This window comes from Pituophis catenifer, unplaced genomic scaffold (assembly GCF_029215685.1).
Source record: "Pituophis catenifer annectens isolate HBS135680 unplaced genomic scaffold, rPitCat1.0.hap2 SCAF_1, whole genome shotgun sequence".
Classification (NCBI taxonomy): domain Eukaryota; kingdom Metazoa; phylum Chordata; class Lepidosauria; order Squamata; family Colubridae; genus Pituophis; species Pituophis catenifer.
In genome coordinates, this window is record NW_027256881.1 from 112,235,579 (window position 1) to 112,307,667 (window position 72,089).

General features: G+C 37.4%; 3 protein-coding genes across 4 annotated transcripts; 2 read left to right on the forward strand and 1 right to left on the reverse strand.

The window, feature by feature from the left end:
• The first annotated feature begins 3,705 nt into the window (after positions 1–3,705).
• Positions 3,706–4,485, forward strand: GJB7 (gap junction protein beta 7). The gene has a single exon (XM_070954134.1). It carries the CDS (start codon positions 3,706–3,708, stop codon positions 4,483–4,485), a length of 780 nt encoding a protein of 259 aa, XP_070810235.1.
• Positions 4,486–12,910: 8,425 nt separating this feature from the next.
• ZNF292 (zinc finger protein 292) lies at positions 12,911–46,383 on the reverse strand. 2 transcript variants are annotated; one of them, XM_070932862.1, is made up of 8 exons: positions 46,192–46,383; positions 37,595–37,749; positions 37,386–37,464; positions 36,675–36,810; positions 27,229–27,431; positions 25,606–25,742; positions 22,350–22,491; positions 12,911–20,963 (listed from the first exon to the last, which is right to left on the reverse strand). In XM_070932862.1, the coding sequence occupies exons 1-8, from the start codon at positions 46,360–46,362 to the stop codon at positions 13,854–13,856; spliced, it is 8,133 nt and encodes a 2,710-aa protein (XP_070788963.1). In that variant the 5' UTR covers positions 46,363–46,383; the 3' UTR covers positions 12,911–13,853. The 2 variants fall into 2 exon arrangements, with proteins under 2 accessions (XP_070788963.1, XP_070788964.1); XM_070932863.1 differs by lacking the exons at positions 27,229–27,431; positions 36,675–36,810; positions 37,386–37,464; positions 37,595–37,749; positions 46,192–46,383 and adding an exon at positions 26,516–26,557.
• Positions 46,384–58,621: 12,238 nt separating this feature from the next.
• CGA (glycoprotein hormones, alpha polypeptide) lies at positions 58,622–63,385 on the forward strand. The gene is made up of 3 exons (XM_070954144.1): positions 58,622–58,721; positions 61,150–61,340; positions 63,302–63,385. The coding sequence occupies exons 1-3, from the start codon at positions 58,622–58,624 to the stop codon at positions 63,383–63,385; spliced, it is 375 nt and encodes a 124-aa protein (XP_070810245.1).
• Positions 63,386–72,089: the final 8,704 nt, after the last annotated feature.

Here is a 72,089-nt window from a genome sequence, read left to right on the forward strand (position 1 = left end):
TACATGTCTCTTATTGGTTAGATTGGTATTTTTTTTCAGGGTTTCCATCACTTTCTTCTGCTCTCAGTTTATTTTTCAACACTGGAGGCTTTCGAGAAAAGACTGGGTCTCCTGCTTGAGCAGGGGGTTGGACTAGATGATCTACAAGGTCCCTTCCAACGCTTTCATTCTGTATTAAGTGGAAGATTCCAATTGTTACCTCAACATTTATGCGATACAAAATAGACTTACTTAATTGTATTGCAGAAGGATGGCATTGCAGAATGAAAACTTTTCTATTTGAAAATTGAGCGTGGTAAAGTTATCACAACATTGTCCCTCAGTATGGATTTTTTATAGAATTAAAACAAAACACAGGAGGTTAACAGCCAAATAACCTGCCACATTATATTGCAGAGCTAGATTTGGATCCTGCCTTTCTTCTATCAAGTTCAGAATATTTTGCTCAACTTTTATCTCTTGTATGCCTTTGTGAGGTATTTTTGTCTGCACTAGCTCCTCTTCACCAAAAGAGGTCATTATTGATAGAGAATAGGTCAATACGTCCAAGGGTGGCACTAGTTGTCTGTCAACTACTCTTTACCTCAGGTATTTCCAAGCTACATGTCAGTTCTGGTCCACACTAATATTATTTTGAAAATGAAAGAAAACAACAGACAAGGAACTACTGCGGTGGCCAAGAGAAGACAGGTTAGGTTTCTCTTTTGAATAATATAGTAGAAGAAATGATCAGGTTGCACTTACGTGGATTGCACTGCCTAGGAAACCACCTGACTCCATTTTCAAGGCTGGTGACTTTCTGGGAAATGAAAGATTAATTTTTAATGCTCCTGAATTCTGCTGTGCTGACAACCACTAGCCACTCTGAAGGTAAGTATGTTTTCTAGTGATCTTAAGGAATATGTAGATGTGTTCTTCTAAAATGGGATGTAAATAATAGAATGCCATCTTTGTGGGTAGCTTGGTGGCATGTACCGGTAATTGTGCTAAGCTTAGTGGCACATACTCAGTCAAAACAGCTTAGAATCTAAGTAAATAAACAACAAAATATTGTTCAGTTGATAAGAGGTGTTTGTTTATTGAGTGGAGATTCTAAATAACTTTGAGTTTGTGTCTTTCCTCCCTCTCCCCCTTTTACTTTATTATAAAAATATTCCAATGGTTCTTTAAAAATTGCATTTTAGCATTGTTTGAAATTGCATAATAGTATTTGTTGTTCTGTAGTCTTGGAGAGCCTTTTAAATCTCACTAAAAGACTCTTTCCAACCAATAAAGCAGACTTCAAGCAGAGTTGACTCTTCAAAAGCAGTCTCATATGGAGGGCACTGAAGTATCAAATTGTATGGTGATGAAGGCATGAGTTACTGTTGGTCTGAGTAGGGCCATAATTTATTCATCAGCTGGGCAAAGATCTCTTTAGTCATGACCTCAATCTGGTGCTCAAGCAGGAGCCATTCAGGACCCTTCAAGTTACAGACTGGGGGACCACACTACCATAATGAGAAACCACAGGATAGCCAGGCTATTCCTGGCTGAAGAATAGCTCCATTTTGCTTGAGCTTTTTTTCTTCTCATCCAGTTCCTTACAACGTCCAGGAGTCAGCTCAATACTTCTATAACATCTTCAACCTGGCCTGTATGGTGATGAACAATTGAATATAATCAGCGTGTTGATGTCCCCCCACCTCAAACTAACAGGTTTTCCAACTATAAATGTTGAATAACACTGAGGAAAGGACCAAAATTGGGTGGTACTCCACATTAGAAAAACAAGGGCTTGATCTTTCCTCTCCCATAACTATCAGTTGGAACCATTTGCTCTGGGGTGAAGCTAAGGCAAGACAATGTCCCAACTCTCCACCCCTCTAGATATGAGAGACTGTGGGAAAGTCAGTGGTGAAGTTCAGTGTTGCAAGAAGAGGTAGCTCAGTCCAGAAGTGAAGGAAGGAACCATTTCAAAGAGAACTCTGGTTTAAATTGGTTGGCAATAAGATTTCTTGGACACTTGCTTTTACAGTTTTAAAGATTATATTTTTACTCTAATTGACATTAAAGATTCCTTCCTGGAATCCGCATGGCTCTTGCATCTTGACTTTGCCAGCTAGGTGGGGCTTGACACAAGGTGGTCCAGAAGAATATCATGATTAAATGAGCAATGCTAAGAGGTCTCATAGGAGCAGGAAAACATACTTCTCCCATCCAGTTCTCAGCAGTGGTCATTCACCAGAGCAACAAGTCCTGGTTCTGTCCCAATAGCAATTGCACTTAGGCTTATATACCATTTGATGGTATTTTACAGCACACTCTAAATGGTTTACAAAGTCAGCATATTGCTCCCAACAATCTGGGTCCTCATTTTACCGACCTCGGAAAGATGGAAGGCTGAGTCAACCTACCAGCCCTCAACTATGAAAGGAACCCATTGCTATAATATCTCAAAGGTTTTAAGGAATGACACAATCATGTAGCTTGATTCCTTTCTGCCCTTATTTTTTTAAAAAAGAGTTGGATTTGGAAAGTGCTTCAAAAGCTTGGAAGTTGTTTCTACTAACTGTTGAGAGTAGCAAGAACATCAACATGGTGGTTGGTATAATAGCACTTGACATCTTTAAACACTTCCATCTTGAACCATTCTCACTATTCAGAGGCTTGACAGGGCTCTCGTTTATGTAATTTTTATCTAATGTAAATTTTACAGGTAGTCCTTGTTTACCACAATTGGGACCAGCAACTCAGTCATTTATGTGAAGTGCCCGCTAAGTGAAATCATGACTATGCTTACAATCTTACTTCAGCTTTCCTTTGCTTTACAGACCTGTAAAGATTATAAATGTGAGGATTGCTTGCAAAATTACTTTTTCAACATTGTCATATTTGTGAAAGGTCATTATACAAGGCAATTGCTAAACAAGGACTGCCTGTACCCCCATCTGTTTTATCTAAACACATGGCCACACATATTTAGCCATTTAAAATTATTTAAGATAATGCACTTGAACTTTTTTAAAAAATAGGATTACAATTTATCAGTTGCATTTTATATTAGCAAAATACAACAGGAAAAATGCAGCTTTTTATTATTGGATGATGCAAGGAGAGAGCATTGTAAATGAGAGCTAAAGTGCTATTAAATGAGAGAACAGCACCCTCTAGTAGCAAAAGAGCAGAATTAAAATTAAATTAAATGTTAAATTTTAAATTCCCTTGAGGCAAATTTCTCAAGGGAAAAAACATAGCCCAGTTGCCTTTGGAAAAAGCACCTTTCAGCAGAATTAAAAGCTGGTCTCTGGCAACTACCCAGCTTATTTCCCTCAAATACCCTTTGTTATTTAAACAGTGGCATTTCACCTAATGCACACTTCCCTTGATTTTCTGTAACCTTTACATCCAGAAATCATCCCATACCTGATTCTGCCAGTTTCATAGGTTACTGTTATACACACAGCATCTAGATCTTGTTTTGTATACAACCAGATTCTTTAATTCTCCCATCATGACTCAAGAGATTCTAGTACTTAAAATCCTATATACCATTTTGTTTTTTAAATGCTGTTGAAAAATCTACCTATTAACCTAATTCCCACATTGACTATATTCCTTATATTCTGGATCTACCTCCCGTATATATTATTTGCTTAAAGAGGATGTGTTCATACCACATATTTCATTTTGTTACAGTTCCCTGACCTTCTTGAAGGAGAAACTATGAGCTGGGGATTCCTGCGAGATATTCTAAGCGGTGTAAATAAATACTCAACAGAAATTGGCAGAATCTGGCTGGCTATTGTGTTCATATTTCGCCTTCTTGTCTACGTTGTAGCTGCTGAACATGTCTGGAAAGATGAACAGAAGGAGTTTGAGTGTAACATCAGACAACCTGGCTGTGAAAATGTCTGCTTTGATCATTTCTTCCCAATTTCCCAAGTCAGGCTTTGGGCCTTGCAACTGATCATGGTTTCTACACCATCACTTCTAGTTGTTCTCCATGTCGCTTATCGAGAAAGCAGGGAAAAGAGACACCAAACAAAGCTGTATAAGAACCTGAAAAGTATTGATGGGGGATTGCTCTGCACCTATCTCATCAGCCTCCTTTCCAAAATTGGATTTGAAATAGGTTTCCTCTATTTGTTTTACAAGATATATGGAGGATTTGATGTACCCCGCCTTGTACAATGTGACACAAGTCCTTGTCCCAACACAGTTGATTGCTACATATCCAAGCCTACTGAGAAGAAAATTTTCCTGTACATTGTGGTGGTGACATCCTGTTTGTGCATAGCCTTAAATATAATTGAATTCAGCTATTTGATTTTCAAATACTCGGTCAAATGCTGCTTCAGGAATCACATGAAGAAAGTCAGAAACTCCAAAAGTGAACATAAAAAAACAAATTCTATGGCTCACAATGGTACCACTGTATCTCTTGACCAAGATTCACCCAGCATCCAAGGAGGTGAAAAACATTTGGGTCACTTCCAACTATAACAAATAAAATAGCACTTAATTTATTTTGATAAGTTTAACAATAGAGCAGGGGTGTCAAACACATATCGTCATGGAGTCGTCACATGACGTATCATGACTTTTCCCCCTTTGGGGAGAAGTGGGAGAGGGTGTGGCAAGTGTGTGATGCATCCGGCCCGTGGGCCATGAGTTTGACACCCTTCAAATAGAGCTTCAGATAATAAGGGTCTGATTATTTTAACCAACATGCTCCATATTTAGTTTTTTCAAATGAAATTTGCATCTCTTGGAATCTCCTTCTAAGGGAGAGGTATCATACTCGTGGCCCGCGGGCTGGATGCATCACACACTGGCTACGCCCACACCCAGTTTAGTGAAGGGGAAAAAAGTCATGATATATCATGTGACGACGCCATGATGACACGAGTTTGACACCCCTGTTCTAAGAGATTCATAAGCATTTATGTTTCTGATACAGATAATGCTAACTTAACTGTTGATGTAGTTCTTTCAAAGCATCTATTTTCATTCTTGGTGTTTTTTTTTTTTCAACCAAAGGGATAGTAATTTAACTTTCCCCATTCTGGCAACTACCAGAAATCCAAGCCAACAAGGCCAAAAGGAATCACTGGAAACCTAGGAGTTGCAGGAAAATTGCTATATTCTATTAAGAGAATCCACCTTTAGGTCATGATGTCATGAAAAACTGTGTCTAATGATGGGAACCTTATTTTTTCACCCTTTTTTTCAACATGCAACATTTTAGTTTGTTTAAAGACATTTGATTGTATTAGTTTTCACTTAGTTTTCCTGTTGCAGTTATTTATTTCTTCTGTGCATTATTAGCTGGGTATAATTTTAAAGTACTGTATAAAGTGTGTGTATCTTTTTTCCTGTCATCTGTTCTTGTAAGTTCGTCTCCCTATCATGGCTTTACTGGTATATGTGTATAATTTATTTGTTAGATTTAAAGGCCACCCAACTTCAAAGTGACTTTGGGTTTACATTTTAAAAGAATAGAAGAACAAAGATAAAATGCTCATATATGTCCAGACAAGGCAAGTTATAAAAAACATACCAGACAGGAATTCAGCAGTCACTCTATCCCACCAAGGACCAGGAAAAACAGCCAAATTCTAAAAGATTTACAGAATGTGAAGATGGAAGCCACATAGATCTCATATGGTGGTCCAGTGGGCAAATGCCAGAGCTTAAAAGGCATTTTTGGGGTCTCAATAGATGGCACTGTTTAATTGGTAGGTGAAACACATCAATTCTGCCCACTCTTAATGGACAGGCATAAACCTGCTTTTGTAGGTGATAAGCAGCATCTTGAATTGTACTCAGACATTTATTGACAACTAGTGCAGCTTGCAGGATAGTGATATCATGCAGGAAGACAGGCAGGCCAATCATTGCTTGTGCTGCTGAGTTCTGGACCAGCTAACTTCCATGTGCTATTCAAGAGCAGCCACACATACAGCATAATACAGTAGTCCAACTATGAGGTTATTAGACTGGAGACCCTCCTGATCCAAGAATGGGTGGAATTAGTATAAAACCATACCAGTGTATGAGGGATAAAGAAGGTGTGATGGGGGCCTAGTCACATTATACTGGAAAAGTATTCTTAGTAGTTTAACATCTGGAAGGTTCATAAGATTCCCCCTTCCAAGCATTAAAGGGATTCAGTTAAAATCCTGATCTTATGTCCTTAGCAGGAAGACTATTTGGTGATTTCAAGGACATGTGGTTTGACAGTTGTTCTTGCCAATTCTTCTTCTTCTTCTTCTTTTTTTGCTGACTTTCCAATATCACCTGGAGCCCAGGGCTTTCCTGATGGTTTCCTCCAAGTCCTAATGAATTCTGACCCTGTGTAAGTTTTTAAGATCAGCCATAATTGACAAGGTGCTGCCAGTTATAACACCATAACATTAATTTATTACAGGTCTTAGTAAATGGCAGCTTTGTACTTTTTATGTCAGAATGAGCATGCTAGAATTCTAATTAGTATTATAATTCTCACATGCACTAGGGCAGGGGTGGGCAAATGTGGCCCTTTTACAACCTGTGGACTTCAACTCCCAGAATTCCTGAGACAGCTTGGCTGTCCACAGGTTGTAAAAGGGCCACATTTGCCCACCCCTGCACTAGGGTGTTCAAAAGAAGGGGAGGGTATTTCAGCAATTGTCATTACCAGCACTCTGAAGTTTGACATGATCTAAAGCATGTTACTATGGAATATCAAGCTGAGCTGGAAGTAAATGATATATCCAAGGACACATCAACCAATTGTGGAAAAAACAGTTCTTCTAATGCTATGATAAATGTCAAGGTCCAGAAGAAAAGATTACTTTTTCAGGACTGTTCTGGCTAAAACATGAAATTAAATTTCATTGTTGTTATATAAGACAGAAATACAAAGTTCTCATGACATGTTCTTCACAGAAATTAATCTAATACATAGAGCTGTAATTAGTTAAACAACCTCTTAATACTAGCTTTTCCCCACTTTTTGAGTTGCATTTAGTTTGCTACATTTACATCAATGTAATGTTTTGTTGAAACAAATATTGCATGTTAAACACAGTGTACTTTTATGCCAGAAGTGTTGTATCTAGCTGTTGAACAAATCAACACCAACACATGCCAATAGATTTCCCTCCTCTTCATTCCAAACAGCCTTGGAATTACTTCAGTGATTGAAGCAGCTAATGAATCCTTCCTTCCTTCCTTCCTTCCTTCCTTCCTTCCTTCCTTCCTTCCTTCCTTCCTTCCTTCCCTCCCTCCCTCCCTCCCTCCCTCCCTCCCTCCTTCCCTTGCAGTTCATTTGAGTAATGAACTCTCAACATTTGAGGCTGCATCAGGGGTGAAATCTACTTACCTTCCCAACTGGTTTGGAAGTGCATGCACCTTGCATGTGGACCGTCTGCGCATGCGCAAACCCTTCTGTGCATGCGCAGAGGGTAAAAAACAGGTTACTTCCTGGTTAAAACCAGGAAGTAATGACGACCAGGTGGGTGAGCGGAGCCTCACACCATCGCTACCGGTTCTCCGAACCACCGCTACTGATTCGGCTGAACTGGTCCGAAACAGGAACATTTCACCCCTGGGCTGCATAACATGGAATTAGCCTAAAATTTCAAACCTTGCCCTTCACTGCAATTCTGCAGAATACTGTACCCACTATTTAAAGCAGGGGTGTCAAACTGGTGGCCCGCAGGCCAGATGCATCACACGCAGGCTACACCCATCCCAGCTCCTGGAAGGGAAAAACGTCATAAAACATCATGTAATGGCAATGTGACGCAGCGACTTTGATACCCATTATTTAAAGGAACACATAATTCCCCAGAGATAAAAGATTTTGTGGAGGAGCGCAGGGTTGTAGAAATTTAAAAAAAAAACAAAAACCCTAGGGGAATAATCATTCTATGCACAAAAGCCTTGGATATAACCCAAACTCACAAATCTCATGTATTAAAAGAAGTATTCCTAAATTACTTCCTCCTCAACCCCCCCCCGCCTAAAATTTTGTTATGTGACAACTGGGGTCAGGTATGTGCCATCTAAGAAGCTTGACTCCTGGAATGGGTTTAGAAGCTATAATTATCTAATCAACTAATTAGGTCTCCCAGCCACCCAAGTTCCTGTGAAAGTAGTTAAACTTGAAGAGAATTGTTTGGTCATGTGGCTGGCATGACTAAACACCAAAGGCGCACGGAACGCTGTTACCTTCCCACCAAAGGTGGTCCCTATTTTTCTACTTGCATTTTTTACGTGCTTTCGAACTGCTAAGTTGGCAGAAGCTGGGACAAGTAACGGGAGCTCACCCCGTTATACAGCACTAGGGATTCGAACCACTGAACTGCCGACCTTTCGATCGACAAGCTCAGCATCTAAATAAAGCAACTAAGCGTCTAAATAAATTTATGCTCACATTATCCATTTGCAGGCCTAAGACTAGCTCCAAGTAGTTACTTCAGCCTTTAACTTGTGCCAGTTTTTAATGCCTCAAATGCAGCTTGATATGGCATTTTGGAGAAGTTAAAAACTTGGGGTTTTTTAAAGCTCTTTTATTGGCTCCCATTAAAGGCTACAGATTTTGACATCCTTCTAGTGGATCTAATAGAATTGTTTTGTGTGGTTTTCTCAATCAATAGCTACTCTACTCTGCACATCTTGTGCACTCATTATTACAACAATGTGACTACAGACACAGCTTTGGAACTCTAGCTGGAGGAAAGGAAGAAGCTGGGAAAGTAAAGGGTACACAAAGTATCCTTTCTCCTTCTAAGCCACTCAGTGGAACTACAATCATGCAGATTTAGGAAAATGGCCACGTTTTATACTTCAATTTTTTTTCAGCCCCCTTGTGTTTTAAAGCCATGGTGCCCTTCACTTTGTTGAAAATAGTCTAATAGCAATGTATCTCAAATTAGTGATCCCTCCTGCCAATTTTTTATTGTAACAATTTACTTTTTCCTAATCTACTGTTATTGTGATCAATTTAGGAAACAATTGTAAATAGCCTTTGGAAATATAGTTGTTTCCTTCCCTGCTATTCCATGACCCCTCCTTTCTTGAACTCTGTTGAACTCTGGATTCTTCCAAAATTATAATATGAAAGCATCCCAAATAATCCCTGATGAGCCAGTTCCTTCCAAAACAGAAAACCTGTAGTGAGCTATACCCAAGTAGGCTCTACTTCAGGGGTGTCAAATTCGCAGCATTACATTGTCGTCATGTGATGTATTGCGACTTTCCCCTTTGCTAAAATGGGGGGGGGGCATGGCCAGCGCATGATGCATCCGGCCTGCAGGCTGTGAGTTTGACACCCCTGCTCTACTTAAGAGGGTCAGAACTGTACTTTATGGAAAGAACACAGCCTCTTTTTTTACATGTATATTTTTACATTTATAGGTCTCCAGAAATTTTTTAAAAATTTCTCCCAACACAGGCTTAGCCAAAACAATACAATTATTTTTTCAATCATTACTTCACCTTAATACATTTTTAATTATTGGAACATTAGTACTATTTAGGAGTTGCCAATAAAAGAAACAAGACTTGATTTTTTTGGGTCATTTCTCAAGCTACAGATTTTGTACTTAATTCCTCTTTGCTATTAAATTCCAGGAAAACTAAAATCACAGAAGTTAATTTCAGATAACTTCCCTCATAGGGTTCTTCTATGGTATTCGTGAATATTCAGATGAGATGTTTGTCACACGAATGCTAAATGGATGTTTGTACATAGGCTATTTTAGCACTCAATCCTGGTTCAAATCAGGGGTGAAATCTAAAATTTTTCCCTTCTGGTTCTGTGGGCGTGGCTTGGTGGGGGGCAAGTCCTGTGACTAAGTGGGTGTGGCCAACTCAATGTCACTCACAGCCATGCCCACTCAGTCACAAGACACCCCCACCAAGCCATGCCCACAGAACCCAGTAGGAAAACATTTTAAATTTCTATTCTGCCGCCCACTCACCACCTGCTCTCCCTTCGCTTTGGGTCGGGGGCTAGGGCCCAGAGACGTGCCATTCACCAAAACCCCAGAGCTGCCGCCTGCTCACCGCCAGCCCAACCTGCCACTGATGAATAAATGAAATAGTGTGTGCTTGCGCAGCCGGCGCATGGACCAGGGCGGTGATGGTGGTGGCACATTCAAGGAGAGCAGCTCCGGTAACTTTCGGGCGCTTGCCTTCTCTGGCAGCCAGTCGTGGGAGAAAGATAAAGAGTAGGACACGCCACGTGGCGAAGGGTGAGTGGGCGGCGGCTCCTCGGCAAGGCTGGAGTCGGGGAATGGTGCATTCCCCAACCCGGCTGAGACAGGTGGTGAGCAGTCGGCAGCTCCAGGGCTTCGGTGAATGGCGCATCTCTGGGCCCCAGCCCCGACCCAAAGTGAAGGGAGAGCAGGTGGTGAGAGGGAGGGGCAAGGCCGGAGTCTCTTTCTGGCCGTGTCGCTTCTGCCTGTTGGGCCACTTCCTGAAGCTGGCAGCTCTGCAGCCAGACGCTTTGCTTTTTCCCTTTTTCCTCATGGGAGGCTTGCGTGGTGGCACCAGCAGAAGCGCTGCAGGGAAGTGGCCCAACAAGCAGAAGCGCTGCACTCAGAAAGAGAAGGGCAAGAGGGGCCAGTGGGCTGCAGAGGCGAAGGCGGGTGGGCGGAGCCTCCAGCTGCCATCGCTATCGGTTCTCCAAACTACCTGCCATCATCGCTACCGGATCGGCCGATCCGGTCCTAACCGGGAGCATTTCACCCCTGGTTCAAATCTGTCCTGCCTCTCTCTCTAAAGAATGTTGGTATGTGTTGGAAATCAGCCTTCACCCAAGCAGATAAAACTGTATTTCCAAATCTGTTTTTCATTGGGCATGCACAGTGCAGAGGCAGTTTGTAGTTTCTTCATAATAAATATTAAAAAACACGAGAGTGATACCAGGGGGAAAACGTTATACAAAAGCACGTTTTAAGAGTCAGGCTTTGTGCAAGGTATCAGTTCCAATGGGAAACAGGCAAACATTTTTTTCTGGCTGAGACAGACTGTTAACAACCCAGTTTTACTGGAAATTCTTAGATGACTTTTATTTGTATGCTACAATGATTTTTATAATATTCTAAAAACAGCTCCAGATCTTCAAAACGTCTCTACTATTATGTGAAACGTTTTGTGAAGGCATTTCATTGTTATTGACCTAGAGATGCTGTAAACCATTGGGGTACAAGAGAATGAGGCACCTACTGATTGCCAATACAGTATTATTTACCTATTCTGTTTAAGTTTCTCTTCTAGATTCCTTAACATACTAAATGTTGTGAGAGTCTTCATGCTAAATATTAAAAGAGGGCTTTTTATTGAATAGCTGTAGACACTAGACAGAAAGCCTGCAATAAAATCCCAAAAGGAATTTATAATTCAGGACAGAGCCTTATATATTTTTAAAAAATAGTTATAAAATCACCAAATCCTACATTTGCACTACTATTGAAAGGGAAAAATGTTTCCAGGAAAACCAATATGCATTCACCTATGGCACAAAAGCAAGCTTTGGCATTATCCTCATCTATGATGCACAATATGAAAAGGCTGATAATTGTGTGTGTGTGTATCTGTGTAGGAAATGCACAACATATGAACCTTTAGAGCAGGAGTGTCAAACTCATGTCGTCATGGCAGAGTCACGTGACATATTGGGACTTTTTTCTTCTTTGTTAAACCGGGTGTGGGCACGGCCAGCGCGTGATGCATCCGGCCCATGGGCTGGGAGTCTGACAGCCCTGCTTTAGAGGGATTCAGGTGAAGCAATAATAAGGAAGGCTTCACAATGTCGTAGTATTCTGTGGCTGGTTTATACAGAGTGAAGTGAAATATCAGCAGATTTTGAAAAGAAGTAGTTTGCCAATATTTAGTGTTTACATTCAACTGTGCAAATAATGTTTAAAGTATTTAAAAATGAGAACCTTGAAAGATAACATAGCCTCATTTTTCTTCCTTCAGGCTTTCATACCTATTTGATATTATATTACTTTTCTTATTTGCATTAGGCATGTATTTTTCTATGAAAAGAAAATTGTACTAATTATATTCATATTCATACAAGAAAACAGAAAGAGCCCTCAGTCTGAACTGGAATGTTTACTGATGCTATGCAGGAGTACAGAGCTCCAGCTTGTTAATAATGGTTAAAAGTATTGTATCAGAAGCCAGGAGACTGAATTTCAGTCCTGCCCTAGGCATGAGACAAGCTGGGTGACTTTGGACCATTCCCTCTCTATCAGTCCCAAGAGGAAGGTAAACGGCAAACCATTTCTGCAAATCTTGCCAAGGAAGAAAGTCAGGATTTAAGACTGACTCAAAGACAAAAAAATTAAATAAAGCATGAGTAGAATTAAATTTAGGAACATTTATGAGGCTTTCTTCTGTTCTGTTACACTGTAGAGTAAGGAAGAAGGAAAGTTATACTTTATCATTCTGACCAGTATATGAGAAACAATTTTGTGTTATTTTCCTTATCCTTCTGGGAAAGAAGACTATGTGATACTAAAAAGTGGCCAATTTTCAATCTCAAAATATGATCCATCTGGCAGGAGAGGAGAGACTGGCAGCTATAACTAAAGTTTTTTCTACTAAACATCATGCTCCATGTAGTTATTAACTAGTACATTAGTAGCCATAAATATTTCAATGGATATATAGTAGGCAAAAAGAAATTTAGTTCCTGTTGCAACAGGGAATAAAGAATCTGTCTTGTCTCTTCTGAAGATCTTCTATTTGAATAGGACTTTTACATTTTAATGCTACCTTGAACACATATTGCAAATAAATATAAAGGTGGTAAATTTCAAAATTCATTCTTTAGAAAGCACTGTCTACAAAGCAGTGCTATAGAAATTACTTTGTACACCAATCTAAAATTTCAAAAGGAAAAGGATTTTTGTAAGATAAAATGTAAAAAACAAGAAATGAAATGTGATTTTATTTAAGGCAATACTGGGCTACTTCACAAATCACCACCTCAAATATATACACTGCTCCACACTACTAATTTTCTAGCACATTCACGATGGATTGTTTAATACCAAATGGTGTTTAAATTTTCATTGCCAGCAAAGTATTTAAATTTTACATTTCCATCATTTTATGGAAGTGGAAGTTTTCGATCTGATTAAAAGCAATGCATATGCAGTTTTAGGAAAACTTTTTGAGTTAGCTACATATGAATACTATCCAATAATATTGGACACTTGCAGTTACAAATACAACCGTGTCAGTATGTATTTTAACCATTTAAATGTGATCTGATAACTTTCTCTCCTATACACACAGTTTAGGCAAAATAAATTGGATATGGTAAACTCACCTATTGTAGTTTTTACTTCAAAAAGATTTAAGTTTAAAAGAACATTTTAAAAACTGGATCACTTAGTTACAAATTAAAATTCTGAATATAAATGTGTCATTTAATATTTCAGACTTACAGACTGCCATTTGCAGCAAATGATTTACAATAATAAATATATACAAAAATGTATCTACAAATAAAAAGTACTGTTATATATGAGCAGTGACCCGGCGAAAGATACCACAGACAATACACAAAGATTTCAGTCATGGAAAAGGACAAATTTTGATAAAAAATTGAGGTTTTGTTCAATTATTTACAAAACTGAAACAATGATTCTGTTCCAAGTCCCATAGGGATAAAAAATAAATTTACATGACAACTGTCATGAACTTGCTAGGTTAAATCACTTCAAAAAAACAAAACAAAAACAAAAAAAAACCACTTTAAGAAATAGCATCATGCTCAATGGCTTCCTACTCAAAATTAAAAAAATGTGGTACAGATATACATTAATGATCAGAACAAGGAGCCCGCTCATATTACCTGATTATTTTGTAACCTCTAGTTTCGCTTCCCAATGTCCATCCAGTCTTATTAGACTGACAATAGGTTTCATTTCCTGAAGCTGCTTCAATACACGCTCAGTGCAATCTTTAAAAGTCTTATCTAAAACTATTTTTACAGTACCACTACACTGAAATTGTGATGGATTAGCAAACTGTACACGAGTTTCACTTTCTGAACATGATCGCGTTCTCACAACAGAGTTCTTTTCATTAGACTTTTTTGAGTTAGAATGAGAACGTTTCCTGGTTCCACAATTATTATAACCCCCCCTTTCTGTGTTTTTCTTCTGCTTCACTGCAGATTCTTCAAGGAACTTGAGGAAAGATACTTCAAATCCCATGGGCTTAAATGAACTCCAATCAAAAGTCGAAGACTGTTCTTCAACAGTTTGAATAGCAACAGCACTTTCTTGTTCCCTATGCACGCTGCTTAATTCAACAGCCAAGATTTCTTCCTGCTTTTCAACTTTTCTCTTTTTACTTTGGGATGTATTTTTTTCTTTGTTTACTCTTTTAAAATTACTGTTTATGCTTTGCTTTTCTGAAAGAGAAGAACTAGTTTCCTGACAGTCATTATTTACACCAGAAGAGCCCTTTACATGGTTTTCTGAACTTGCCAGATCCTCATTAATAAGTTTGGTAATAAACAGTTCTGCAAGCTCATCCACTTCATCCTTCTCAGTCTTTTCTGGTTCTTTTGGCATCACCAGCGGAGACAGTCTCAAGTCCTCACAAGTGTCTGGCAAGGGTGGCTGCACTTCTTTTACATCACAAACCTTGTCCTCAGTTGCTTCGTTTTGTGAGAAAACTTCTTTTCCGGAAGGTCTTGCGTGCCTATTTGAGACAATCAAGAGGTCCCGATGTTGTAAAGTAAATGCTTTAGATAATTTATGACATTTATAGTGCCGAATTACATTATTTTCACTTGTAACAACTGATGAACAACCTTTTATCATACATGGATACTGTACAATACATTGGTTACTGCATTCAGATAAAGCATCATCTTTTGCCTTTACTGAATAAATATACTTTCCACATTTTAAAGAATATGTTTGATTTTCATCTATTTGCCCTAATTGGAAGTTTCTGTCTTCTACATTTATTGCTTTTCTTCGCTTGGCTCTAAATGATATTCTGTTTCCATTTTTTCCTGTTCTGTATTTTAATCCTTTGTACTTAATTTTCATGACTTTCTCCTGATTAGCTTTAATTGATATATTTTCCTGACCTGGCGTTAGGAATCGCCTAGGTCTTATTAAATGATCTTTATGCCTATCATTGTGTTTATTAAAAATGTGCCTTAGAAGATTAGATCTTGTTGCATAAATACGATCGCAACCTTCACAATCACATTTGTACATGCAATCTTCTGTTTTGCTCTGCTTTATTTTTATGTCATGATCTGTCTCAAGGTGAGTAATATAATTAACATATGTTGTAAATGATGATTTACATTCAGATTGATCACAGAGGAATCTTCCAACATCCAAGGATGACTTCATAGTACCAATTTCTTCAGGAGTCATCTCATGAAGTTTCATATAGTGCTGAAAAAGACTAGTAACTTCTTGAAATATCCTAGAGCAATTTCTTACTTCACATCTGAATTCTTTCACAGTTTCAATCGCATCACTCTCTTCTTCCTTACAAGCCTCTTCTTCTTTACTTGGTTCACTTTCTTCTTCTGCCTCCAAAGAGAATAATGGTAAGTCAGATTTATGTACAGCTTGATAGTGCAAAATCAAATTCTGTTGTATTGTAAAAGCTGCAAAACAACCTTGATGCACACATTTGTAAGGTCTATAAGGATTATAACTAGTGGGCAATTCCAAAGGCTTGGGAATTGGCTTTTTGTTCTTTTTTTGTTCTTCTTTCCTATGCCTTCTGATCTTGCGTAATTTGGGCTGCACTTGATTATTATTAAGTATGGATATATTATGAATTTCCAGAGAAACTGGAACTATTTGGGAGGGTTTTTCTAATTTTTCAGATTTATCAGAAGTATTTTCTGGTATTGCTGCTTCTGGTATCAATCTTTCTGGAAACTTCATAGATTCCATGACTGGTTCTTCCTTTAGATCAAGCTCCTTAGTCAAGTGCGACTCTCGTTTACTTTCTATTAATACATATGGCATTTTTCTTACTTCATTAGGTCTTGGTAACACATTTAGGGTTTTGCTTTGGGATCGTCGTCCATAAGGCCTTTTTAGCTTTAATTTTACCATTTCCTCTGTTGTAAAATGATGTACCAGCTGGCAGTGCGCCCGGAGGTTAGAATTTCTTGTAAATGTTTTGGGACAGTTAGCAACCACACATTTAAATGGAGCATACTTTAACTGGTGTTTCTTAATTTCAAGAATCATTTCTGCAGTGTACTGATGTATTTTGCTATAGTGTTTAAATAATGCATCCTTTGTCATGGCACTATAATTACAACCTGGAGCCTGGCACGTAAATGGCTTATGAACTTTTTCAACAAACATTGGATGCGTTTCTGAAGCTGTCTGGACAAGAGATGTGGTCTCAGGTGTTACACCTGGAATAAGGACTTGTGGCATTAATGTATTTGCTGGAAGACAATGAGTTATATTATCTAGTACTTGATTTGATGTTTCACTTTCTAAATTCAGCTTTTTCAAGCCTTCTAAAATTTCCGTAAGTTGAATATCATCTTTATGAGAGGCTTCAGCAAGGACGATATTCTGTGTATGTGTTATACATTGAGTAGAATTAGGTTTAGGGAGTTGTGCAGGGTTTTCAAAAACACATTGAGCAGTATTGTTTTGTGGGCTCTGTATTGCTTCAATGGATATCTCTTGAATTTCACTTTTAACTTCTATCTTCTGAGAATTCATAGCTGTTTTAATTATTTCAAGTGTTTTCTCAAAGTTCTGAACAATGTTATCATTAGAAATTTCAAAATTGGATTTCTCTGGAATGCAACATTCCGGAGTAACCTGAGAATCACCATTTTCATTTTTCAAAGCCAAGGGAACAATTTCTACATGATTTACTTCACCTGACCTTACGTTTTCTTTGATATCTGCTGTTAATCCATTGTTAACATTACTTAATTTCTTTGTAAGATTTTCCACTAATCCTTGAGCTTCACTATTTGCTATTATATTTGACTGAAAATTTTCTGCTGTTGCTTGCATATTCTGTCCAAGATTTCTAGTGATAAGCCCTAAACCTGCTAAATCATTAACTGCCAAGTTTTGTGAAATGTGAGGTACAACCAATGGGACAGGTGTTTTCTTCTTTTTCTTTGAACCACTATTCTCTTTTTTAGTCAAACTACATACTTCTGAATTTTTGATGCTACTTATGACTGAAACACGTGGAAGATTGTTTCCCAAATTATGCATTGCGGCAGCAGAATTAGGAACCAGATGGGGGCACAAGCCATTTTCAATAGTCTTAAGTATTAAATCATCTGAAAACACAGGTAAACTGTTGCATTCTTCTGATGAAATTTTGGTGTTAAGTGTTCTGTTTTGGTCTGTGAGCAAGGTAGATGAGTTGCAACTTGTTGGTAATGAAGGTGATATGCCTGGATTTGGTAAAACTGTTGTATTTATTTGTGTGGTATTGGTAACACAGTTAGTAGTAATTATATGTGGTAATGTATCTGCAGAATCAAAAGTGCTTGGAATTCCCGCAGTTTCCAAAGCTTGTTTAATAATTTCATTTCCTTCCTCATTTTCATTTGGATTAAAATTTGTCATGTTCGTCCGTGGAAATAAATTCTGCAAAATGGCAGTTGGCCGATTTTCATTAGCAAGTAGCTGTAGAAATGATGGTTCCTTAAAACATGCATCTGGATTGTAAGTTGACTCCTGCTGCTGTTGTAAGCTTAAAGCATTTGAAGAAAGAATCATACTTGCAAGTAGGGAGGATTGTCCATTAAGCTGGAGAACTTCAGGGGAAATTTCAGATTCATCCAAAGGTTTGCAATAGGATCGTTTAGACAGATGACCACCAAGTGATCTAGGATTGGAAAAAACCCTGTAACATCTACTACAAATAAATTTGCCATCCCTGATAATTGCTGGCCATTTTGCCCGCTTATTATGCTTTGGCTTTTTGTCTTTTCCATCTGTACCTCGCCTACGATCCTTTTTCGTTTTTTCTGATATAAGAGGCTGAGAAGTGGTTTCACCAAAGTTACTTTCGTTATTTATTTGTGAAGGAAAGAGTATGTCAACACTTTCCTCTTTTGAAAAAGAATTTGTATTTCCTTCTAGTTGGGAGGAAAAATGACTGGTATTGTCCATTTGTGAGAAGACAGAACTCGGGCTATTGTGAGCTGGGGAAGGAAAAAGAGAAATGAGCCCATTTTCTGCTGGTAAAGGAAGAAAAGGATCAGAACCACTGTCGATGTTCAGAGGCATAACTGGCTTTTCTAAATCATCCATCTGTGAAGGTAAAGTTGCACTGGACATACTTGACAACTGAGAGCTTAAAGCGTTTTCATTTTTAATATGAGAAGAGAGACCAACATTTTCCACTATTGGTAATGAGTTAGTTGTATTTTCCAAACGTGTTGGAAAAAGAACATTTGACAGTTGCTGCAGCTGACTTGTACAAGTAGGATTTAAGGTGGTTTTGGTTTGTTGAGGAAAAGCATCATTTGCAGGAGTAGATACTTGCGATGGTAAAAAATAAACTGGTTTGTTATCATTTGGCAGGTTTTGCAAACTTATTTTTTTACTCTTTTTATTCTTCCACTGCATTTTAAATTCAGCATATTGATCAGGATGTGCTGTCTTCATATGCTTTCCAATGCTCTGAGAAGAATTGTAGATTCGCGTACATCCTTCAACATGGCAAGTAAACCTTTGAACTGGAGCTGCCAATGGTACAACGGGTAAAAAAGCAGTGCCTACAATGTTCTGGGTAGAAGAAGCAAGTGGAACTTCTCCTAAATTCTTCAGAGGCTGATTATAGAGATTAACAGCTGGCCTAACACTTTCTTCAAGCTGAGGCTTTGGAGAGAGCAAATTCTGACAGTCTAACTGATTTTGCGTGCTGAAGGACATATGGCTACTCTCTTTTTCTTGACTTTTTGTTGCAAGAGCATCAGGTTCAAGCTTGTCTGAGTTCATGGAAACGATTTGAGGCTCACCAATACAACCATCCTCCTTCCCTTCATGGAAAACAGAAAGGTTACTGCAAGTATCTTCAACTGTTGAGCAAAACGGATGGATGACAGATGCACCAACATCTATGGCAGTATTTACAGCAGGTAGTTTTCCTTTTTTTGCCATGTTCTCTCGAATTTTTTGGCCTAGAAGAGGTATCAAAACATTGCTGGCTGGACCTAATGATTCTGTCCTTGTTGCAGTAGTCAAACGTCGTTCCCCACTATGAATGGAGATTGAATTAGGCTGCTCCAATACATTGGTTGATTGTTTTGTACTTTCAGACTCAAGTGATTCATCATGGATCTCATCTGTGACATAATTTTCTACTTTGGCACAGTTATTTACATTACTGTCAGGTGGTAGCACCAGTGTCTCTTCTGGATGGACATCTTCAGTATTTTCATTATTTTCTAAACTCTGAGAACAGTTCCCATCACCATCAGACTGTAATATTTTTTCAGATTTAGTGTGATCTTCAATATGCTTTTCTAATTCATTCTGTGAGTGATAAACTTTCCCACAACCTGCAAGTTTGCAGGTGAAAGTATTATAGTGCTGAGCTTCATGATCATAAAGCAAATATGCTTCTGAAAATATTCTCCCACATTTGGGAAACATGCATCTTGCCCTAAAGACTGGGTGTTCTTTTCTGTGACTCAAAAGTTCAGCATAACTGTTAAAGCTAGCCTTACACTTAATCTGTATACAAATATAAGGTTTGATACCACAGTGCATTTGTAAATGATCATTAAGATGGGTAACACTTACAAAATGTCGTCTACAGTACTGGCAAATTACTTTTTTGCTCTGCATTTCAAGAAAGCGTTTAGCCTCTTCATTATCTTTGTGACCTTTTACATGGGCAATCAAATTCTTGAAATATTTAAAGCCTTTTTTACATAAGGTAACAGGGCAAGTAAACTCATTGACAGGCAATGGCTTTTGAACTGGAATTACTTCTGGAATGTAAGGTTTGTCTTTGTCATAATTTTCATCATCTGAGCCATCATTATCATTAAAAACAATGAAGTCTGCCGCATAAAGACTGTTCTTTTTTATGTGTCGTTGTTCTTGCTTTACTAAGGTGTTGTTCTTTCTGTTTATACCAGTGGTTGCTGTTTTGGGTGGCCTTCCTAATTTTCTCAGTGGTTTCATTGCAGCTAGTCTTTCCTTACTGGATTTCTTAACATGTAGTGTTACATGAGGAACAAAAGTTTCTTTAGAATTAAAATTTTGTGCACATATTGGACAACTATAAATCCCATCCTTGTAGTGTTTCTGTGCATGCCTGACTATTCTATGTCCAAGAAATTCCTTATCACACAGCACACAATATTGCATGTATGCTTGCCAGTTCCTGAACCTAGCAGATATGAATCCCCTCTCCCGTAATTTTTTAATTTCTCTGTTTTTCTGTTTCTTATCTCTAATGCCTCTGAGCAAGTTTGTAGCTTCATCGAAACATCCAGAAAGCCCATTTGCTGAAGTATCTTTGTTCTCATCTTGACAGTCCTCTACCTTTTCATGCATTTCACTATCATTCAGTTCATCTATTGAAGATACAATTGATGCCTCTTCTCCCATCAATGCTAGACACTGACGTTTTAGCATTTTCCAGTCCCAAAATTCTGGATCAAAAGGCCACTGAGTTTTTAATACAAGTAAAAGCTCACAGCGTAATGAATTTGGAATTGGAAGGTTTTCTTCATCATATTTCTGGTCAGGCTGATTATACAACATTTCTACGGCATAATATGCATCCACAGTAGGTTCAAGAAGAAATTCACTTAGTTGGCAAGCACGTTTAACTTCTAAATCATCAGGTAATAAGCAAGATATTGTCTTGCAAATGGAAATTTTGACTTCTGTATTCTCACTAGCCTCCAACCGTAATGCTTTCACACAAAGTTCAATACAGGTTGCAAGACCAGCAGCATCAATCTGTAGAGCAAGAAAGAGATTATATTGTAAATTTAATGCTAGTTCCTAAATATCTAAATGCACGCATGCTTAGATTTTTATTTCAATTAATTTTGCATTAATTAACTATAACATTAGGAATTCCCAGTGTTAATTACCTCAAAGGGGCAAATGCTAATTTCAGATTTTCATTTATTTGGGATTCATACTCATTCTAAGAAATACCCTTAATTTTTATGTGAAACATTAACTTTGTTATAAGAAATAGGCATTTCAGCAAGGTCTTTAGTTTATCAACAATATTCCATTTATGCAATGCATCACTACGAGGAAATGTCAACTTGAGATTGACTCAGTAATCAGTAATAATTGATTAAGGTAAATTTCACTCTTGAAAACCTATTCATCTCACAGGGTTGTTGTTGTGGGGAAAATAGGAGGAAGAAGGTATATTGGATATGTTTGCCGCCTTGAGTTATTTGTAAAAATAATAAAGACAGGATACACATAAACAAAGAAAAATAAATTGTTTCCAGAGAAATACAAGGAGAAATGTATTTATGCAACAGAAGATTGCTCCTGAAATATGCCCAATGGAATGGGAATACAACATTTAATTTAAGTCAGTGTTTCCCAAACTTGGGTAAATTATCTAAATTTGAGTAAAAATGGTTTTTCTTTGGGCCCATTATTCATCACAACAGGGACATTTAAATTGACTTAAAGATTACCATTTTTACTAAAATAGATTTGAAAATCTCCCAAATTATTCCTATTAAGATAAAATTGATGAAATTAACAATAGATAATTGATCATTCAAAGATCATTTAATGGTATTGTTTTTATATCACAGATAGTCCTCAATTAAGACCATTCATTCAGTGACTGTTCAGAGGTATAACGGAAGTTATTTATGACTGGTTTGATAAGACTTTTTGATAAATAGTTTGAATAATGAAGGAAAAGGTTTGGACAGCATTGGTTTAAGTAAACAACCTGAGGCATAACACTGGCATTCCATCTCAGAGTCCAGATTTTACTTCCTGTAAAAAGTTGACAAGTACATTTTTCACCAAAGAAATATTGGAATCTATAGATTGTGAAAGAAAAAAGTAATAAAGCAGCCACACAGAAGACAATTATCAAATTTGCTATTTCAACAAAAGATATATCTGAAGTTGTCCAAGGGTCCCTAGCTATATCTTCTATCTAATTACTAAAATAATTTATTTTGAGAATTTTATCTTTAAGAGACCTTAACACATTAAAAGAAACTAACATCTTCTATCTGATAAGACCTTCTTTTCTAACTTCACATGGGATCTTAACATTCAATGTGATTTCAATTGGCAGATTTTATTTTAATTTCACATCGTGATAAAAATAATGATCTTACACATATTTACCTCAGAATTTATTACTTTAATCAGGAAGAAAATGTGATACACAGTCTTTGTTAATACAGATAGTTGACGGCATCTCTCCAAATATATTTGTGTAGAAGGTTCTACCCTTTGCTGTAGTTTACTCCAGAAAAGAGTCAGTTCCCTGAAAATAGAATTTTACCAAAAAATTAACTGTATAAATACTGAAATAACACAGAATTAGCTTATCAAACTAATTTTCAATTGCTGGGAAGACAAGGGTACAAGAGGTTGTAATAGTAGACAGTACTATTACATGCTATTATTTATTACCATTAAACGCCACTTTTCAGAAAAATAAGCTTATTCTTTAAAATCACATCCAACACACAGAATACCCAATGTCTATGGGATCCTTTGTCTGGTCACCAGCTTGGTAGTGGAGCCATTCATGTCTTGTATTGGGGGACTTTAACCTCCCTGCAGTTGGGCCGTATCTAATAAAGTCCAATTTAGGATCTCTATAGTAACAGTGGACTTGTTCAAGGTAATCTTGGTTCCAACATATATAGGCGGTCAAGTTAGACCTTGTCGCTACCTCAAACATTTATTATATAAGCTGAATGTGAAGAGTACTATCATCTTTTCTCAGCCACTGTCAAATCACTTTCTGATCCAAATGAAACTGACTGCCACCCATTTCATACGCATGACTGAACATATTTAGATGGTTCACCCAAGTCCTTTATAGAACTGTCTGATTTCCAGCAGTATGTGGTGATTTTTCTGATACTCTATCAGGCAAATTGGTTGAGGATCTGGTCTGTAACAAGTAAAAGATAGCACTTAGGTTGTTGATAAAATTATTCTCCAAATGGCCTTTCTCTATTGGCCAATCCCAGAGGGCTCCTTTATTCTCAGAAGACCTCTGGAAGATGAAGCAATAGAAAAGCTGCTTGAAGTACAAGTGGACAGCAACAAAGAGGGAATCTGACTGAACATAGGTATATGCCCAGTTCTAACCTATTCTATTCCAGCAATAAAGTTGTGAATCAGCAGCACTTTTGCAACTCTCTTTAGCATTAAGAGCTACCCACCAGTTAACAATGAGCCCTTGTAATTAATTACAACATTTTGTTTGAATTTACTTGGGGTCTTTGTAATGACTGGGGAATTGTCCTGTGCCATTACCTAGGATTCTTTCTGGCATGTAATTTTCTAAAAAGTAGGCACAGTGCCCCTTCAGTTATCAAATTACCTATCCTTCTGGCAGCTGGCAGGAAGGATAATTTCTAAGATCTAGGAGGCTGTGAATTCCTTACTAGGGAGGGGGCAAGGCCAGCAGCCCTTAAAGGTATACTGGTATGTTCTTCCTCAACAGGCCCTCCTTGGATCTGAAGACATTAGGAGACTATTGCTTGATTTCCAACCACCTCTTTTTCGCAGAGGTTATTGAGACAATTACTCAGGGACAATTACAAAGTGACTTAGACTAAATTTGTTATCTAGATCTTAACAGTTAGGGTTCAGACCCAGGCATGAGGCAGATACATTCTTGGTGGATCATCTTCGTTAAAGATCTGGACAGGAGTAGAATACCTGTCCTGGTCACTTTGCATCTCCAAACCACCTTCACTAGTGCTGACAATGGTATTCTTCTGGACCTTCTATAGGGGTTGAGGATCGGAGACATTCCTCTTTTTTTAGTAGTTTCACTCCTTTCCTGGTGGAAGGTTCCAGTTGTTGGTAATAGGGGAATAGAGTTGGTTGATCCCTGGTGGAATGCTGCAAGAATTAGTTCTCTCCCTTCCATTATTTGGTATCTACATAAAGTCCCTGGGGAGGTTATCTGGCAGTGTGAGGTCTGGTATCATTAGCATATTGATGATATCCAGTTTTACCTGAAGACCCCTAGCAGCACTACAGTTGCAGTTGAAATCTCTCCTGAAGATTGTGACAGTCTGAATGGGATAGAATAGATTAAAATTCAACTCCAGCAAGACAAAGTTATTGTTTGTACACTAGGGCTTTCCTAGTGTATGGTCCCAGTAGTTATTCTGGGGTTGCGTAACTTGCATTACTCTAAAGAAGTAATAGATACTTCAGATGAACAGACTGCAGCCTTATCTAGGACATGAAAACTTTATGATGGCTCATGCTCTCCTCATCACAAACTGAGACTGCTGTAATGCATTCTACATGGAATGCCTTTACAGACTTGTGGGAAGTTTTAATTGGCAGAAAATGCAATGAGCTGGTTGCTCACTGGCAATATTTGGTAGGAAGCAGAAGACAGAACTCTATTGAACGTTACTTGGGGTAGGATGCCAACTAATGACTGTTAGTGGGTTTAGGTATATTTTTTGTACTGTTATGCATTTTGTGTTTTATTCTCACTTTAGATCACTGAGGTGTCTGTTCAGATTGCAGTAGAATAGAAATTTGAAATAATTTTTCTGAGGGCATTCTACTACTCATTAGTAGAATGCCCTCAGAAAAATTCCAGTATGAATTCCAGGGTCACCTTATGGGATATAAATTTAATAAATAAATAAAATTAATAGATGAAACACCATATGCATTTTGGCAGAAAAACACAATCCTTTAAAATGAAGAATACTCTTTGTGAAATTATGGTGCTCTTTGCTCTAAATTACTAAAGATGACCATGAAGAAAAAACATAATTTTTGTGTTTGTTAAGGGGATGAAATATTGTTCATCTAAATTCTTCCCGAGGCTGGAGTTGAGTTAAAAAATAAAGAAAGCTACAAATCATACTTCACTACTACTATTCAAGCATTATTTATGCTTTTCAGTGCATAAAGCATCCTGAAATGTTGAAGAAGTCAACATTTTCACACTTAACATTTCTAAATACTAAAAGTAAAATTTAAAATGTTACACTAGAAGAATGGTAAATTTTAATGTTAAGTGTGTTCTAATATGTTTATGTTGATTTTAAAAAATCTGATTATTACCAACAAATGGTAATAAAAATATATTGAAACAAGATTTCATAACCATAAGATGCCATGAAATGCAGAAAGGATTACAAAAATCATGTCTGCAACATGTATTTATAGAACATTAATTTTTTAATAAAAAAAGACACCCAGAAACTGATGTTTTGGAGACTTTAAAACTAATGTTGCTATGTAATAATCGATATGCTACATGACCTTTAATTTTTTTTAAAAAAATAACACCAAGTGCATTAGTTATCTGGTGACAAAAGCTTTTATTTTACTGCTAAATGTGACACATGTTGACCACAACAGTGTTCAGACTCGAACCTACCATGCACAATACATCTCTCCTTGCTGTAGCTGCCGAGATAAGAATGCTGCACACAGAATCAGAGCACTCTTTTCATCTCCTTCTGATTCTAGGTTACAGATCATTTCTAAAGCATCTTTACAGTCTATATCTGCAATCTGTAGGACAAGACAAATCATGATCAATAAAACCTTTATTTTCAAATGAACAACAGTTTGATAACATTTCAAAATGCTGGAAACTTTCAAAAACAAATGGGTTGGATCTTAACAATTAAAATTAAATGCTAATTGAATTATCTTCCTATTATTAATTCTCCTTTTCTTCCACATTAATATTGTTCATTTCTAATAACCTTAGAATGTTTTGAGGTAACTGTCAAGCCTTTCAAATTGCACATGAAACCTTGATGTTTCAGATCATGTGCCTATGTTTGAAGTAAAACTAGAGTTATTTTTCAAAAATAAAACAAATTCTTATATATTAAATCTACTTCCCAAACTGTGATTCTATGCATATTGTGAAAGAAAGAAAAAAAAAAGAAAGAAAATATGCCTTCCATTCAGTCTTGACTCCTAGTGACCACCTGGAGTATTCCCTACAGTTTTCTTAGCAAGTTATTTTGCAACTGGTTTGCTAATGCCTGCTTCCTAGGGTTGAGAAAGGGTGATTGGCCCTAGGTCACCTAGCTGGCTTTGCACCTAAGGTTATCACTATAACTCACAGTCTCCCACTTACTAGACTTCCCACCTAGTGCAATAACTACCTCAATTACTTCATCTCAAGTACTGCTGCAGAAAACCATACCCAGAATTATCATTTATTATTTCAATATTTTAAAAAATCAGTAGTCTTTGACTTATGACTGTTTGCTTAACAATGATTCAAAGTTATGACAGCCTTGGCTAAGTGACTTATGACTTGTACTCACACTTACAACTATTGCACATTCCGATGGTCATTTGCAATTTGGCCTCTTGGCATTTGGCTCACATTTAAAGCTGGTTACAGTATCCTGTGGTTAAATGATCACAATTTGCAATCTATTTTGCCAATTTCCACAAAAAAAACCCCACCCATTGGGAAAATTGGATTTAATAATCACATGATTTGCTTATTGACTGCAGTAAAAATTGTTGTAAAACTGGGTCCAACTCAATTTGTAACTCCAATGACTTACGACGGAAATTCCAGTCACAACTTTAGTAAAAGCACATTTGGAAAAGCTGGATATACTTAACTGATTTGTTTCAGTGGTTCCCTTAATGACCACCATGTATATTGTTGCACAACTGGGTAGAACTGCAATGACTTATGACAGAAATTATGATTCCAATTGCGGTAACAAGTTGAGGACTAACAGTAAGGAAACACTGTTGCTAATCAATTGCAAAAGAAATGCAAGAAATTGGAAGACTAATTCCTGCAAACCACAATTTTGTCTTATATAGGTAGCCCTTGTTTAGCAACCACAATTGGAGCTGGCAACTTGGTCATTAAGCAAAAACGGTCACTAAGTGAAACAGTGACTATATTTATGACCTAAATTCAGCTTATTTCATAATTTTTAGATTATGGTTTCCAATACTTTTCCCTCTAGAGAAAGGAATTTTGTTTTGAGAAACAGACATAAAATGTACTCACCTCTTGCATTAGTTTTTCATTTGGTGATCCAGAACAAAGACAAACTAGATAGGTTTGCTTAAAATTGCCTTTGCTGCTGATTTCTGGATGGTCTGAGCATAGTTTTGCTAATGCAGTTGCTTGAGATAATTGCTTTGTTTTCACCAAATGCTTAATACGCATATCCAACAGCACAGGGCCTTCAAAGGCTAAAAATTTATTCACTGAAAGACAGACCATTGCAGGCAATATTATTTCCCCATATAATTATCAAATCTGCATAACCCTGTTAATATGCAAGACAAATATAAATATTATTAGAAAAACTAATTATAGAAAGATCAATAAACCAAATGCCTGGGCAAGATACAGTCAATTTGTTCTAACAATAAAGGGCAAGAATCTCAGTTCTTCAATGTCATGACCAACTTAATTGTAGAGTTATATAATATTATAGATTGAAAGCAGACCCAGGCCAGTATTTGACTCCCATGAATGATTCCTATGTCTCAGCATTGACAAAGTCAAGTGATTGGTTTTGTTCTTCCTATGCAAAACCGGTGTACACAAACAGAAAACGTGTTTGGCTTCAATCTTTAAACAAATACAATGTGTTCTATAAGTTCCCTGAACTCTAAATTGATCATGACTTGGCAGAAACAAAACCTGGGATATTTTGTTGTTCTGAGGTTTGACCGAATTTTTTTTTTTTTTTTGCAAGGATGCAGAAATGATTTCAGACCAAGTAGACCCCAATCTTTCTGGTGCTTTCCTTTCCCTCCCTTGTTTGCTGGTATTCACCTGCATTGACTGCCAGCATCCCAGTGTAACATATCTTATCAAATACTTCAATTTACCCAAGGTATCTCTTTACTTTCCCTCCCCACAGCTGTCATTGTCACCAAGATAATATTCAATCCTGAATCCACATCCCCTCACAATGAGACAACCACATTTCAAATAATATCCAAACACATAGGCTTTGGACACTAACCAACTGCAAAAAATTACTTTTAAATTGTTTTCAGTATGTATTCAACCCTCGCTGAGGAGACATTATAATCACTGTAGTTTACGAAAAACCTGAGCTACCATGATTTTGTGCAGAAATTAGTGAATGAATGGGCCAGTTTAAGACTGTTTCTCTTTAAGCTGTTGATATCATAAATCACTAATTAATTTATGTGTAAAAAGTGATAGAAATTGGGTCTTCCGGGGAAGAATAAACGAGAAACTGAAGAAACCAGATGGTTTATTCATAGTTATGACTCATCTATAAATATAAAACTACTGATAGGAACAAAACTATACTGCCAAGAATAATTTTAATTAATAATAAACTCAATTGCATCACAGACTTCCCCCCAGCCTGGCTGGATTAAGATGTCGTATAATATGAAAACTGATACTCCAACAGGTAAACCCATTGCTTTAATTACTTTAGCAAGGTGATGAAATTAGATAAATGGGATAGATACTAGTGTCATTCAGCTAAACGGATATTGAACTTTCTCTTCTGTAATGAACTACTACCCTGCACCCAAATGTGTTGCAAAAGATGGAGAAAATGGGGGTGAAAGGGTTGCTGATAAAGTGTGTTAGCAAACTCTAGATTTAGTCCTTATCCAACTTGATATTACAGATGGAACATAATCCATTATTATTTATTAGAAGAAGAAAAGACAATCATGATATAGTTAATAAATATAATGATAAACTGATAAAAACATGATTTGCAAAGATTCTTACAAGAAAAAAAATACCTATAATTCTTTTAATAATTCAGATTAAGATGGATGGCTTTATTATTTATTTAAGTAATAAGATAAATATTTTTAAACATTAGAAATAGTCACTGTACACTAATGTAAAGCAAATGACAAAAATATTTAATAGAAGAAATGAAAATGTTTTATGTGAACATTAGAAAGATTAAAATGTACATACAATTTGACTGTTAACACAAAATGATAACAAAGGTTCAAAACCATCATTACTTAGCTCTGTGGTTCAAAGTAATATAGATTTAGTGTCAAAAAAGGTAGCCTCTTAGGCTCTAGTTATGAACTCTAGCCATAAAAATATTTCTTAATCAATTGTTAAAATGTTATATTACATAACATTTTTTATGTAATACAAAATTTCTATACTAAGAGTACAATAAATTTAAGAAAAACATTCCAGCAAAAGGCAGTCATTACTAAAATGATTAGCAATACTCATCTTAAAACTATACTCAAGCAGTTGAGTTATATTCTTGTGTTATCAAAACAAAATAACTGGAGAAACAAATAAGATTTTGATAATACGTAGCAGATAATAAATATCATAGTGAAAGTACTCTAGTTATTAATTTATTTTAAAAAACCTTTCCTTTGATGTCATAATCAATTGAATGTAGAAAATGACTCCCAATCATCATCTTAAAATTGAGACAAATTGTCTACAAAAATTTGGTCCCAGGCTTTTTTAGACTTTCAACATGAGAATTACAACAAAAGCAAACAGGAAGCCAAGTACATTATCAAAATGAATGTTGTAAGACTCCAGTTGGTGTCCTGATTACAATCTTGGTTACTTCATTCTGCACTAACTAAAGCTTCCCAGTTTTCTTTAAAGGCTGCCCTGTGTATGATAGCTCTGGAGGAATATAACTTTATTTGGGCTTATAAACTTCTGAAAAGTGAAAATATATTTGACGATGATGGATAAATCAGATCCATTAAGAAACACAAATAAGTACTCAATATTTTTGATTAAAATGTTTTTATTCAGTACCCTATAGAATTCACTATAAGAAAAAAACTTGTTTTACAAAGGAAGAATTTTTGTGTGCAAGATTTAGTCCCCCAAATAGTTTATCAACTGTTATAAAATGGGAAATAGCAATAGCATTTAGACTTCTATACCGCTTCAGTGCTTTACAGCACTCTCTTAGTGGTTTACAGAGTCAGCATATTGCCCCCAACAATCTGGGTCCTCATTTTATCCACCTTGGAAGGCTGAGACAACCTTGAGCCGCTCAGAATTGAACTCCTGGCATTGAGCAGTGAGTTAGCTCTACAGTACTGCATTCTAACCACTGTACCACAACTGCTCTATACACACACAGAGGGAGAAATTGAATAAATAAATGGAAATTATACAGTTGCAAGAAAAAGTATGTGAACCCCTTGGGATTACGTGGAGTTTTGCATGAATTGGTCATAAAATGTGCTCTGAACTTCATCTAAGTCACAACAATAGAAAAACACTGTCTGCTTAAAATAATACTACACAAACATTAGATGTTGCCATGGTTTAATTGAACATAACATGTAAACATTCACAGTGCAGGGAGGAAAAAGTATGTGAGTCCCTAGCCTAATGACTTCTCCAAGAGCTAATTGGAGCCAGGAGTGAGCCAACCTTGACTCCAATCAGTGTGATGATATTGGATGTGTTGCTGACAGCTGTCCTGCCCTTTAAAAATACACACACATTTTGGGTTTACTGGTTTCAAGAAGCACTGTCTGATGTGAACCATGCCTCACAGAAAAGAGCTCTCAGAAGACCTACGATCAAGAATTGTTGACTTGCATGAAGCTGGAAAGGGTTACAAAAGTATCTCCAAAAGCCTTGATGTTCATGTGTCCACGGTTAAGACAGACTGTCTACAAATGGAGAAAGTTTAGCACTGTTGCTACTCTCCCTAGGTGTGGTCATCCTGTAAAAATGATTGCAAGAGCACAGCACAGAATGCTTCATGAGGTAAAGAAGAATCCTAGAGTGTCAGCTAAAGACCTACAGAAATCTCTGGCACATGGTAACATTTTTGTTGACACATCTACAATAAGGAAAACATTAAACAAGAATGGAGTATCATGGGAGGACACCATGGAGGAAGCCATTGCTGTCCAAAAAAAATATTGCAGCACGTTTGAAGTTTGCAAAAGAGCACCTGGATGTTCCACAGCACTACTGGCAAAATATACTGTGGACAGATGAAACCAAAATTGAGTTGTTTGGGAAGAACACACAACACTATGTGTGGAGAAAAAAAGGCACAGCACACCAACATCAAAACCTCATCCCCACTGTAAAACATGGTGGAGGGAGCATCATGGTTTGGGGCTGCTTTGCTGCCTCAGGGCCTGGACAGATTGTTGTCATTGTTGGGAAAATGAATTTGAGAGTTTATCAAGACATTTTGCAGGAAAACGTACGGCCATCTGTCCGCCAACTGAAGCTCCGCAGAGGATGGGTGATGCAACAGGACAATGACCCAAAGCATACAAGTAATTCAACAAAAAAATGGCTTCAACAGCACAGAATACGCCTTCTGGAGTGGCCCAGTCAGAGTCCTGACCTCAACCCGATTGAAATACTGTGGCATGACCTTAAGAGAGCGATTCACACCAGACATTCCAAGAATATTGCTACATTGAAACAGTTTTGTGAAGAGGAGTGGTCCAAAATTACTCCAGATCATTGTGCAGATCTGATCTGCAACTACAGGAAATGTTTGGTTGAGATTATTGCTGCCAAAGGAGGGTCAACCAGTTATTAAGTCCAAAGGTTCACATACTTTTTCTTCCCTGCACTGTGAATGTTTACATGCTATGTTCAATTAAACCATGGCAACATCTAATGTTTGTGTAGTATTATTTTAAGCAGACTGTGTTTTTCTATTGTTGTGACTTAGATGAAGTTCAGAGCACATTTTATGACCAATTCATGCAAAACTCCACGTAATCCCAAGGGGTTCACATACTTTTTCTTGCAACTATAAGTCAGAAATATTATCATAAACATCATACTCTATTTGATGCACATAACTCAAAAATAGCTGAGCCAAAAATAAATATTCATTATATCTTTAAACTTACAACTTGAAATATTTAAATTAGCTTACTAAAAAAAGATAACACTAAACTATGTCTCCATATCAGAAAGCTGAATGCATTAAAAAAAACTTTCTGAAATGTATGTAACTATATTTCAAATTAAAAAACAGGAATGCCTATTTTAGATTTTTTATTAGAAATAAATGTATCTTTCAAATCTGGAAACATTAATTAGAAATGGTTGGTTTAGTATAATGTTTCTTAAAGTGTGTTGGACCACAGTTTGGTTTACAAAATCAAAATTATTTGCCAGCCAATGCTGAAAAATAATACAATATTAAAATTCCATCAAACAATTGTGAGAAGTGGTAGCAGCAATGAATACATCAATTTTAATTGTTAATACATAAATATGAATAAATATAATCCATACAAACAAAATCTCCTTTGGGGTTTTTTATAAATTTTAAAAGTGGGAAGAAGTGCTAAGAAAAAGTATAAAAGTTTTGTTAAACAAAATGCTAAATTTGCTTAACATTTATTGTTTAACATTCATAGTTTTTCTATCTTCAAATGATCTGGTAATATATTAAATTTGCTATTTTTTAGCCTTGTTCTTCCACCCACAGGAACTAATAATCCTTTAAACCACAATGTTTATCATTTCAGGTTGTTTCTCTTGTGTTAACACTCTGTTATAATTGAAATAAGATACAAAAAGACCTTGAGAGTTTTAACATGTATTATTTCTAACTCATAAACGGGAACTGTAAGTCACGTCAAGGTTAAGAAATATGTAGAAGTTTTAATGTCAAGGTTTAATTTATTTTTCATTTCCCAAATATGTGACAATATTTAATCTCATGGAATTTTAACTGGTACCCAAGGAATACCTACATTTTTATTTATTTACTTCTATCTCACCTTTATTTTTACAAATATCTCATGTAGTGAACATATCCAACACACTTTCTTCCTATTTTCCCTACAACAACCCTGTGAGGTGAGTTGGACTGAGAGTGTGAGTGACTGGCCCAAGTTCATTAAGCCGGCATTCATGGCTAATGCAGGACTAGAACTCATTGTCACCCGCTTTATAGCCTGATGCCTAAACCACTAGACCAATCTTTAAATGGATGTAATTTTTACAATTGTATTACAAAAGGAATTCTTTTAAAACACCACAATATTTAGACAAACCATAATAGTTTGTTATATAGCTTGTGAACAGTGCTATGGACAAGCATAATTAAAGGCATTAGGACTGTGTAAAGCATTTAAGGGGATGCTATCTCGCCTAATGACCATGGGATTCAAAGGCAACTGGAACTGCAGGGATTTACTTTTTGACTGCATCACTTAGTGACAGAAATTCTAGTCTCAACTGCCATCTTAAATCAAGGGCTACCTATAATGCAAAGGTAGGAGCAGTAGCTGTTTTCAAGTTCCTACAGTGCTTGTTTAATTTTTTAAGTTCTGCTACTATTCGGAAGGATTAGCTGTAATTTTAAAAGAGGAACGTTTAAAAAACAATAGCTTGTTTACCTATCTTATTCTACAGTAGTTCTACCGGATTTTTTTTTATTCTGTAACTTTTTAAAATCTGTTTTAACATTAAGGTATTGACTTGAACTACAAAAACTAAGTATCAAAAAAAGAACATTATATAAATGCTGGACAGCTCCCCTGGATTAAATTCAGGAGGAGTTCCCATTTTTAACTGACAGTGAAAAGGAGCCTATTATCTGGCTAAAGAAAAGCCTTTTGCACTTAATGTATTTTACAAGTTAAATCTCTTCCTCTGTACAGTAATCATTGGAAATTATTAAATGCAGGCGAGTTTATGTTCAGGTCCATCAAATTTCAGTTTTCACAAGGACATGTTCCTAGTTGGGAGCAACTAGAACTTGAGCAATATTTTAATTGGAATGCAAAATATTTCTCCCATTCTTGAAAGGCATTTACAAGAGTTGTTAAAAAACTGTTGATACTCCCATAAGTAAAATATTTAATTTCATACAGGTAAAACAACAACTATCCCTATCTGCAAAGTAGATTTAGGCCTCTTCCCACCAGGGTGGATAAAAATCAATGATTTTTTAAAAAAAATCAAAAAAATCAGATTTTTTTGATTTAAATCGGATTTTTTTGATTTTTATCGAATTTATTTTAATAAAAAACTTTTGGGGTAAAAATCTATCGTAAGATAGTTTTCTATTTAAGATACATAAATAATTTAGTTTATTCAGCATGAAATGGAGCTTAGTTATGTAGCATGAGGCTGTATATTCTGCAACACTGGGACTATCGGTGAGTCAACAGTAGGTCAAAGGAGTAGCAGAGATGACAGTTGCTCTTTAAAAATTATGATTTAAATCGAGTTGATTTAAATCAAGCCTTTTTACTAGTGATTTAAATCATGATTTAAATTGTGATTTAAATCAACTCGATTTAAATCAAATCCACCCTGCTTCCCACAAAAAAAAAAAAAATCGTCATCATAAGCATTATGATAAGATTTTTCTTTAAAAATTTGATCATAAATAAAATTACATAATGAAAGGTACAAACATGATATGACTGAACTTGCTACCTAATTTGCAGAAATTAGTATCTGGCTAAGAAGCCCAGACATACAGTAAAGCCCATACTGAATTCACCATCTGAATTGAGTAATTTCTACTTCCATGCATTAGTATTTTTGTCTTCTTTTACACACTGTATAGTACATTTTTTCATAAAAGCAGAAAAAAGAAATAATAAAATTCAAAAAGAAAAAAAACACCACAATCAGGCAACAAGCTCCAAATTAAAAAATACTGGTATCTTCTACCTTCAATCAATAAAATTACAAAAATGAGTTTCTCTTCACATAATGAAACCTTTATTTAATTTTTTTTGTCTCCATAAACTCTCCAGAACTTGAGAATTATGAAGAAATCAATTACCCACTGATGCCATTCCACCAGTGAATCAACTCAATAAATCTAAGAACTTCCAACCATACTGTTCCAGCTTTAATAAGATTATTCTAAAATAATGATTATTTCACTATGAATAAACAGATTATTTATTAAAAATATTAATTTCACTATAGTATACACTTATTTACAAATTAGAAATAAACCTACAGTACAAAGAAGCCCCAGTTTCCCAATGAAACAACTTAGCTTTTTAGGAAGTAAATTTTAGCAGATTTTAGGCCATTTACCATTCAAATAAAAGTATTCAATATTACCTTCAGAAAATATCTATACTCCTTCTTTGCCTTCTTCAGTTTGGATAGTGGTGATCCAACTTGCATCTACAGGTAGTCCTTGTCCATTCATTCAGTGACCGTTTGAAGTTATGATGGCACCGAACAAAGGGACTTATGACTGGTCTCCAACGTTACAGCAATGCAGCACCCTGGGGCCCTATTATCAAATTTTGGATGCTTGGAAGCCTGCATGCACTTATGATTTTACATGCTCTTCAATTTGACCCACCCACCTATCTTCCCCCATCTATGTCTCTTTTATTTTTATTTTATTTATTAAATTTGTTTGCCACCTCTCATCACAAGCTGAGTTTTGGTTCCTTGCTCTCTGCAGCCTGAGAGAAACTTGAAGCGGAGGTCAGTACAGCAGGGCAGGAGAAATGTGAGGTCCTGGTTTAACAATGATGTAGTCCTGACCTAACATACACAACCAGGACTACCAGAACTGCTGTCACTAAGGGTAGTCACATGATGTTTTGCCTAATGACTGCTAGGCAATCTAGACCCAATTGGGCTTATTTTATCGTTTATTGATTGATTGATATGTTACCCATCTCACCTGGAAGTGACTTTAAGCAGTGCAATCATTAAAACAATAGTGAAATTAAATTGGTCAAAACTGATAAAAATGGAGAGGAAGGGAGCAAGAATGTTAAGTGTGGACTACCTGTAACCTCCCTCTGTTTAACTGGTAAAGTATTCATAAAATAATAATAAAAAAGAATGTTTCTCTTATTTCAGGAATAACTGAAATATGCATAATACCTAAGTGCTTGGCTTAATAACAAACGTCGTAAATTTCACATCATGCATATTAAAAGCAACTTCATAAAAATTACTATGGAAGTTTCATCCGACCAATCTATGGGGCGGGGAGGCATTTACGAACAGATTAGGAATTCCAGGTGAAGGGGAAGAACCTCTAATTATATGAACACTCAATCTTCATATGTGAACAACTATGCAGCCAAGATATATTGGACTTATAGTACTGTAATAATAATGGAGGTGCTGGCTCCGTTCACATTATAATTCCAAAATAATTTATTATAAGAGTAGTTCTGGATAGGGTACTCTTTCTTATAAATATTCTTCAGTGTGATTTTAGGAAAGAATTAAAAAAAAAACCTTTCATCTGTTTTTTTCTTTTGGTATACTATATACGAGTCTTTATATACAATTGCAGCGTATCATCATATATGAAGATATCTGCAAGCTAACACAAGGAAAATAACTAGTTTGAGTTGATGAATGAAATAGTTAAAGAGATACAGTATCTTCAAAATATTTGTGATATAAAAATATTAAAAGAGCAGTATCCTTAAAATATTTTTTTGCCGAAAGAGCAGTAATTAATTTCCCCCCACAAATTATCATCTTACCCTTATCCCAATCCAGCAGCTCTTGGGAAAGAATGTTGCGAAGAACTGGATTCTTCCATGTTCCATCCTCTTGGGCAAGAACAGATAAAATATGTAATTGATGGTTGCCATTTTGCATTAATTTTGTATGTGCCATCTGGAAAAAGAAGAGAATTTGTTATAACAAGTGACAGAAAATTATACTTGCTCCAGCATTTTTATCCTCAAAATCACAACACCTTCACTAATTGCCATGCTTAAAAACATAATGCAAACCTACAATTTTTTGCATGTTGACTTAAATCCAATGAAAACATGTAAATAAAATTATGGAATTATCTAGTGATCTTGATATAAGAATATTATAACATTTATTTGTTTATTTAATTTGCTGCCTTTATTATAATTATACAATATAAATATTGCCCTTGTCTAACATTCTATTCTTGTTTTGAATATAGAAGATTCTAATTAGAATTACAAGTAAAGGCGGTATGGAATTCTAAAATGTTAAGCAAAGTGCTAAACTACAATTAATGACAGGTTATTAAACCAAGCCACAGCTTCCTTATTTTACATTTAAATCATTTTAAGTAAACAATGATAATCATAATGATTTTTTAACAATTAAAACCAATAATCTTACAGGTTAATAGTTTTATTGCAATAGCACACTTGAACTTTTATTTTATGGAACTGATGTATACACTAGCTATGAAATAAGATACCCACTTGAATAAATGACTGAAACTCTTTCCACCGATTTTCAGGCAGTTCAAGAGGCAAGCATAGCAAAAGTTCAGCATAGCTTCTGAAAAAGCAAATGGAACAATGTAAAGGTCAGCATTAAGTGCTCAGAAAAGAGTTCTATTACTTTTTAAATTTAACAAATGTTAGCTTTAAAACAAATTAGAAAACAAAATTATATATAATTTACTTACAGAGCTAAGCGTTCAAGCACAAAGGCTACATTTTCACACTCAGAGGTAAGGTAAGGTCTTGCTTTTATATATCCATGGATTGCCTGTGTGTATACCTCCAACAAAGGCAAGGGATCCTCAGATGTCTTCCACTTTTCTGCATATTCAAGAAGGGTCTGTTTATAAAATAGAAATTTGAGTCATCATAAAAGCATAATTATAATTTGGAGAAATGGCATTTAGCATATCAGCTATTGTTTTCTGAACATACTATCTACATTCTTAGAACTAATGCCCCGATAGACAAGATTTTATTCCTTGAAATGTTCGATTTCCAGGTATGTGGAAACAGAACATTTAGAACCTGACCCATAGAATCAAGTATTGCAGTACCGTATAGTACAGACCTATAAAAAACTGTATCCCTCAATGGTTAGTTATTGCAATAGCTCCAATCAGACAATAATCATGTTACTAGCTTTTGGACACTGATTAGGCTATATATGATATCTAATTATTTCTAATTATGCTCAATATTAAGATACTGAAGGAGTGGATGCAAGAAAAAATGTCAAAACACATAAGAAATTTTCAGCTTTATAAAGGGTCATGTTTTAACAGCAATGATGATGAAAATTATTTTAAAATGGCAGTATAGTGGCACTTGATTGAAATATGCAATAAAGAGTGCAGATTATATTATATACTATTATATATAATGTAATAAGGAAGAGCGTTTCAATATATGACAAGAGCACAAAATGATAAAATAATTTTTTTTAAAGAAACAATCTACTTTGACAATGTATTCAATTACGTTTATTACACTTTCTTTAAGGGTTAGCACCTGCAGTTGAATAAGCTGTGCAGGGCAACGCAAGGACAATTCAATCTGCCTCAAGATAGGGTTCTTAAATTTGAAATGAGGCGAAATGTATGAAATGTATGAAATGTATGAATGTGGAGGGAACTGAAATTGTTCTATTCAAATTCTGGGGCATGAATGTGAAAAAAACAGAAATCCTGTCTCCTGTTATCTATCATGAAAAAGATTGTACTTGAAAAAAATCCAGAATAGGACGAAATTAGCTTTAGAGTATTGCAAGTTCTGTTATTTTATAAAAGATTTTTTCCGTAACACATCTTCACAATCTGATTCTTAAAGCCTACTCCTCTTTTCCTTTTCATCAAAACAGGGCAGATGGATTGCTGTTAAGAGGTGATGACTATCATATTTCAAACTATTGAATACTTGATACTTTGAATTATGATATTACAAAACATAATGTAGTGAAAGTTGAGGCAAAATGGATCCTATTATAAAGGGTATCTGCAACAAATTTCAGGCACATTGATAAATTTCTGTGCAAAAGGAAGAGATGATTAGCAACCCATTGCTGACTATAATTGACCCAGCTGTTGAGAGTTGAGGACAGGGAAAAGTGTAATAAAAACCCATTAATTATCTTTTCCTTAAAAATATAATCTTTACAATAGGCAGGTAGGTAAAACAAACGTTTCTTTTTCCCCATGTATGGGAAAAAGTAAACAGTAATGGAAAAAAGTAGCTAAAATAGGATTCGTTCTCAGGTTTTCATTTCTCTTCCAATCCCAGGATGCTGTGACTAGATAAAAACTGTCAGTCAGAACACAAAGGTTCACACTGATTAAGATCTCATCAGACCATACACTGTGTATACAATTATTAGAAAAGTTGTATTTTGGAGGATTAATTTTATTATTGAACAACTACAGTGCTCTCAATCAATCCTAAATGTTAATAAACCTCAAACCTGAGTATTTAAGAAAGTAAAAGTGAGGTTTTGGCTTTCTTAGGAGAATATCTATGTGTGCACAATTATTGGGCAACTATTAGTGTGCAGAACTATAATGTAACTAAGTGAAAAATGACAATTTGTCCATCTCACTCGTTTATTTGCATCTGTGAAAATGAAAATAATAAACAACTCAAAATGTACAAATAAACATTTCTGACATTTCAAAATCAGTATCAATATAGCCACCCTTTTCAATAATATTCATAAGCCTTCCATTCATGAAGTCTGTCAGTTTCTTGATCTGTTGACGACCAACTTTTTGTGCAGCAGCAACCACAGCCTCCCAGACACTGTTCAGAGAGGTGTACTGTTTTCCTTCAACATAAATCTCCCATTTAAGAAGGGCCCACAAATTCTCAATAGGGTTTCGGTCAGGTGAGGAAGGGGGCCATGCCATTATTCTGTCATCTTTAAGGCCTTTACTGGCTAGCCACCCAGTGGAGTACTTTGATGCATGCGATGGAGCATTGTCCTGCATAAAAATCATGGTCTTCTTGAACGATGCAGACTTTTTCCTGTACCACTGCTTTAAGGAAGTGTCTTCTAAAAACTAGCAGTAGGTTTGGGAGTTGATTTTGAGTCCATCTTCAACCCAAAAGGATCCAATTATCTAATTTTTAATAATACCAGCCCATACCAGTACCCCACTGCCACCTTGCTGGCGTCCGAGTTGGTGGAGCTCTGTGCCATTACTGATCCAGCCATGGGCCCATCCATCTGGTCCGTCAAGAGTCACTCTCATCTCATCAGTCCATAAAACCTTTGAAAAAACTGTCTTCAGGTATTTCTTGACCCAGTCTTCCCACTTTTGTTCAGTGGTGGACGGGTTTCAGCCTTGCTTGCCTTGGCCATGTCTCTGAACACTGGACAACTTGTACTTCTGGGTACTCCAGGTAGGTTTGCAGTTCTGGAATATGATAGCACTGGAGGATAATGGGTTCCTGGTAGCTTCATGTTTGATTCTTCTCAAATCTTTAGCAGTTAATGTGCATCTTTTTTCTCAACACATTTCTTGCAGTCCCGTTGACTATTTGCAACAAAACTTTTGATGATTCTGTGATCATGGCCCAATATCTTAGCAATTTCAAGAGTGCTGCATCCCTCTGAAAGACTTTTTTTTACAATTGTTGACTTTTCAGAGTCAGTTAAATTTCTTTTTTGGCCCATTTTGCCTGAGGAAAAGAAGCTGCCTAATAATTATTCTCACCTTGTTAATCTCCTTAGTTGACACCCTCCCTCATTACACAAATACGCATCACCTGATAGGCTGATAGTAGATATAGTGCTTATATCCACCAAGCATTCAGGTTTATACAGCTTGGAGGTGGAAATATGCATAAAAATGATATGGTCAAAATACTCACTTGCCTACTAATTGTGCACACAGTCTATTTGGAAATAATAATACTCAACAGATAACTGGTACATATAATAGTACACACTGCCAAAAACTAGCTAGAATGTCAGACTAAGGCTACTGAAATCCAGGGCCATTTGCCTAGGTCACAAACCTCATTAGTTGCCTTTGAGCTTCTGCATAATTTACCTCATATGATTGTTTCCAGGATTTAAAAAATGATAGAGAGAATAACATGCAGTTCCCTAAGCTCCTTGGAAAAAAGGCAGAATAAAGGTGTCATATATAGCATAGCCTCAATTTAAAAGAGCTGAGATGGGGAGAGAGAAAAGACAGCACAACTATGAGGCCTTGAAAGTTTAAACCATCTTCCAAACTGAATGCATCACCAATATGATTCCTATCTCTGTATCTGAGGTGTGGCTCAAGTTTGGAAACCTAGTAATCAGCCTAAAATATGGTTTACAATTGCTGCTCTTTTAGCATCCTCTTAAATTTTTAAAATTGGATAAAATCTTCTATTCTCATAAAATTGGTAAGAATTCAAGATATTGACATCTTAGAGCAGGGCTGTCAAACTCACGGCCGTGGGCTAGATGCGTCACATGCTGACCCCGCCCCTGCCCGGTTTAGCGAAAGGGAAAAAAATCCCGCTAAATCACGTGATGCTGCTGTGAGGACGCGAGTTTGACACCCTTCTTAGAGCTTTTATTCTCCTTTTGATTTTGAGCCTATAAATAAAGCTTAAGGGTATTATTAGGATCAGAACTGTTTTCTGACCCCTGTATAATATAAGCACACTACAGAATTTTATTTGACAACCTAAAGAATAGAAGAAAAATTCGTAGTTTATTACGGATATTAAACTTCCATATAAAACATCTCACTTATAGAGCTATTTCATTATGAACAAAGCCTAAACTAAAATTCAAGCAATCTATAAATGAATTACTATCAATTCTCAGCACAAAATATACATTGGATCAAGCAATTGAGCACTATGTTTTATATGGCTACTAATCTAGATGCAGTTCTTTTCTACACTTGATGGAGGTGGAATTATGATACCCTCACCTCTCTTCACTGCACAAGATCAGGACTCCTCTATTATACACTTAAGCTAGTTAGTCAACTGGACAGAGTATATTCAGCTCTGTGTAAAACCTCTATTTTTGCCTTTACTGCAATTAAGTCAACTTGAACAAAGGAATTTGTATGTGAATGCTACTCAAAAATTGACTAGAAAGATGGTTGAATGCCTTTCCTTTTAAAATTTATCATTGCCTAATAAATGTGTCCTCAAGGCCAGAACAAGACTAAGAAATTTTTGAGTAGGAGTTCCTCCTTGACTCTCCTATATGCAACAGGGGGGAAAATATGAACAATGTTCTTTTGTTTCAGTTACTTCTTTGTTGTCTAAAAGTGCAGTCACAGGTTATATACTGGAAGAAGCGGATTTTCCTATACCCTGCCAATTCCCCACTATTGTTATTGTTACATAGTGACAGAATGATTGTCATAATTTGAAGAAAAGCTTGTTATGTAACTTATTGGCTTCTTTCTCTCACCAATTTGTTTTTAAATTGCCTTAACCTAGCCTTAGTTTGGTTTTATACAAAATGGATTTCTGCTACATAGCAGAAAGAAAATGTTACACTTAAAAATGATAGGTTATTATGGGAATCAGTCACCTCACTCCCTTGTAATTAGGATCTCTATTTAAGTGACTTGCCTGTTTCCAGCAGTTTTCTTTTACGCAAAATGGGCTTCTGCTGGAACAGAAAGAAAAATATAGGATCAAGGGAATAGTTCTCTTTGCTGCTGAACCCTCCCCCTGGTTGAATAAGTAATTTATTTCTTATTTGTCTTAATTTGTCTTTGTGGACCAAAACCTATGAAGTGAAATACCTGGTTGCATGTTAAATTATCCCTGGCTCAACCTATCATTAACTACACTATCTTACATCCCAAGTTTAATTAAAGAAAAAAAACAAGAAAACAAGTTTGTACTGTGTTTACTCACTGATTCTTTTTAAAGCAATGCCATAAGAAGCATACAAAATTAGAGCAAAAGTATCCCGCTACAAGAGTAATTCCAACAGTAGCAACCAGACAGTATTATTAAAAATGCTGTTTGGTAAACTATTTTGGTCACTATCTTATAGATAGATGGCATAATTATCCAACCAAATTTTTTGGAGGGTATTATTAGCTGGTTATCTAAATGTAATGAAACTTTGCATTTATTTGTATATTTGATAACCTGAATTGAAATTATGCTTGTCCATTTTTTAAATTTTCTAACTTTCCTTTGAAATTAGTAATGTATTTTATATTTTGTTTATTTAATTCTGATGGTCAACATTTGCTATTAATTAGACAAATGTTCCTGATTACAGGTAGTCCTTGACTTACAACAGTTCATTTAGTAATCTTTTAAAATTACACTGGCACTGAAAAAGGTGACTTATGACCGTTTTTTCAGGGTTTTGACCTTTGCAGCAATGACCTTTGACCTTTGCAGTGTCCCAGGGTCATATGATCACCTTTTGCAACCTTCTGACAAGCAAAGTCAATGGGGAAGCCAGATTCACTTAACCACCGGGTTATGAACTAATCAACTGCAGATATTCATTTAACAACTGTGGCAAGAAAGGTCATAAACTGGGGCAAAAGTCACTTAACAATCTCACTTAACAACATAAGTTTTAGGCTCAATTGTGGTCATAAGTCAAGGACTACTTATATTTGTTTTAAAGCTTTCGACTGCATTTTATTACTATATTCTACTCGGGATTGCTATGCGCAACTACTGGTAGGCCTTATTGTAGAATGACAATACAGAAATATGATGTGACAAAAAATGATAATGTAGAAATAAATGTATAAAATGATAATTGTTACATGGCTTCAAACAAGATAGGTACTTATGCACCTGCTATTTTATGGTTACTTCATACAAGGACACCTTTTACTGGAGTATTTAGCAATATCTAACCATAGTCAAATGACAGGAGACTAAGTGATGATATTTTGACTAACATCCACATGAAATTGAAAACATTGCTTTTAATATGAAATCCCCAGCAGAAAGGAACTGTAGGTTAGGCAGAGAGACTTGAAGTTTAAAATACTATTCACTTTTATATATAAATGGCATTTTCATATATAAAAGTCATTTTCTAATGATGCTTGCATTAATGATGATAGGAAATGGTATATAAATTGATACTATGTAAAGAAGTTCAAGAAGTTTACAAAATATAATAAAAGTAGAAACATTAATATACATGCACAATAGCATACAAATGTCAACATTTAAATGATTAGGTGAAGTACACATTGCATCCATGACTCCTTCATAATCTGGACTATTAAACTGAATCCAGTGACTGAATGATTCTAAGTCTCAAACAACATAGGGTATTAAGACTAGCACCTATATAGAGGTTGAAGAAATTCCATTATTTTAGTGAACACACCCTGAAATAATTAATGTAATATACCACTGACATCTTCTCACACTCTAGGAACCAACTGATATGGCAGAGGTTCATTATTATAATCTGCTTAATACTGCATTTTTGTGAAATTGAATTTGACTCATTGACTCCTCTAGAACAGAGTTTTATAATCAAAAACATCTGATTTAGTTACATCGAATAAGCTACTAAAGAACTAAAGTTTTTCTCTCATTTTCCCAATTGTTCCAAGAAAGGTTGGAAAATACCAAGGTATTGGAAGTGGAAGTGAGCAAGTAAACTCTTATTGTATAAGCAAATACGGTATATTTGACATGTGAAGTGATCCCATATTACTATAACTGATATACAGAAATCCAGTTTGATTTTCTATTCTTGCTTTAACCCAATAGTATTGTCAACACAAATATCCAAGTTTATGCAACACAATCTGTTTCCATAACCGCTGCCCTGCAGAAAACCTGCTTATGTAGTATGTGAATTACAAAATATATAACATATATCAATTATCAATTCAAATAAAGATACAACTGTTCATGTTGAAATCCTGAATTTTGTTTTCCAGATTAAAGAAATAATGCTACAAGTTTATCAATATAAAAATCATTGCTTCAAAAAGGCAATGAGTTTTTCCCACTTTAAGGCACCATGTACTTTTACTAAGCTCTTTTCTTTTGATAGGTCCTCAATTCTAAAGATGAGAGGTGTAATTAAAAGGATTTAACTCCTACTTTGCCAATTTAACCATGCAAAGAACTATTTTTTTATTTCTTACAGCAATATTTTAAAGGTGATGAAAAGTTATGGTATATCATAATTTCAGATGATAGGTTTAGGCCAACTTCAGCACGTCTGGAAACAGTGTCCATCTGAACAATTGATTGACTTTAAATGAAGGTAGTTCAGAAACAAGGTTAAATAAGTGACTCTAAATGTCTTTGTTTATGTAACTTAGCATGTTAGAATTCAAGTACTCTTTAACATTATTTTCATATTTTGCCTCTTGGGAGATCTCCGTGAACCCGTTTAGTACACAACGTAGTGAATTAAGTCTCCATTACAGGATAAACCATAAATATTTACTGCGGGACAGAACACAATAAGCAACTAATAAAATAACAAGCCGGTGTACCTTTAAGGCAATGTGAAGTGAAAGTGAGGCACATTCAGGCCACAATTCAAAAAGGAAATAAGGTCACTTAATTTGGAAGAACCAAGGACAGTTTGAGGCAACCCACCTCTAAACGAGCAGAGATTTCGGCTCGAAGACTGTACGGTTTTTGTTTTTATTTAATATATATAGTATTACACACACACACACACACATATATATATATTATATAGCCAGAGGGGGTAAGATACCCCCCTTCCTCAACTATGGGATATAGATGGATGCATGCTTGGGGAGCTGATGACAACGACATGAAGGGAAGGCGACCGACCCAGCTCTCTCGCCTTTTCGTTTGCAGCGCTACCAAAGCGAGGTGGAACGAAGCGGGCAAAGCAAAGCCCCCGCCGGTCTTTCTCCCCTAGCCCCTCCCCAGGAACCAGCCACCCGTCCCTCTGCCATCGCTCTCGGCCAAGGGGGCACTGCGCTCTCCACCGTCAGCAGACAAAGGCCCCTCCAGAGCCGAGGCGGCACCAACACAACAAAGGGGCCGAGTTTCGAGCTGAGCGCGAGCACCCAAGGCGGCGGTTGGGGGGGAGGAGAGCGAGAGCTGTTCCGGGCCGCCAGAAGCTCCTCTCCAGCGCAGGGGGGCGGGACACCCGCCTGGAGTCAAAGAGGTTCAATGGGTGCTGTCGGCGCTGCTCAGAAGAGCAAAGCGCGGCCCAGCTATTAACATCGCCCAGCCTCTTCCACCGCCCCCCCCCCCCACCAAAGTGGCTCCGTCCTCTTTCTCCCCCCTCCCCCTCTCAAAAGCGGCCAGGCCCCATCCTGACCTGGCACAGCTGCTGACAGTATTCGGTGGCCGCTTCCACGGCTGGCTGGCTTCCTCTTTCCCTCAGCTCCGTTTCCAGCTCCAGCAGCCTCTTGTTCAGGCTCGGCATATCCAGGAGGCCGCTCTCGCTGCCGACGCTACCGCTGTCCTGCTCGGCCTCCTCGTCCGCCATCTTCGCACCCAGCTCCGTCGCGTACGCAGCCCCCCTCCCCCCACCTCTAATTCCTCCAGAACGGCCTACCTCCCCTCCCGCAAACCCCCCCTCCCTCGTACGGGTCACGTGATTACACAATGCCACGTTCCGGGGAGGCGGTCACGTGAGGGATGAGGGAGGAGAGATCGGGAAGAGAGAGGGAGACAGTTCGCTGGCTTTTTTTTCCCTCCTGTTTCTTCTCCCCCCCCTTTGCCCCCCCTTACCAGGCGCTCCCTTTTCGCAGAGGGGCGGGGTCACACGTCCCGGCGCTGTCACGTGCGGAGTTGGCGCGTGCCGAATGGCACTCGCCGCCTCGTGACGTCTCTCGAGGACTTTTGGCGGCAGGAAAACAAACGTTAATTGGGCGCTTCTCGGTTTCCTGTCGGTAGCGAGAGCGCCTTTAATATCTGTGAGAGGAGAAAACGTCTGGTGCCCTTGCAATCAAAAATAAGTGGAAAGAAATAGGAAGTGTTGCAAACCAAAACGTTTATTTTAACGTGGGTTGTACGCTTGATATTTACTGTGGGAGACACTACTAACTATCCCTATATTGGTTATCCTTCCACAATATTTTGCAAAATACTCCACTGCTGCAGCTGACCCAGGGACATAAGTATAAACCCTTGGAAAAGAGCTAAATTTATCTGTCATCAATTTGTAAACAAATTTCACATTTCTCCCGAAGACATTTGACTTGCCACATGACTGGAAAATCAAGTGCCTAGAAATAACGGGACTCAGAAGAAACATCAGAAGCTTGATGCAAAGTTCAGTGGCACAATGGAAGACTCTTGCTGGTCAATGGTGATAGACTGGGAGGGGTTAACATCAAGAAAGGAATCTATGTCATTGCATTGGGTCCTCTGTCAAGAATACTGAACAAGTCAGGCCATGGCTACCAAACATCAAGAACATCTGCCAGGCTACCCCACATCCTTTACATAGACGAGCTGAAGCTGCAAAGAAAAACATCATCTGAAATAGAATCACTGCTTAACACTGTCTATACATCCAAGATTTTGCAATGGGATATGACTGAACAAATGTGCTGCACTTACTCTCACAGGAGAAAAATAGTGAAAGCTGAAGGGCTGAAGATGCCCTATTGAATGAACATCAAGAGTTCAGATGAAAATCACTACTAATACTTAAGTATTTTTCAGGCTGGCAACATAAAACAAGAGAAAGGTTAAGACAAGAGAAAGGTTAAAAGTGACTACATCATAAGAATGAAGAAGATCTTAAAGTCCAAATTTAGTGGAGGAAGTACTATCAGGTTGATTAACAACCGAGCAAATCCATTCTTTAAATATTCAGGTAGAATTCTGGACTGGACTCAATGTGAACTAGAAGACCTGTTGTCTACATTTTGTTTGGGAGGATTACCCAAAACAGGACCTCATTGACCCCAAATTTCTCCACTCTTAATGAATTCCAGATATGTCAAACTGCGCCTTATCAAATTTCCATCCCTACTTGTGCAAGTGGGGATGTAGCCCAAAGCAACTGATAAAGTGCCAGGAGCCCTAGAAGCTAATTGACCCTTCAAATAATTCTGAGGCATAAATCTGAGCTTGCTAGAGGGAGCACAACTCTTCCAAATCAGACTGAATTCTGCTCAAATGGTTAAACAAGGAGAGCAGATCCTGTAAGAATGAGTTTGGGGTAAGGGAATAGTTTTGGTCCTCCATTGTGATGTACGGGGTTGGAAAACTGCACATTGCTGCATCTTTTCCCAGAATGCAAATTTTCTCACATTCCTAATCATCATTTCACACCATGATGAGGTGACTCCTAATTAAACAGAAGAGATGAATTGTGGGATTCATGACTGATACTGGATAGAATTGCATAGTGCATTAAGCGCTATTCTTTTAATAATAATAAAATAAAAATTAGCATATGCAAAACAGCTGAATTATTTATAACCATGAATGTTATCTAATCACAGCATATAGTCTGAGGTTCTATGAGAAAATAAATAAAAATGGAAAAGAGTTAAACGTGCTGAAATTCTAGAATATTATTTCTAAGACCCTAGTTTTCTATGGCATATTAAAATTACTACAAATACATTTATAGTCTGAGTGAGTAGAACTTAATCTTATGTTCCAGATTTTTTAAATTGTTTTTCCCAATTCACAGTAAATGTGCATAATAAAAATGCATATGAAAGATAAAAATGGCTGTTGCTATGACATTTTTACTGCCGCATTATTGTTCACAGAAATTTTCTTTTTATTTTCCATCTAATTAATATTACAAGCTCGAAGACTTCAGAGGATCCCTGCTGTTCTTTCATTGATTGCAAACTAATGCTATATTGCCAGTTACAAGGATATTGAATTGAGTGGAACAGAGCAAAACAAAATTACTAGGAGTGCAAATGAAAAGCTATATATGCAATAACATTCTAGATTAAGTAATGGCTTTTTTAATAAAATTATTTTTAAAAATAATGCACTTCTAAAATTAATTTAAGTTCTTTTAGCTAAGGTGATGAGTGACAAAACATTGATTGTAATCACTACATGTTCTTCATTCTAAATTTATGTACTGTTGATTTCCAAGTCAGAAGAATATACCGTATGTTTATCCTTTTCCCACTACAAATATTAAAACTCACCATTTTGAGATAGAAAACATGTTTGTATGGACCCTAAACTAAGCTTTATTTTTTAAAAACTCAGAAACATTCCAAAATTCCTCTCAAAAAAGGAAAAAGCCTGACTGTGTTCAATGTCTGCAAGCCCTACTAACTTGCATCACCCCATTTCCTCAAAAATGTTAAGTCTGCCCCCGATTTGCCATTTTGTTCATTTTTTTTCATACTTTTTTTTTATGCTGTAAGTGTCCAAAGTCATTTTGGATGGAGCAATGTCAAAGTCATATTACATAAATAAATAGAAGGAAAGAGTGTAAATATATTAAGAAAGATGTTATTTTTTCAAGCTTGCTATAAAAGGCCAACTGTAATTGGGCCATATATATATATATAATTTGATATGGAGAGATAATATCTTTGTCTTGAAATCCTGTGGTGTAAACCTGCATGTAAAGGCTTGCCATTTTCCAGAGCATCAGTGATAGGTATAGATTGCTCGAATGTGGTACATTTTGTGATTTGAAAAATATCATAAGGAAAACGCAACCAATTATATGCAGCAGTCAAGATTTAATTGTACTGAGTTGATTAATATTTACTTTACCTTGTGCTGAAAAATAGTGTTTTGACTGAGTGTATCCATGCATATAACTAGACTAGATCCAGACCAAGATGGGCTCAGGGCCAAACAGGTTGTAGCGGACTCTCTGTTCTGCACCCAATATAACACATACATTTGCCTACACCAATATATTAATTAGAGCTATATTCATGCAGCAATTATCAGGAACAATTAATAGTAATTGTTAAATTACTATTAAATTAATAATTTAAAGGAAATTGTGAGTGTTAAAGCAGAGATTCTCCTGGCAGAACTGCCTCTTATGTCAAAAACCAAAACTGCTTGGCTTTAGGGCCATGAAGCACAGGATAGAGAATTTTGAAAATGCAAAGACAGTAGGTTTAAACTGCTGCAGATAAAATGAGGCAACTACATCCTCATGCTAACAAAGGGCAATAATTTTTTTAATGTGGTTGTAGTCCACTAGCTATGCTATGTTGAAGTTCTGCTGAATGCAAGTTTAGCATACTAGTTAAATAATGTAAAATTGAAAACTTGGAGATTTACAGCAGTCAGGGGAAACTGACATGAATATGCTATCCTGGAAGCAAAAGACTAGTAGTTTGTTAGTGGTACAAAACAGAAGCAAAAATTTAATATTTAAATCAACAATACAGTGGCACACATTGAAGAATGGATTTTGAAACTGACTGAATTAGCAGAGATGGCAAAGTTAACTGGTTATTATTAGAGATAATAGACTAGACAGCTTTATAAGAGACTGGAAACTATGAGGACTTTCTACGTGCTAAATAACAAATGGTTAACAGAAATTTGAAGATTAGTGTAATCTATTGACTGCTTTTTCTTTTTCCTTCCATATATGTGTGTGTGTGTGTGTGTGTGTGTATGTGTGTGTGTATATATATGTGTGTGTGTATATGTGTGTGTATATAAAATTCAAATTTATTTAAAATTATTTAAATATATCTTAAATGTTGAATTTATTTTATTACTTTTTCTTCTTTTTTGTACACCATTTTTTTCTTTGTTATCGTAAGGGTTGAATGTATGCTTTTGTTTCATCTTGTTTGTTTGTTTTTCTGTTTTGTATTTTACTTTTGATGATAAAACAATGAATAATGAAAATTTTAAAAAATACAGTGGCACAGGAAACAGATATGCACACAAACACAAAGAGAAAGAATTACAGTCATTGCCTAAGTGATATAAATCAAACAGGAAAGAAGAGTGATGCCCCAAAAGATATAAAGGATTTGCCCTTGACATTTTGTTGGAGAGCTTGATTAACCAATGACCTTTTCTATTCCTTGATGACATTGAATCAGTTATTGTCTTTCAGCATAATCTGTTTCATTGCATTGATTCAAGGATAAAAATAAGTCCTTTAAATTCTGAGGGGAAGCACAATTTAGATATAATGAAATTAAGTAAAAAATGATATGCCCAGAAAATGTAATTATCTTAAATTGTATGGTGGTTGAGTAAACCTTGATATTAATATGGACAATACAGGATCTCCATTGGATATTTTTCTATTAGTAAGATGACAGTTTTCCAAAATGCAACTGTCGCCAAAAAACATGACAAAGTCCATTTACTTTATAATAACACTTGAATGATCATGTATATTATGCAACATATAGCACTGTAAAGTCTAGTTTATATAAAAGTCTAAATTTTTAATCTGTTAATGCGCACAGGTTCCAATCATCACAGATCACTCCTGCTTGATTATAAATCTTAATCTACTTGCTCCCATCTTCATTAATGTCAAAAAATTATGCAACAAATAATAGCTATCTATTCAGAATAAGTTCTAAAGAGTTCATAATTTTGCACACTCCAAATATATTTACCTAGAGATATTAGAAAACAATAATAATTCAATATATTAACTGCCAGTATAACAATACTGGAATCTACATCACAAGGAGACCATATAGTACACAGTGGCCACAGCATCACTGGTCAAAATTTTGCATAGTTGATTAATTGTTTGATTAATTTTTCAGTTTCAGCTTAGGTTTTTCAGCTTCAGCTTAGGTTATTGGAGAAGCTAAACAGTTAACGTGCATATTCAGTGTCTGTGGAAATGTTCAGAAATAAGATAGTAACAAAATTATCTCTTACTCAAAATCCAAGCAAAAGGGAATTCATATTGCACAGAGAGAAAAGAAGACATCTAAATGTCTTAACTGTGATTAAAATATTAGAAGTGTAATTTTGTTCTGAACTTTTGTGGAATTTGTAGCATTGTATGTTGTGGGGTTGGTGGCTGTGTGCTTGAAACATAAATCATTGTAAATCAATCCAAAATAAAGACTCTGAGAAACTGCAGATAGAAAGAAAATATTGCAGAGTAAACAGACATACATAGAAGCAGTATTGTGTAAAATAATGTGCAAATTAATGTATCTTTCTTACTAATCTCTATTGGCTTTTATTGATAGGAAAAAGATTCATAGGGGGGGGGAAGGAAAATTATGACATTTAAAAAGCTGTAGGAAATTTGTTCAATAAAGCAGTCTTTATTTTTGTTTTTTGACAGCAGCTTTTAAAAAACATGGCAATGAAGTGTAGTTAACAATGAGAGTAATCTACATGGTAAATATCAAGAGGAGTCTGATAGAATTTTTTCATACTACTGTAACTAATTGTAACTGTTTTAAAAGGCATAGATATGAGCAATTTAATCTGATAAATCGCTTGTGACTTTTAATACAATGGGTTAGTTTGAAAAAGGACTACCAGACTCCTTCTAATTTTGGACTAAAACAGCTCTCCTCCTACAAGCAAATGGCATTGATTCATGCGTTTACCATCTGATGTTTCTTTAATATGACAATTGAAAAAGCAATCTGTTTAAGGGTAAAGAAAGAGATAACATCAGTATATGGCAGAATAGTAATTACATCAAGCAATATTGAGCTATTGAGTAAAATTACAGTTGATCCATTGGCTTAAGTGTGGGTGGAAGATGGACCATTTTGCCGGTATAAAAGAAAAGCACAGGGATTAGCCTTTCCTAGCTTTGCCAGAAAAGCTGCAGCTAAGCATCCAAAACTCTCTTTCATACCCTTAAACAACAGGACTCTCGTGAAAAAAGAAAGGTAATATTATTTGTTAACTGTACAGTATCTCCCTATCTCTAATTTATTGATTTATTTTATCCTGTCTTTATTATTTTTTATAAATATATGTATTGTTGGTTTATTTAGAATATCAAACGAGCAAATGTTTGTAACTTCTCATATGGCTAAAACTGAAAAATTGCTGCTTTTTCTTACTAAATTAGTATGTCATAGATACATTGCCAAAAGTGCCCTTGTGCCCACAAAGTTTCCCCCTTGACTTCCATTCAGTTTCAATAACCTTTTGCAAGCATCCGAGCATTTCTAAGATGTAAAAACCTGAATATGGTAATACTATCTCAAAACTGGTGTTTGTGTGCACTGTTAGCGGGATGTTAATATAGTTTTATTTTGTGTTGAGAGAGTGCTCTTCTAGGTTGGAATCCTTTTTGCATTTATTTTCTTTGGATCCTCATGCACAGTGTGCCCCATATAATATGCCCAAACAGTAGGTATGCAGCCCCTCTTCTCACTGATTTGAATCCAAGAGAACAAACAAGAGGCACTCCCACTTGCAAAAGAAAGGACCTTCCACTCCTTTACCCTGTTGCAGCTAATTAGGTTTGTGAAGCACTTTTTTGAGAAGTGCAAAATGCTACAACAAGAAATAGGTAAGAACGTCATTTTGTAGTGAGATGCTTTGGTTCGCAAGGGGCACATTGAGTGGTTTGCGTTACTTTCTGATCAGGTATGAATTTGATTGTTATTAGAATACATTTCTTTTGGGGAGCTTGTTGATTTATTTCTGGCCTTGTATCAATTTAACATTTGCCATTGAATCATAATATTTCTACAGATTTTGTAGGTTATATATTTTCCTAAGAACCTCTGGCCTCGACTCAACTACTTTTGGATTTTGCCACTTCAAAATATCTGTATTGTGCCTGCGCTTCATAATTTAGAATGTATCTCCCCTATTTTTTTCCAATGCAGCTGCTCTTAACAGCATATAACCATGATAAAAGTACCCAAGTTGCTGATATTTTATCATTGCACATTCACAAGGGTTCTTAATTCAACAATGAATGGAAGGCACGGCAGCCAGGAAACATTTGTGGGGTTGCAATGCTTGTAACTCACATTATTTCACATACGTTCCTATCATAGCAACTGCTTAGATTTTATTTGTAAACCAGAAGCCAAATGAACACAAATATACATTCTGAAACCACCAGGTGAGGTGGCGTTCAAAAGCTATGTTTTTTCTTTTTTTATATGAATTGAATTATTATTTTGGGGTAACTTATGGGTGAGGCCTGGATTGGATGGTTTTCTATTCATTCTCCTCTTAAAGAGTGAATAAAAAAGGATTAGTAACAATTGATCCATTATATTTCTGCATTTCTAAATGGACAGAACTGAAGATAATCACAAAGGGTCTAAATGCTAGTAATGTGGAAGAACTCTAGGTGGAATCAATTTGTGACCAGGAAAAATCTGCAGTTTAAATATTTGTATTAGTTTATCAAAATATAAAATACAGAAATACAAAGAAAAATGAAGATAATGGGAAAATAAGGGAGGAAAGGGGGAAGAGAAAAAAGTGTAGGGGAAAGAGGGAAAAGCAAAAACATTGACTTCCGACGCCATTTGGTGCAGAAGAATAGGTAGTAACATAAAACCTCAACTTTTGACTTTTATATGATAATATACACTAGCCATTTCTATAGCAACACACCTATCTAATCAGCAAAACCTAAAATCAAATTTTCGTTTTTCTCCCCCACAAAGACCAAAAGTGGTTTCCAACTAGAAGTGTCCAGGAAAGATTTCCAGATTCAATTAGTAGTCAATCACTTCTGCATTCTTTCCTAATTTAGGTATGAATACTTAATGCATGAAGTGTGTCAAATATAGGTAGATCAAATAGGTGCAACTCTTGTCATGGCTTAATTGCAATTGCAAATTAAGGGCTTTCAGTTGAGGTGCAAAAGCAAGAGGAAATTTAGAGCTCTCGGATGACACTTTAACTGGACACTTACTGTATCCAAGAAAGCAACCTTAAATATTCACATTACAAATCAAGAAATAAGAAATAAATTCAATATCTCTACCAGTTGCAGGTTTTTTGTTTTTGTTTTAGAAAGAGTAACAATTTCTCATTGCAAAAGCACTTCCATTTTGCTAGTTTATTTGGTCAATTATTGGTATATAATTTTATTAAGGATTTTTATTATAACAGTAAAACAAAAACTAAATTTAAAGAAAGAAAAAAGAATAACAAGAAAGAGTAAAGTGTAAGAAAAAACAAAAAACAAAAATAAAGAATATAATAAAGAAAAAGAAATATATAAAGAAGTGACTTCCAACCTTCACTGTAACAATTATTAACAAATTTAGCAATTTTTTACTTCCCTTAAGGTTACAAACATCTCACATCTCATTCCTTAGCCATAAGGAAATTCATAAGACATCAACTTTTCAATCCTAATGTCAACAAAAAGTTCATAAAGGATTACCACAACTTTGTAAATAAATGTCTTATTGTAACTTTGATCAAATAAATCAACTTTATAGTCTTTCCTTTCACTTCTAACAAGTCTTCATCTTTAATTCATTCAAATTTTGCCATAGGATTTCTCTTCAATTCTTTATCTTCTCATGCAAATTTCTTCAAGGATTTAACAAGCCTTTCTGTAGATCCAGTAAGAAAACATTTGGTTTGTCATTTGTATTTCTTTTTAATTTTTAGAACTTCAGCCAGTTTCTTTTGTATCTACATACTACTACAACCCTCATGTCTGCTTGATTCTTTGTAAGCTTTAATTGAGTGAAGGTACATCATAGGGCAACAATTTTTCAACCAAGGTGCCTCAAAATGGGCTAATTTATAGAATCTATCTAAAATCTGAAACCTATGACTACCATGAGATTGAAATTTGGCAAAATTTGTAGCTGCTTCAGGCTGCCACAGTGAGCTAAAGTCATGTGATTGTCATTTCCAACTTCCCAGCCAACTTCCCACATGAAAATTAAATGGGGAAGCCAACAGGAAGCTGGAAGTTCCAGCCTAGCAGGCAGGTAAGTGGCTGCTGTTGGGTGGGGGAGAGAGCGACGGGTTGCACAAGGGTGCAGGGGAGGTGCTGCACAGATCAGTGAAATGCAACTATTCCACCCCTTTGTTCTAAGTGCAACCAAGGCTTCAGAAGCATTGTGCAGCAGACCAGTAGGAATAACCCCCCCTTTCACTCTAAAACCCCTCTGGTCCATCAATTGCCAGAGTGGACCAATCTGCAAGAGATCAGAGTGCCAGAGAATCCCGTAGTAATTAGGTCATGATCTGACCATAACAAAAGAATCCTAAAAGTTTTCCCAATTGAAGATTACATAGCCACTGCTCTGATAGGAACACCAAATCTGATGTGTGATCACTGTTCCATGTCAAGTTCTGGATGACCTGGGATAGGCACATCAGACTATGAACTCCTGAGCTACTTCATAGCCCACTCCCTGAGATAGTTAATTGAAGTTCCCCAAGAACATAAGTCTGTGGAATTCCATCACCAACCCAGAAACAGACTCAAGGAACTCAGGCAGGAAAGTTGCTGTGCAGCAGGAAGGTTTTGATACAACAGCAACAATCTGAACTGATCCCTGGAACCCAGCATAATAAGGAAGGTCTCACAGGTTCACCATCACCCCTTCTCTGGGTTCTCAGCTGATGCCACACTTGAAACCCGGCTGGACTTATCTCTGAAAGGGCCATCTTCCCTTCTCGACACATACATGCTAGTTCAGCTCTTTCATCCACATCCACAGATAAGGGAGGCCTTATTAGAGACGATCTAGTAGTTAAAAGCAGTAGCCAGAAGCCAGGTTGCTGAAGGTTTGTTGTCTGGATTTCAGGAAATGAGACCAAGACACTGGAAACAAAGACCTGTATAAAGCATGGGTCCCATCTTCCCCAGGATTTTGCCCATTTTGCCTGCCCATCTTTCACCATATATTTCCATGTCTATCACAGGGGTGAAATCCCACTGGTTCGGACCGGTTCGGGCGAACTGCTAGGGTTTATGGGATCAGTTCGCCAAACCGGTAGTAATTATCCCTCCTTGGCCCACCCACGCCCAGCTGGTCACTGCTCACCTCTTCTGGCTGCTCAATATTCCACAGAATTCAATGTTAAATGCAGCAGAGAGAATGCTATCTTTTCTCCCTCCATTCAGAATGGAGCTGCTGCAGCCTGTCCCTTTAAGGTAGTCCCCAGGAGGGAGGGGGCCAGGAGGGAACCATAAAGGGAGCAGCAGCTCCGTTGTGAACAGAGGGAGAAAAGTTAGCATTCCCTCTGCCACAGAATTTAACGTTAAATGCAGCAGAGAGAATGCTAACTTTTCTCCCTCCATTCAGAATGGTGCTGTTGCAGTCTGTCCCTTTTAAGGTAGTCCCCAGGAGAGAGGGGGACACGGGGTGGGGAGCAGCTGGAATGGAGCCATTTTTGTGAAAGGCAGGAAAATGGGGAAGGGGATTTTCCTGCCTGTCATCCATTCCCCAATCTCAGCACAGACTGAGGGAAGGATGGTAGGCAGGAATATTCCCCTCCCCATTTTCCTGCCATTAGCGACAAGGAGTGGCTGGGAGGGGAGGGGAGGGGAGGGGCCAGTGAGGATCCCCTCGATGTCGAGTTGGCCACACCCACCTAATCACATGACCTCCCCCAACAAGCCACGCCCACAGAACCGGTAGGGGAAATTTTTTAATTTCACCTCTGGTCTATCACCATTATAATACTACCAAAGGCTTCATCATCTCCCCTCCAGGCCCCCCAGTTCTCAAGGCCCACGATCTTCCATAACTATTAATTACATCCATTCCAGGGAGGGAAAGCCAGGCACCCCAAAGCATTTCACTCCATTGGCTCTCAGCACCTTCCGTGTATCCAGCACCCACCTTACAAACATACACAGACACATAGACACACACAAGGAACTTGTCTTACTTGGCTCAGTCTGCAGAGTAGAAGACACTGACAAAAGAAGCTGGGAATGCAGCAAACATGGAGATATAGCAAACAACATCTGGCAAGTGGCTCTGAATTACTCCTACAGCTGATACTGAACCACAGCACAAAAGGGAGCAATCCACGTACATTCCCAAAAGTGGCTAGTATATCTTCCTCTGACCTGTTCATCTGGCCTATCTCCAGATGCATCACTCAGCAACCCTGGCATCCCAGCACAGTCTAACCTTCTAATGCAGCCAACGCTCTGTCTGAAAATGGCCGATTACTTGCTTGCTCCAACTCTGTCCATCACTGATCAGATCTACCCTGCTCTTCTAATCTCAGAACCCAAACTAACCCAATTGCTACCCACTTCTCTGTCTACTTACAGAATAGCTTATTTTAGTTGATTGTGCAGTGCGCCCTTGTTAAGAGACAACTCTCTTTAAATGAGAGTTTGATTGGTTCAATTCGGGCTAACCAATGTTGCATCTTGAATGAGATGATTTCTAACAGTAGAATCCTAGGTTTAGACGTAAGGCTCTTCAATTCAGTTTCCTTGGTAAGTATGTGTAGATTACAACCTCTATATGAATGTCTCTTGAAAGAGTACAGTACTGTATTTTTTAAATAACGCTCACAGTTGTACCCAATTCAGAATTCAAAATTCAGAAACCAGATTAAAACTTGTGATCCTAAACTAAGCTTTAGGCAGTCAGATCTGGACTACAAACAGACACTTCATGGAGCAAAGAAAGTATTTCCTATGTCCTTTTGCAACCATTTGGAGATAATTCTAGATTTTTGCAGCTGAGATCTGGTGGCTACCTGGATTTAAATTCCTATTAATCAACGTATGTCTTAATAAATTGAATTTGTATCTACAATACATGTAAATCAATTTAATCAACAGAAATTAATGAAAGCTTGCTTGGAGGCAGAAAGTCCACTGTTTTTCTCTTTTTTATAGGAACATCATGGATTACTTTGGAAAGTATGCTGTTGTCATTTGTGCTATGTTAGCTATATCTCTGAATATTTTTCATTCATTGCCGGAGGAAGAGTTTATGGTACAGGGTGAGATGCTTTTAAAATATGAAATAAATAGAAAACATATGGAGATTATTGCTAGTGCTGATTCTCGTTTAATAATGTAATTATTAGATTGTTTTATGTTTTCTAAACTGTTAGATTGTTTGATTGTATCGAAGGAAGAGTGTATGTATATATTTATTTAATTTTTTATATTATTCAATGTATTTGACCACCCATCTGACCATAGTGACTCTGGGCAGCTAATAACAATTAAAAAAGTAGCATAACAAGAAAAAAAAATACATAACCAACAAGTGAGATTTTTTTAAAAAAGAACCCACAACTATCAACATAACCACTTCACAAGTTCTAACTGACATACTGACCCCCATGTCTGGGTAGGTCTAAACTTCAGAAGGCTTCATCAAAGTAGATTCCCAATAAATAAGTTCAATGTAAAAAACACTGGGTAAATAAACACGTAGACCATAATTACAGACAATTTTGAAGAAGTCAGCATACTTTTCAGGGATATTATGCAAATAAAGAGGTTGCAAAATTTGTGTTCTTTGATTTACACACTAAAAAGATAGGCAGTAGTTCATCAGAATACTTTTAAAACTTCCACATTATAGATTCAGTGATTGAGTATAAAGTACAGAGTTTTCCAATGGTGAGCCTTTTTTAGTTCACCTGAGAAGGCTCCCTTGCTACATTATTTAATGAGAAGTTAATGCCGAGTAAAGACTCATCGAAGTATGACAGATATGAAAAACATTGAGAGCGTTAATTTTTTAAAAAATATTTCAAAATCATGCAGAGAGATCGTTAGACTTTATATCACGTTATTACACATTTATTACACAGTATTAAAAAGGTGTTCAATTGAAAGACAATAACACTGCGAAAAAGCTGAACAAATTTTCTGCATCACTTTTCTCCATGGACGTTGTAGGTCAGAAACTTACAATTAAAATTACATTTATTTCCAGGAAATAAATGTACAGAACAGGGTTCTTCAAGGACACAATGTAAGATCTATATTCTAGACCCATGATGGCAAACCTATGCATCACCCCAGGTCAGATCTCCGTGGCGTTTCTTTCGTGAGCTTCTGTTTATCTGCAAATGATGAAACAGAAGCTCACAAAAGAAAAAGATCTTACCTCTTGCCGTGCTGCCAGTGTTGAGATGTGCTGCCTCCTGCTGGCCAGCTGGTCTTTGATCTCTGCTGAGCATGTGTGCATGCATGTGCATGCTGGCAAATGCGCGCATCTACGGGCATGCACACACCTTTCAGTTTGGGTATGCGCACGTGCAGTTTGGGCACTCAATGTCTACAAAGTTTGCCATCACTGTTCTAGATCGTCCTACCAACAAACTAAAAATGAACAGATCACCATTTTAGGATGGTGAATATTTAATATTTAATTTAAAGCATTGAAAGTAATCTATCTAATGACTAATGCATTTATAAAAGAAATGTATAACCTATCCATCAGATTAATTTCTTATCATAGCCTCTACTATGGCCAACATTTTGTAACGTGTTCTTAAATGAACAGGAATTAAAATTAGCAGCAAGATGGCCAAGTAGGTTAATATTCCAGTGTTGCAGGACTGATAAAAAGTTAAAATTTGAAAGCAGAAAATACAAATTCTTAGATTAATAAGAGTGCTCAGAAAATCTATAATGGAACTCATACACTTTGATAAATGGAAAAGATTAGTATACTTTAGCACATATGTACGTGGACATGTTCTAGTGCAGATTAAATACCGATTTATAATTCTGGTTAGTGACCACACTGGCTTGATTAAATTATCAAAAATAAAATATCATTACCATTTTACTAAAGAAGGAAAGCTGGTTCCAGTGAAGCACTTTTTCCAATAGTAATGCAGCTTGGGAGGAAAGAAATGAACGAAAACTTATGCTCACCAGTTTATGCCTGATGTGTGACACATTCATGAGCCGCGGTGGCACAGTGGTTAGAGTGCAGTACTGCAGGCTACTTCTACTGATCATCGGCTGCCAGCAGTTTGGCAGATCGAATCTCACCAGGCTCAAGGTTGACTCAGCCTTCCATCCTTCCGAGGTGGGTAAAATGAGGACCCAGATTGTTGGGGGCAACAGGCTGACTCAGTAAACCGTTTAGAGAAGACTGTAAAGCACTATGAGGCGGTATATAAGTCTAAGTGCTATTGCGAAGTGCTATTCTCATTCAAACTTTTCTATTTATTTTATTGTGCATCAATGTGTAGATTTTCCTAAGGACACTGAGTTTAGAATGATTTCTCTGTTTGGAAATGAACTGCCCATGTGTAAAAAGCTGAGCGTCTCTGCCCTGCCACTCAGTTTGAGCTGATTAGGATGCAGTTTAACATTCCGTGCTCGAATGTGGAAACCCAAAGGGAATCTGTAGCAGGATTTCACCTTTCTCCTGCATTCTTTTTTTGTGTTTGTTAGATTGTACTGAATGTAAGCTAACCTTGAACGTTCGTGTGACCCGATTGTTCAGCGGCAGGCCTGTGTACCAATGTGCAGGATGTTGTTTCTCAAGAGCCTATCCAACTCCCATGAGGTCAAAAAAGTCCATGCCCGTGCCAAAGAACATCACTTCCGAAGCGAAATGCTGTGTGGCAAGAGCCTTCAAAGAGGTAAAGGGACTAGGCTTGGCGATGAACGGTGGGTTACAGTTTTGTTTACCCTTCCTCTTCAGCCTAGTTTCCATATGGAGCAACTGCAAAGAAGAGGCAGAAGAGTGTGACAGGAAGGGGCCGTAAGCAGAAGACAAATGAACATGCTTTGTTTTCAATCTGTGTTTGGATATCAGCTCTGGGTTTGTGTTTTCATGTAGGGAGAAACAAGAATTCTGCCAAAATATCAGCTATAAATATTTTATTGGAATGAATTCTGAACATTATGTTTAATGTCTGTTATCAGACATATGACTTGGGAACATTTATCCAGAATCTCCCTTAATAGAATGAACAGGAGGACTATTGATTGATTGATTCATAACATTTATATGGCTGTCTCAGTCAAGTAAAATGATTATGGGCAATGTGCAAAAAGTCAACTACAAATACAAACCCCAAAGAAAGCAATACTATAAATTAGAAGCCAACTAAAACCATAATATGCTGTCCAGACTAAAATATACCGCAACAGTTGGAAGTCTACCTATATGCCGTTACCCTGAAAGAAGCCCACCCCCGGAAGATGTATAACCATTAGGAACAGAGTCTAAAATGGCCTGAATGAGGAGAGGGTTAAATGAAAAGCTGGGCCCTGATGCTTTCTGAAAGGGCAGGCCTCTCACTGCCAATCCTTACTCCCCATTTTCTATAAAGGAACAGTATGTATACAGGGGTGAAATTCAGCTGGTTCTATCTGGCTCGGGCGAACCGGTAGCGGAGGCTGCGGGAGGCTCCGTCCACCCGTGTGGACGTCATGACATTGCTTTTTTGCGACATTTTAAGCCTCTGCTCATGCACGGAAGACGGCATGTGCGAGCGAAGCAAGCGCAAGCGCACACACATTTGTGAACCTGTAGGGAAGGTAAGTTAAATTTCACCCCTGATGTATACCTTCCTCTTCCCTTCTAGCCAAAATCTGCCCAAGTTATTCAAAACAGAAAAAAACCAGCATCCAGAAATTAACTGCTCAAGATGAGCATTATATTCCTATGTATTGATTCAAGTTCTGTGTCAGTTCGGTGCATATCCCTTGCCTCCCAAGACAGCTTCATGCTATTTCATACCAGACTGGTGACTTCTATCCTGAGAATAATTTTATAATCAATGTGTCTACATCTGTGGGCTTTAACTGACTGGAGTATGTTGGCTGAGGAGGTAAAGAGCTGTTGTTCAAGAGATGGAAGCCAACTGTTTATTAGATGTTAGGGTAATTCTTCTTCCTCCTGACTTTAGGAGTCCGTCTACTGCAAATCTTTGTCACTTGATGCAATCCCATGCACTCCCCTCTTTCTGCTTTGGGGAAAGGTCTTCTACTTTTAATTGCAATGCATTATGTAACTGTACAAACTAATGATTATATAGAGGTTTTTTTCCTTTTTTGACTCCTTAATCCCTTTATTCAGGGTAGAGTCAGGGCAACTGAATAGAGCTGAGTGTTTATTGGCTGGATGCTCCTCTGACACCTATCCAGAGTTCACAGCAAATATTTTTTTCTTTGATCTCTGATAGAGAAACATCTGCCACTGCCTAGGATTAAACTCTGAATCTTCTGAGTGGGAGGTGAGTGTCTTCACCTCTAAGCCATCATGCCGCTCAATGATTATATAGAAGAATAGATCATGTACAGTATAATAACTATAATAGTAGCATAGGTAGGGAACTAAAGGAACTATTGTGCTACTACAGTTTCCAGCAATCCTGTTAAAATGGTGAGTATTAAAAAGATATGCTGAGTATTGTAGTTCAACAGCACTTAGGCCTGTAGGTCACCTACCCCCAGCACAGGCAATTATTCCAAGGGTGAACAGTCTACATAAAGCCTGATGAAAGAAAGTTTTTCTTTAAATGCGAAAATAGTTCTTAACCTCACTGTGGCTATTAAATTGCATTTAATCTGATTTTAAAGTTTCCTTCCCCAGGTTTTCATTCCAAATGATGGAATTACGAAGATTGAGAATCACACTGACTGTCATTGCAGCACCTGTTACTATCATAAGTCTTAATTCCTCTACAACTGGACAATGTATTCCTCTGCAGCTGGACCACAGATAGCTCAGAATGAAATTTTATCATATCATATATTTTTGTTTTCATTAGTTTTGTCGTGAAATTATGTATACTCTTAGGTGTTCTGATAGGAATGATCCTTCTGATCAGCATGTTATGAATATCCTACTGTTTGTTCTCTATGTGCTTTGCCACACATTTGGATAAACAGAAAAATATACCTTTCTTCTGGGAATCAAATATAGAGTTATGCATGATAACCAAAGCCTTGTTTATTTTGTACTGTATGTCAGGTATACATTGATATACGATTATTGTTTTCCAAGAGAAAAGACACCAATAGAGTCAGTGGATATAATTTGTCACCCCAAAATTAATTTCAAATGAAGGAAACTTGTATGTTTTGTGCATTGATTCCACCCCCCACCCCCTCAAACACTGTAAGACTTTAATAACACAGTTTTAGTGGTGCTAGACATGGAAAATGCACTCTGATGCAAGGAAACATGAATGCAATTAAAAGGAAACTTGCATCAATTCTTTTCAAGTTGATTTTAGAATTAATTTCTCTTAGCGTTGGACTGGATATCCTTTAAAAAAAATTGTCATTGTATTGAGCTGGCATGCAAGGAGTCTACATAGCGGTATACTGAATCAATACATAAACACACACACACACACACACACACACACACACAATCTAAAAAATCTCCAATGCCACAGTAAAGCAATTATAATCTATAGAAGATCTGAATGGATTAGACAACCAGATTTCACCACCATCACCACCACCAACAAATATCCATATCGTATTTCTATGTGTTACAATATTGGGTTATGAAAGGCAGTGTCTCTGACAATGACCTTTTGTGGAGAGTACCAGAGACTTCCAAGATGTCAACATCTCAGGCTATGATAATATCTGAAGAGTATTATCACACGAATGAAAGCGAATATACTTGTCCAAGGATAATGTTGTGGGATCCAATTTAGGTCTAGAGCCGTGATGGCGAACCTATGGCATGCGTGCCAAAACTGGCACGCAGAGCCCTCTCTATGGGCACGTGAGATGTCGCCCAGCTCAGCTCCAGTGCACATGAGCGTGCGTATGCGCCTCCCACCGGCCAGATGCGCGGGGGTGGGGTGCATGCGGGAGACACACGTGCATGAATGGGGGTCATACATGCATGTGCGGGGGGCGGGGGAGTCACACGCACATGCATGGGGAGGGCGGGAGGAGCTGATTTGTTAAGCAGATCAGTAGTTCGCTATGGGTGTGGTTTTTGCCAAAGACTGGAAGTAAATGCTGGTTTTCAGCAAAACCATTGTAAAAGTCATGTGAGCGTAGGATGCTGCAAACAGCCAGAAATGAAGCCCTATTGCTGAGTGCCAGAAGTGCGGTCACATGACTGCAGGGAGGGGACCAACCATCAGAACTTCGAATCTGGGTTGTAAGTAACCATAGGGAGACCCATCGCAACTTCAAATGATCGCTACAGGACTGCCTGTATCTATTTCTATCACTGAGAATGCAAAGCTGAGGAGTTACTGACAAATCCAGAACAGTTCCCAAATACAGAAATTACTGCAGGACAGCCTTTGGATTCATGAGCCCAAAGATACTTTGGAGCAGTGGTGAAATTCAAATTTTTTTACTACTGGTTCTGTGGGCGTGGCTTGGTGGGCGTGGCTTGGTGGGCATGGCTTGGTGGGCATGGCTTGGTGTGGTGGGCGTGGCAGGGAAAGAATACTGCAAAATCTCCATTCCCACCCCACTCCAGGAGAAGGATACTGCAAAATCTCCATTCCCTCCCCACTCCTGAGGGAAGGATATTGCAAAATCTCCATTCCCACCCCACTCTGGAACCAGCCAGAAGTGGTATTTGCTGGTTCTCCGAACTACTCAAAATTTCCACTACTGGTTCTCCAAACTACTCAAAATTTCCACTACCGGTTCTCCAGAACCTATCAGAACCTGCTGGATTTCACCCCTGTTTTGGAGAGTATGGGAGAAGATACAGTTCCTATCTGTAACTCCTTGAAGTAGATGCATTGGCTACCAGGATTACAAGTCTGCCTTCTATAGCTGTAACACAATTACAGGAAAAGCCAGCTTTGTTTTTAAAAGTACCAGCTAGTGTAATTGGAAGCATCTTTCTGCTTTTCAATCCAACATGGTGGACAGCTGTAGAGTATGGATACTTGTAATATTGGTTCACATTATTACTTTAATTGGGATGAAAGATATAATATACAGTATGCGTTTAAAAGACGACGACGATGACAGGCAGAAGAAAGCGACGCTAGACTTGGTCATACATCCACCTAAATTTGTGTTCCCATCATGTTCTTCTTGTTAAAATTAACAGTAGAACATCAACAAAAACTGAAACATAACAGGGACAACACATAACTTCCTGACCTAATGCTTGAGGGAAAAGCCACATTTTAAAGCCCTTACAAAGGCCATCGGAATCTTATTTCATTCAGTCTCTTTAGTCTATGGGTACCACTGAATTTGAATGAATTGGGAGGCTGTAAAGTAGGCTTTTATTCCTTTTTTTAAAAAAATGTAATTTTTCACCCAGACTAAACAATAAGTATGCAGTTATTGTTTATATATTGGGTCCCACACCAGTGGTAAATGTTGCCGTAATTCGAGGATCAGACTCAATAATGAATTCAGACTTTTTATATTTAAATAGAAGATTGTTTATTTACAGAAGGCATTCTATATTCACAGAGTGATTGCAGATAGAAGCTAGGAGAATGAGTGTGCATCATCTTTTATACCAGAGACGCGGGATTAGAAGAGGGGAGTGGTTAGAGAGGAATACATTAGGAAGGGGAGAATAAGTTAACTCTTGACACTCCATGGATATATATTTCTTTCATTCAAGAATGAGGCATTTACACATGACAGTAAAATCCAAATTTTTTTACTACCGGTTCTGTGGGCATGGCTTGGTGGGCTTGGTGGGCATGGCAGGGGAAAGATACTGCAAAATCTCCATTCCCACCCCACTCCAGGGGAAGGATACAGCAAAATCCCCATTACCTCCTCACTCCTGGGGAAAGGATATTACAAAATCTCCATTCCCACCCCACTCTGGGGCCAGCCAGAGGTGGTATTTGCCGGTTCTCTGAACTACTCAAAATTTCTGCTACTGGTTCTCCAGAAACTGTCAGAACCTGCTGGATTTCACGCCTGTCCCACACCATATAGGCCATTAATCTTGGGTTTTTCTCAAAAGTGGACGTTGCAGACTGTTTTACAAAATACAAACTTTATTTTGTTTAGTTAGGAATGGATATAAAAACATGGTTCCAGAGGAAATTTGGACCTTGTTGCATCAGAGTTTTTAGCCTTACCAGGAGACTGTGAAATCTAGTCCTATCATGGGCATGAAAGCCGGCTGGGTGACTTTAGGCCAGTCATAGGCCACCTCACCTCACAGGGCTGTAGTTGTAAGGAAAATAGCATTAGATATGTTTGCCACCTTGAATTGTTCATAAAAATAATAAAGGTGGGATATAAATAAAGCAAATAAATAATAAATACAAGAAATCACAGGCAGTCTGTCATTGTAGTGGAGGCGAGATAGGACAAGCTGAGAACCTAAATTTTTTTCCCCACACTCTCCTGTAATCTCAGTTCTACAACGGGCTGCTTATCCTTTATTGAAAACTTTCCTCACAATGGAACTTCCACCTCAGTACCAACTTGCCACTGTGGGAGGCTAAAGGCAGATTAAGGTGATTCTGAAAAGTGCTTTCCATTAGAAAACAAAGCAAGCCTTCCTCTATGCAATTGTCCACATGGAATAGGACAGGGGGTGGGGGGTGGGGGGAGTTAGCAATTTGCAGAGCTCCAGGAGCCTGTTGCAGGGCACTTCCAGCTGCAGGGCTCTGTGTCTCTGTGTTTATTCATGCTTTGGCTGATGGAAAAAGCAGGCTCTTTTTTATTTCCTAGCTCAGTACAAATCCTAGGCGTTTGTCTGAGCTAAGTTTGGTTGAAGTTTGGACTGCTGAGATGATGCAATGAACAGGCTTGTGTTCTGAAAGGGTGTTGGGCAATTCCTAGTATGCCTATTTGTCCTGGTTTGGCTCTTGGGGAGGGTATTTGCTTATGAATAGAGCTATCTAGTTTCCAACAAGCTCTTTATCTCTTAAGTGCTGACATCTCCTGAGGGCTATTAAGAAAGGTGGGGGCTGCTTTCTGTCTCCAAGAGCATGTTTCTCCATTCTTCCTTTAGGGAAATATAATATTTGCCTTTTTAATATTTCTAAAAACATTTTATTCTTCTAGGAGAGGTGTGGGTGCTAACTTTTTACACTAGTTTATCATTAATCTTAATCTCTGACTGCATCACGTGTAGTAGCTTCAGTATCAGTCTAGGAGGCCTGATATTTCCACTAGATTGTGTGTGTGTGAGAGAGAGAGAGAGGGGGGAGAGAGAGCTGAACTGAAATAATTACTGTTCTTAAAATGCCCACATCGATCACTAAATATTCAGCTGTTTCTGGCATCATTTTAAAAGTGTCCATTCCACTCTGTTCTGTCTTTTATCCTTTCCTGAATTCCCTATACATTCCTGATAATGAATGGGATTCAGTCAGCCAATACCGTATTAGCATTAATTTCAAGTGAATCAATGTTGCTGTCTGATTGATGGTTTTAGATCACCATCTAGTGGAGGAACTCGTAACACAATTTGCACTTATATATGAACGAATAAAACAGAAGCTGAGCAATAAATCAACAAGAGAGAGGGGGAAGGGGGGGAGAGAGGGGTAAGAAGAAAAAGACAGAGAGAGAAAAAAGAATAAAAGCTAAATGAAGAAAGATAATCAGGCTCGTCCCTTGTTTATTATACATCAGTGGCAGACTTGCAGGGAATATCAATGACAGGCTTTCTTGGAAAAAATGACAAAACATCCCAGAAACATCCCAGAAGGCAAACGTCTTCTCAAATGCTATGCAGTGGATCAACACCAGTGGGCCCGACCCTAAAAAGACTGTACTTAAATTATCAGAAGCAAATGTAATGAAAGTGCATGAATTTTGCCCTACCTACATTACCTCAACCTTCTCCAATCTCAAGCGCTCGTGATGTTTTGAGCTACTAATCCCATTATCCTCAGAAAAATTGCCTATACATTTCTGGCCGGGAAGAGGAGAATTGTAATCATGTGTATTTGCAAACAGGGTCAAGGGCAGGGGTCGTATTTACTTACCTTCACTACTGGCTCAGAAATGTGAGTGTGCGCAGGACCTTCCATGTATGCGCAGAGCATAAAAAACGGGATGTGATTATGTCTGGGCGGGTGGGTGGAGCCTCCTGGCCCCACCGCTACCTGTTTGCCCAAACTGGATAGAACTGGCTGAACACCATCACTGGTCAAGGGATGTGTGTGTCATAATGTATGTGATGTCATTTAAATGCTCATCCGGTAGGCACATCAGGCACTGGGACACAAGCATGCAATAGGAGGTATTTGGGTGACGGTATTCCCATATGCATGTCATTATCTTTTAGTCATTTATGTCAGGGGTCCCCAACCTGTGGACTGCAGCCCACTAGTGGGCTGTAAAGAGTTTGCAACCAGGCCATGGAAACAGCTGAATACACGTGCAGTCACATCCTCACTTGCATGTAATTCTCACTCTGTGGTAAAGAATTGTGCCGATCAATTAGCAGGGGTCCTGACAAGGATCTTTAACATCTCCCTGCCAATGGCCTGTGTTCCATCATGCTTGAAAGCAGCCACTATTGTCCCAACCCTGAAGTAAACAGCAGTTAACTGCCTAAATGACTACAAACCCATCGCATTAACCTCTGTAGTGATGAAATGCTTTGAGAGATTGGTTCTCCAACACCTTAGGACATGCCTCCCACCGGACTTTGACAAACATCAGTTTGCCTACAGGGGGAAACAGGTTGACAGATGATGCCATAGCTACTGCTTTACATTCTGTAGCAAGCCATCTGGAGAAACCCGGGAACTATGTCAGGATGCTTTTCACAGACTATAGCTCAGCCTTCAATACCATTCTGCTGAGCATCCTTATCGAAAAGCTGACTAACTTGGATTTTCCCTCTTCCATCTGCAACTGGATCAAAGACTTTCTGAGGGACCGGCCACAAACAGTGAGGGTTGGGTCTGTTGTATCCACCTCCCTGAAGCTTAGCACTGGCTCCCCACGGGGCTGTATGCTTAGCCCCTACCTGTATTCACTGCACACACATGATTGTGTATTGTCTGACTCATCCACTGTGATCATCAAGCTCGCAGATGACACCACCGTAATGGATCTTATTACAGGTGGAGATGAAACAGCGTACAGGGGGGAGGTTCAAAAACTATCCACATGGTGCTTAAAAAACAACCTGCACCTGAACAACAGCAAGACCAAGGAGATGGTGTTGGACTTCCAGAAGAAGAGAGAGGAACTTGCCCCACTTTACATCGAGGAGGGCTGTGTAGAAAGAGTCTCCTCCTTTAAATTCCTGGGAGTCCATCTCAGCAAAGATCTCACTTGGAAAAACAATACGATCCAAGTGGCCAGGAAGGCCCAACAGAGACTCCATTTCCTTAGGGTCTTGTATAAAAACAGGGTGGAACAACAACTGATGACTTCCCTTTACCAGTCCACTATGGAAGGCATCCTCACTTATTGCATCACGGTAGGGCATGCTGGTTTGACAGCTGCGGATAGAAAAACATTACAGAGGGTGGTGAGCATAGCACAAAACATTGTGGGCTGTCCCCTGATACCACTAGATGAGATCGCTAGGGCTCGCTGCCTTAGAAGAGTGAGGAAAATCTTCAGGGATGACTCACACCACTTCTTTATCCTCATACCATTGGGAAGGAGATATAGAAGCACAGCCAGCCGCACAAACAGGCTGAAGAACAGTTTTTATCCGTGGGCTGTCAGACTCCCGAATGTGAAATAATATCATAACTATGTAGTACGATGGACTTGCAGGGCCGGCGCAACGTGTAACATGTTCACACTGATGCAATAGGACTGGGTGGTTGTTAATATGATTTATTGGGTTAGGGATTTTCTGTCTTCACTGTGAGTTGTATTGTGGTGGGTGGGGAGAGTGCACTGAGGGAGCTCAACCGATCTCATTGTACATATGTTGTGCACTGACAATAAAGATTTGAATTTGAATTTGTGGCGCAGTGGTTAGAGTGCAGTACTACAGGCTACTTCTGCTGATTGCTGGTTGCCTGCAATTTGGCAGTTCAAATCTCACCCGGCTCAAGGTTGACTCAGCCTTCCATCCTTCCGAGGTGGGTGAAATGAGAACCCAGATTGCAATACGCTGCCTCTATAAAACAGCTTAGAGGGGGCTGTAAAAGCACTGTGAAGTGGTATATAAGTCTAAGTGCTAAATTAAAGTCAAAAAGGGAAGAATTCTTCATGTTCATCCTCTTCTGCAGAAAGATAATCAGGCCGCAAACCCATTGAACAGAACTCATAATGTAATACATTGCAACATACCCATCCAAAGATAGCAATAATTCCGTTTTACACTTCTACACAAACCATCACAACTGAAACATATTAATGTGGGACAGGACAGAGGAATACCATGTGGATGTCATTCTAGTTAACACATTTTGTTTATTTTGCCTTAAATCTAGGGGTACTTTCTGTGAAGGTATTTTTTAAAACTCTCTACCTTAAAATTAGGTTTAACCACATTGGGATTCTCTCAATATTATATGCCCCAAATTACACACAATCTAGTTTTCTAAGATGAGCTTACATATTCTGTATATCAATGCATTTTTTTCACCTGAGCCAATTCTTTGGAAATTAAATATACGTTGTTTCTCTGGATATTCAAAATCTGTATTGGCACATTTTTAATCAATCGTCTGAATAAGCTCTTCAAAATCCTACTTAAATAGCTCTTGAAAACGCCACTTACTATCAGTGGCTTTCATTGGTTGAAATGGTCAGAAAGGAAGAAGTAATTTCACCTATTATTATCATCACTTTTAAAGAAATAGTTTTGTTCTCTGTTTTAATTGGGTAATCTCAAACTATCTGGCAAAGAATAAACATGGTCTCCATTTTAATCATATACAGCCTTAAGCCTGATGCTAATTAGCAGTTTGAAAGGAGTAGTGATGCCAGAGAGCGAGATCAAAGATTATGTTGTTACTGAATATTACAGTTTACATAGCAATTGCAGAAGCTTTCAGAACAGATGTGAAAGCAGCTGTAAAGAACAATTAGCACAATTTCTGAACCTGCGGGAACGTATCTCATAATGAATGAGAATAATGTGTAGCCTTTTAATACTGTGTACCAACTACAAGGATCTATGACTGTTTGTTCTAAAGGTCAATTATAATGATTTTAAATTCTTATAATTGTCATAACTTTTAAGAGCATTTTGCAATTCCTCAGGAAAAAAAAAAACACCCTAACAGTACATGGTCAGTATTTATATATTCAGATTTACTATATTACATGTTTATTATAACCTCCTCTAATGTGGTGCCCTACAGCTCTGGTAGAGGCATAGCTCCAGAATGTCTTTACCATCATAAATCAAGGACTATCTATAATGTCATAAAAAATATGAGGTCTGATCTTCGGAAGACGCAGCTTCATTTATGGGTGAAGATGCTCATTGGGCTCAATGGATGCCCTTCTTTTACTTTTCTACC

Coding starts and splice junctions, on each gene's coding strand:
- GJB7 (XM_070954134.1), top strand. CDS start 3,706: ATGAGCTGGGGATTCCTGCGAGATATTCTAAGCGGTGTAAATAAATAC.
- ZNF292 (XM_070932862.1), bottom strand. CDS start 46,362: ATGGCGGACGAGGAGGCCGAGCAGGACAGCGGTAGCGTCGGCAGCGAG. Junction 37,465..37,594: donor GTGCTTGAACGCTTAGCTCT/GTAAGTAAATTA, acceptor TTGCTTTTTCAG/AAGCTATGCTGAACTTTTGC. Junction 20,964..22,349: donor TTAAAGTAATAAATTCTGAG/GTAAATATGTGT, acceptor CTTGCTCTACAG/ATTGATGCTGCTGGTCTTGC.
- CGA (XM_070954144.1), top strand. CDS start 58,622: ATGGATTACTTTGGAAAGTATGCTGTTGTCATTTGTGCTATGTTAGCT. Junction 58,722..61,149: donor GGAAGAGTTTATGGTACAGG/GTGAGATGCTTT, acceptor TGTGTTTGTTAG/ATTGTACTGAATGTAAGCTA. Junction 61,341..63,301: donor TGGCAAGAGCCTTCAAAGAG/GTAAAGGGACTA, acceptor TTCCTTCCCCAG/GTTTTCATTCCAAATGATGG.